The sequence below is a fragment of the Populus nigra genome, chromosome 16 (assembly GCF_951802175.1).
Source record: "Populus nigra chromosome 16, ddPopNigr1.1, whole genome shotgun sequence".
Taxonomy (NCBI): domain Eukaryota; kingdom Viridiplantae; phylum Streptophyta; class Magnoliopsida; order Malpighiales; family Salicaceae; genus Populus; species Populus nigra.
This window is the reverse complement of record NC_084867.1, coordinates 2619517-2691605: the sequence shown is the minus strand read 5'-3', so window position 1 is coordinate 2691605 and position 72089 is coordinate 2619517. Positions and strand designations below refer to the sequence as shown.

Genomic DNA, 72089 nt, shown 5'->3' with positions numbered 1-72089 from the left:
TAAGCTCTAAAGAGTCTCTTGTAGGACTTGTTTTTTTAGGCAAACTTCTAGTCATTGGTCAAGCCTAACTACTAGTAAGCTTAAATACAAAGCCCATATTAAGTATACACGTCTTAGCCTAGGATTACACCCCGTGAAAAGCTCATTTTTCATGTGAATTTTATTTAGAACCTCATCGATAGGTATTGCAATGATAGTAATTTTTTTTATCATGTTATAAGGAAGAAAACAATTCACAAAACAATCTAGGGAAGTTCTTATAATTCAGAACAGTGTTGGGAAGCCTATGGAATTGGAGGAACAATAGCAGCGCGTGGGTCTCATGCACCACTGCCACTAGTGCCGTATGAACCCATATGTTGTCTACAATAAAGTAAAAAATAGGTGGATTTGGTAGATCTCTTATTCCTCTTCACGTATGTAGCGATGATGTCATACACCATAACTTGTAAAACAAAGAAAAGCACATAAACAATTGCTTTTAATTTTGTTTCTCTTTTTTCTTAGACTTGATTCTCTCTTCCTCTCAGTTTTAATTCTTCTTTAGGTGGTTGTAACCGAAAGGAGAAATTAGTGAGGAGGAAGAGGCTAGCATGGGAAGGCTATTATCTAATATTGTTGCCGCTAGTCGAGAGGGAAAGGGGTTGTTTGGATGTTATTATAGCTTCTGATGGTGGTTAGAGAGAAGAGAGATCGTCAACTGTGTGGTGGTGCCTGGTTTTAATGGATTTGTGATAAGGTTGTTGGGTAGCTTCGACACTAATGGCATCTGTAGGTGGCCAGAATATGGGCTATTTCTTTCTACCAATATGAGAGCTATTATCGATGGAAAAGGTAGAATGGTTTCTTTTCTTGGTGGCATTATCGTGGTCAGTCATTGTGCTGTTGTTGAGGAGATATTAGTGAAGATGGGGGTTTAATGTGCAGGTGATAGTGACAACGAAGAAAAGGGGGTCATTTTTGCTCTCATTTGAATGTCTGGCAGTAGAGATTCAAAATTAGGTTTAAGATTTTTATGAGTCTCTCGACTAGAGGTTGAAGGATGCTGGTAATGGTGGAGTGTTTGTTGGGTTTTCTGGTATTGGTTAGTGGACAAGAGACAGACTATAGGGAGGGTGAGTAATTGGTAGAAGATGGGAGAGATTGGAGAAGGGTTGCTATTTTTTTTATGGCAGCTACTTAAGTATAAATGTGGGCTAGGGTTTTGTGTATGGGATATTTAGAGAGAAAAATGTGGAGGAATATTTTTTAGCTTTTTTGTATTTGAATGTTTTTTATCTCCCCTACCCTTTCCTTATATGAGATAACCACGTATTTATAAGCAAATTGATTTGTCATTTTCCTCCTAAATTCCTGGTTTCGAAAACTCTTTGGTCCCTCATTTTTTTCCTTTATATTTTGGTCTTTTTATACAATTTTTTTTTAATTTTTCTTATTTTTCTCATTCAAATTTATTATTTTTCTCATTCAAATTTCTTATTTTTTGTATTTTAATTTTTTTTTTTAAAAGGCAACATCAACTCGATGAAAAAAAAAACAATAATTTTGAAATAACGCATTAAAAGTTGAACGTGTTGAAAAGAAATTTGAATTCTTTTTAGAAGACGTAGAAAAATTACCCAAATACATTAAGAACATATTTCTTTTTATTTTTTTTTTGTATTTTGAAAATATTTAGAAAAAAACAGTCAAAATTTGGGTTATGAAAGTTGCCATCTCTTTACAATATTTACAATAGAAAGTCTCGTAAGAGATTTTAGATAGTAAACTTGTAAAGAAGAAAAGATAAAAGGTTATGGATTTACCATATCAAGAAAAAGTTAATCCTTCCAAAATTTTGAGATAATCATAGATACCTCAGAGATTGATGGATCTTTAACGAAATTTTTAGAAGTAAAGGCTAGAAAGCGCACTCGGAAGAAAAGAGATAGGGCTAAAAAGCGTACTCAAAAAGAAAAAGATAGGGTTTGCTGGTGCACTATCTTCTTGTGGGCTAGAAAACGCACTCGGAAGAAAAAAAGATAGGGTTAGAAAGCACATTATCTTGTTGTGAGGGCTAAAAAGCACACTATTAGTGGAAAGGTTTATTGGTATCAATCTGGCCTCCAAGTTGCTCAGCTTAAATCCTTTAGCCCACTCGGGTTTGGCCCATGTGATCAATGTATTTGATCATCTTTTTGTTAAATCAACCCGCTCGGGTTATGCCCATGTAATCAGTGTATTTGGTTGCCTATTTGTCGCATTGCCTAAACCTTTAGGCAATAAAAGAAGATCTGCTCACTTAACCATTTTTTGAGAAGTGACAAACGCTTTTAGCCATAATGTTGCCCCTGATTGGATGATGCACTCCAATTTATGGTATTCTTGCACCATTGCTTGCTTATTTTGATGGAGAAGTGATGCTCTATTACTCTCACTTTATGAAGGGGTTCATCAAATCATATGTTATTAATGATTGTTGTAAGTTGCTCTAAACTGATGCATTCATCTGATAACATTTTTAAGGTATCATAGTCATTCTTACATCATTGCCCACTCACTTTAATGGAGAAGCAGGACTCCATTACTCTTACTTTTTGAAAGAGTTCATCAAATCATCTATTGTCAATGATTATGGTAAATTGCCCCCCAAGTGTAGCATTACTCTCAACTGCTGATAGAATTTGTCAAATCATAGATTGCCCTTAAGCAACATTATCCTCAGCTGATTTAATTATGCTCATTCTTATGCTTATCATCAAGAGGCATTTGTCATCACTATATGTTATTCATACTTTTGATGGATTTTACATAATCATTATTTGATTATGTGCTTCTTTGCCTCCCTAACTAATCTAGATATTGTTTGTTATCCTTCTCAAGATCCACTACATTGCCCCCTGACTACTTGACTTCTTAAGGATGACTTATAAAAAGTGTCAATGTCATTTTTTTCAAGGACCTTACATACTCGGTTGATGACCTTTTTGTTTGAAAATCTTTCTTGTTTTAGAATCAATCACAAATTTCAAGAATCATGTTTATTCAAGTCTAATTATGGAAATGAAATCAGAGAGACATAAATTTTGAAAGTATTCTTGAATTTTAAACTTATTTGGTTGAAGACTCAAAACACACCATTCAACGCTAAGAGATATTTTATTGATGATTGACAAGGTATGGATTGAGAAAGAAATATTACTTTAAAGTTAGGGTTGTTCTTGGCTCAAATGATTTTTTTGCATTTTGAAAACAGAAATTTAACTGATGTAAGCTTAAAATTTTTTTATTTTGAATTTCTTACAATTCCCAAAGGTTTAATATCTCTTTGAAAAAAGATGATTTGGTCTGGTGAAGGTGCAAGATGAGATAATCTTCTACTTTTTTAGGCTTCAAAGCAAGAGGCTCGAGTAAAAAGTTGAGATTTTGTTGACAAAATTTGTCTCTTTTTGAGCATTTATTTATTAGTAGGAATAATAACGAGTAGCTTTTATTTGTAATGTCATGATTCTTATGAAAAAGTTTTGCATTTTGAGAATGTCATTTATTGGTCCCTTGATTAGAAAAGACTTTTAAAGACACGCAATGAGGCTATGACTTTTGACTATGAAAGAAAAAGATTTGTAGTCTTAAAAAGTGTTTCAAGGTTTTAAAGATCTAGGATCATTGTCATTATGTCTTTCAATCTTTTTTTTTATTTCTTTGATTTTCCTTTTTGATTGCTTTGGTGGGGCATTTTTATTTTGTTTTGACCTTGACTTAGTCATTGTTTTTTATTTATTTAAGAATTTCCCCCAACATCTGGATTTCTCGGGTGCTTTGGCTTTTCATAACCTCTTTTTGGTTCTGATCTTTAAATTTTTGTTTGCCCTCTAGTGTGGGGTATGATCTTAGTTTGGATCGATATTTGACTGTTGAAATTTTTATTTGCCTCTTAGTGTGAGGTGTAATCCTATTGAGTTTTTTTTACAAATAAAAACTTATTCAAGCTTAAATAGTCCATAAAGGATATACTTTAGAATGTGAAGGGATAACAAAGATGACCTTTCATCATTTCAAGCACAAGCGATTAGAACTGATAAATGTTTTCCTCGTTCAGTGTAATAGTTTGGAATTTTTGCATAACGACTTATGTTTTTATGAATCAATGACTAGAAAATCAAACTACATGCAATTATGCATATAACTAAAACATGGCCCAAGAGACATAGGGTGTGAGCTTTTTATGCATTTTTTATTTTTTATATCTTGGTTCAAATTTATATGGTCATCTCAAAATAAGAATTGCTTGAATGATTCGTTCGCCACTTTAGAAAAAAATGTCTAAACACTATTTCTAGGATTATTTTGACAAAAGGGTTTTTACAAAACTTATATGGTCAAAATACTTTGAAAGTCAGTTTTATGAGTTTCAAAAAGGTAGCAATTGCCTCTTAACATCTTGCATTACGCAACTTAGGGTTCGAACATTGTTGCCATTATATTTATCCAATTATGGACAATAATATAATGCCAAGTTATTACTTTCACAAAAACATCTTTTAATTTCAAAACAGAGACTAAAAAGGCTTTTCATTAAAATATGTAATGTAACCCCAAAGCTAAAATGTTGAATAGTAAAGTTTGGCAAATGTCACACTCTTTATTAGGTCAAATTTCTCAATGACATTTGTGTCTTGTCATTGTTTACCAACCATTTCTTGTGCTCATGATGATCTAATGACAATATGATAGATGACATTATCATTCACAAACTCAACTTGTCCTTTTCTTCCCAGCTTTCGGACTTAATACCTGAAATTCTTGCAACTTTTGATTGAATGGGCGAGGATTCCATCATGATTTTCACATTTCTCATTTGGATTGTACCACCTAGAGAATGATGATCTTATGGTATCTAATGGATGTCTAGTGTTCAAGAGATGTTGGTAAATACCTTAAAGTGGTAAAGGTATGTTAATCTTTGGCAGTGACATTTGAGTAGCCAATGATATAGTGAGATCCAATCGAACCAGATTCCCAATCTGAGAGCCATTCCCCATGTTGCTACCCAAATTTTGACCCATATTTTGATAAATTTTCAAATAAAATAATAAATAAAATAATAATAATAAGGGTTTACATGTGGCGATAACATAAAGCATCAAGGCTAATATCAAGGAAGCAATATGTCAAGGAGATAATTACTGAATCATATATAATTATTGCAATATAAAATACCATAGATATATGATTTGATTCGTGCTGGTTATGGAAAATAATCAATGCAATATAAAATACTATATATGGGATTTGTTGGTGATGGTTATAGAAGACAATCTCTGCAATAATTATTGCATTATTTCCTTAAATAACACACATGTAGAGATTTTCTATATAAATGAATCAAGGCTAATATCAAGGAAGCAATATGTCAAGGAGATAATTATGAATCATATATAATTACTACAATATAAAATACCATATATATATATATATATATATATATATATATATATATATATGATTTGATTCGTGCTTGGTTATGGAAAATAATCATACCATAGATATATGATTTGATTCGTGCTGGTTATGGAAAATAATCACTGCAATATAAAATACCATATATATAGGATTTGTTGGTGCTGGTTATAGAAAACAATCTCTGCAATAATTATTGTAATATTTCCTTGAATAGCACGTGTAGAGATTTTCTATATAAATAAACCTCCAGCCATAATAATGGGGAGAAAAAAAATATTGAGAATGGGGTAATTTTTCAGAAAAGAGAGAAAACACAAAGAAAAACCTAAACCTATCCTCTCTAACAAAGAAGCCGTAGCCCTCCCCCCTTCTCATCTTTTTAAAAAAACGAAGCAGCCACCCCCTGATTTTAAAAAGAAAACAGAGATCTCTCTCTCTCTGGCCGGACACTGTCCCCTCTCCCTCTCATCAACATAGACCTTTTGCCCTGCTGGTCTCCGCTCACTCTGCTCTCTTGAGGACATGGCGTCCCTGAGCATTTTAAGTTAGTTGGCTTTTAAATGGGTTTTTATGAGTTGTTTTAAGTTTTTTTTGTAAATCTTACAATATATATGATGGCTTGCTATTTTTTATCGTAATGTTTGCGTTAAATTGCGATGCTTGTGATTTGGACCAAATACAAAAAATGTTTTTTTGTGTGTTGCATACGGCCAATACCCTAACATGTTTTGAATATTTTTCTTATATACAAAAAATACTTGAAGTTTTGAAAATGTGTTTTCGCATGGATTTCTTAAACACAACAAAAATTATTTTCTTGCATTTCTGGATTTTACAACATGTTTGTAAAACTCCAAAGGGTATTGGCCAATATTCCAAAAAATACAAAAAATCTTATTTTGGGGGGAATTCATCTATTATTCACCGTTAATGTTTGGATAAAGAAATCCCAAAGGGATGAATATCCAAAATATTATTGGGAATAACTTGTTATTATTCACCTTTAATGTTTGGATAAAGAAATCCTTAAAGGACGAATATCCAAAATATTATTGGAAATAATTTGTTATTATTCACTGTTAATATTTGGATAAAGAGACCCGAAGTGGTAAATATCCAAAATAATTTTCTAGGAATAATAAATCCACACATATTCTTGAAAGAAGCCTTGATTATAATCGAGGACATTTCAATTTTTTACTCCAGGTTTACGAGCCGTGAGAGTATAAAACACTAAGAAAAAATAGGTTTTTTTAAAGCGCTCTAAATTTCCTTAGATTTCTATTTTTTTTGTCTTTCCTCCTTGCGATTTACGAGTCGCAAACTCTTGAAAAACTAAGGGGAAAATGAGCTTTTAAAGCACATGGAACTTCCTTGGATTTCTATCTTAATAAATTTAGTTTGAATCAAACCTAGAAAAACTGATGGGATTAGAAAACACCAACACTATAGCAATTATAAAGCAAACCAAACACCAAGCAGCTTGCCTTAGGTAGGGCGTACTAGGGGTGCTAATACCTTCCCTTTACGCAACCAGTCCCTTGCTTTAGAATCTCTGAAAGACCAGTTAGGTTTCCTAGTGACCATAATACTAGGTGGCGACTCCCCTTATTCAATAAAACAAAAGACCCCGGAACCAATCGAGGATCGCCGCGACCCGATCGCGAGGGTTCGACACCCCATATCGGATTCTATCATGACTTTAAAATTCACAGTACCTACTTCAATAGCTTGTCCAATCCTTTCAGCCACAACCACTAGGTCAGTAAAGTGTGGGGCTACACTTGTAATCAGGAACTCAAAGCAAGGTGTTTTAAGCAATCTGACCATCTCCCTTTCTAGTAGTGTAAGACCCATCTGAATAACTACACCAAACCACCTATGGGTATATTCTCGGATAAATTCCCTATCACCTATTTCCATACCTTGTAGGCTAGATCTTTGTGGAACAAAGTTTATGTTGTACTTATTTTACTTGATGAAAGGATCTATAAGGTCTTTCCACTTATAGGTTTTTCATATTGTCCAATCTTGTGTACTAGCTTAACGTTGCCCAACTCAGACTATCCTGAAAGAAGTATTAACAATTTTTTATCATACACTACTTTTGTCATTTTGTTGCAATGAGACTTGAGGTGAGTGATAAGACATTGAGTTTGAGCACACAAAACTTTGGTACAACCACAATTGGGACTAGAAACATCTCAATGGCTTGAACAGGATCATACAAGTCCACTCCTTCGATAACCTTTATTTTGGCTTCCAACACTATTATTATGCCATGATCAATGTCCTCAAAGGATTTTATCTTTTGGGACTCATTAACGAATGCATCTACAACTACTGAAGCCAGTGAAGGTATGGTTGACTGTACAAATATTGTATTACACCAAGATTCTTAACTTTGTCTACCCATCATTTCTCTAGGCTGAATTGTTACAAAGTCACATGCCAATTAGATGGGCATCCACTTAGAGTGTTTGCTCAAGCAAGTTAGTGATATGGGTCATGTTAATCATTAGGGAATCTTGCTCCTCTTTGAATTGGGCATTACATTAAACGCATTCTTCATCTTTTATGTTTCTTCGTCGCAATCAAGTGTTGTAAACTTTACGGATTCAAGCTTTTTGGGGACCTATATTTCAACTTGTGTATGTTCATATGACATTTAAACATGAATGCATGTATGCTTATGAATACAAGTGTATGTACGAGTATATTGAATATGAATTAACCTATTCAAATGGCTAGTTAATGACTACTTTGTTGAACACAAGCAAACATCTGTAGTCCAGTTAATTTGAAAAGATCTTATAAATATAAGTGTATAAACGCGTACATTGAATATGGAGAGTAAATGCTCAAATCTTTGAAAAGATCTTATGAATACAAGTGTATGTACGAGTATATTGAATATGAATTAACCTATTCAAATCAATGACTATTTTGTTGAACATGGGCAAAAATCTATAGTCTGATTAATTTGAAAAGATCTTTTCGAAGTCCTCATCTCAGTTAAATCTCATACATATTGGAGAGTACAAAAAGGTGGATCTGAGTCATTTTCATTCAAAAAAGATAAAATGGTTTTTATGTGTAGCAATTTCTCGGTCGTGGTCTTTGGGCAACTCCCCCCAACTAGTTACATCATCTTAGATTCTTGTTTGTATTCAGAAAAATTCACAGTCTTAGCTAAGAAAATCCTACGGAGTTCAGGATTATTGATTGGGTTAGCCTTGATGAAAAATGATTTATCAAGGAGTCCATATCCTAAGGGAAGGTTCTAAGCCACTATATGAAGGGTAGGCTTACTGCCTAGTCTTAAAAGGATCTATAATCTGCCTAGTGACCACCTTTCATGAATAAAGTATAGGGGTTTACAAGGAATGGTTGGGGCATAGTATGACCTCCATTACCAAGTAAATGCTCAACTCATAATATGACTTTTCACGAATCTAAACCCTGACTGAAAGTCATGAGGCAAACCGCCACTCCCCACCTAATCTAGAATCGAGTTTATTTGAAAAATTCAAATGCATGAAGACATTAATCCATACTCGATGTACTTATGCATGAGCCGTACGTAAATAAAATACATGCTAAAATTAAATGATACAGACCAATAAAAATAAACAAGCACAAGCAATCAACCAAACAAAGCTTAGTCCAACCAGATAAATTCCCTAGTGGAGTTGTCATCTTGTTGTGATGTGCACAGTGTTGAATGACGGGTAAGCCTCATGGAAATGAGGTGTGTTTTGGGTTTAATTATAAATTTATGATTTGATGAAGTTACCACCTAATATCATGGTCACTAGAAAACCTATGGTTTGCGAGAGCCTGGGTAAGGAGACTAGTTGTTCAAAGTGAAGGCACATTATCCCCAATAGACACATTACCCCAATAAGATAAGCTGCATTATTGATTGATTGTTTTTCTTGGTCATGTTTCTATCTGTTGGTCTTGCCTAAGGTTCTAGGTGAATCTCCCTTCGTGATGAAGTCTCTATCTTATTCGATTAAATTCTAACCATTCTAAAGTCCAACTTTTAGCATCACAATTATTTGCTAGATACAACTTATTCCTAACATTTATTCTTATTAATTCATTTCATTTCATACCATGAGTATACGTTATGTTGCAAAATTTCTACCTCAAATATTAATTAAACAAGCTAATTTTTATGCTTTTTTGGAAATTTTGGCAAAATCCTAATGGATGATCATAAATTGGTTATGATTGTTGTTACTCATTTTTGGACCCTGCGTGCTGGAGACGGTGTATACCTCTTTTGAACTGAGTGTAGTAGTTTAACTCATGTTTGTTGGAAGATTGACAAAAGTAGAGAAATAAGTATTTTTTTCAAAACCCTGTTTGAGCTATTTTCTGCTCTCTTTATCCTTCCCCTTTGTTGCCAAAATCGTCAGGTTTTCTTAGATTAATCAGGAGTCTTCATAATGCTAAATTCGTTCCTTCTTTATCTGGTCTTTAACGTTGGATAAATCCCTCAGAATTTACACTAAAAAAAACTGGTTCTGCTGTTGTTGCAATTTTTTTGTTCCAACTTAGGCTCTGATTCTGACTTGGTTTCGTACGTTATCTGACCATCCTAGCTATATTCTGTCACTCATGACATATTGAAAAATTGACCTACACCTTTATTGGGTCCTAGGGATCACTGTTTTTAGGGCAGACTCTCAGTCAGATTTGGATACTTGGCATTGTCAGATCAAGAAAACCTCAGATTCTTGCCGGATTCTGTTATCTAAAACGATTTTATCTCACTTTGAATCGTTCATAAAAGTTGTAGTCCGGGACACGTAGATGAATTTGAGCTTTTGAATTACTTGATTTCGATATCAGAAGCTCAAGATATTCCTGTTTGAAATCTAGCGTGAAAACATAGAATCCTGCCGCGAGAAGGTTTCCAGCCGAGTTTGGTTGCAATTCTGTTATTCAAAATGAATTTATCTCACTTCAAATCCTTCATCAAAGTTGTAGTCCAAGACACATAGATGAATTTGAGCTTTCGAATCACTTGATTTCGATATCAGAAGCTCAAAATATTGTCGTTTGAATTTCTAGTGTGAAAGCAGGGATTCCTGTCGCAAGAAGGATTTTTGCCCAAGTTTGCAGGGACACAATTGCAAGATGCTTAAAGTTTGAAGACCAATTGCACGCCAAATAAATTTTTTTTTGGATCAAGGACTAAATGGAAAAGGTGCTAAAATAAGGAAGTTGATTGAAGATAAAATTAGAAAGAAATTTTGCCGGATGAAAAAATTGAAAAATAGAGATTCGATCAAAAAAGGAAAATAGAGGAGCTGATCACGTTTTGCTCTCATTTTTATGATTGTCATTTTGAGAACAACCCCTCCCCCGTTTGATTTCTTTCCTGCACGAACCTTCCCGACTGAGTTCTTTTCTTTTTTCTTTACAAATTCCTGCCATTTTCCTTTATCATCACGCTTGATTTTTAGAGCTGCAACCACGTTTTTATTGTCTCATTTTAAAAGGAGTAGCTATGCTTCATGGTCCCAGCTATGAAAGGAAAGAAAGGAGCCGCATCATCCTCTATACTGTAAAGAAATCATTGATGATCGAGAATGAGAATCAAAATATTTTGGTTTCCTATTTTTGCTCACCCGATATTACACCCTAGAGTTAATGTAATATTTATTTCCTAAATAAAGCCATGTATAGGCTATATAGAAGCCTCGGCTACTGACCTAAAGGGGGGGATAACAAAAGAAAGACAAGAAAAACACAAGAGAGGCAGGCAGTAAAAAAAAAACACAGAAAATAGAAGGAGTTTCTTTCCTTCATCCTTGCGTTGTTGTGAGATCAAGAGGGCAGGCTGTAGAAGAGGAGGAGAGAAAACGAACGAAAAACAAAAGAAGGGAAGCCAGGCAGAAAAAGAAAGGAGAGAACAGAGAAAAACAAGAAAAGAAGACAAGAAGAAACGAGAGAGAGGCAGGGCAGAGAAAGCCATAAGAACGACACTGTCGAAAGCAAGGAAAACACAGAGGCAAGGGCGACAACTCCACCAGCACAACATGCCTTCATTGCCATCATCTTTGTCATCTTGAGAGAAAGCATCAGTAGAAGGAGAAAACGAATAAAGACCAAAACTGGCGTAGCCATTGCTTTTGTTGTCCCTAGAAGCAGCAACCATTGGCTGAGCGCAGAAGCTTCAGCACCTGTCGTCTTCGTCCGTCTCAGCGCCAGCTTTCAAGAAAAGGAAAGCAGAACAGAGAAGAAGGGAAAAAAAAAAGAAGAACACAGGGAGAAGAAAGGAGAAAGAGGCAAGCAACACAGGAGAACGCCAGACGAACTTAGACAACGGAGGACTGAAAAAAGGGCATCACTAACAGACCAAGTAAGCTGTCTTTTATTCCCAGCTTTTGCATGCATTCTTAGTTGCATTTGTTACTGTTCAAGTGAAATTTAATTCACTTGAACAGTAACTAGGCAAGGCATGTGTATTTATTTTTGTGTGTGTTTTTTTTGTATTGTAAAAATAGAAATCTCGTATTTAGAATACCTGGTTTTCGACGCAATGTGACAAATATAAATATATATCAAAAAACTATTTTCTTGTGTGTTGCATATGGTCAATACCCTAACATGTTTTGAACGCTCTTTTTTATACAAAAAATATTGGAAGTTTCGAAAATGTGTTTTCGCATGGATTTCTTAAACACAACAAAAATTATTTTTCTTGCATTTCTGGATTTTACAACATGTTTGTAAAACTCCAAAGGGTATTAGCCAATATTCCAAAAAATAAAAAATCTTATTTTGGGGGGAATTCATCTATTATTCACCGTTAATGTTTGGATAAAGAAATCCTAAATGGATGAATATTCAAAATATTTAATGGGAATAACTTATTATTATTCACTGTTAATATTTGGATAAAGAAACCCTAAATAATAAATATTCAAAATAATTTTCTAGGGATAATAAGTCCTCACAAATCCTTGAAAGAAGCCTTGATTATAATCGAGGACATTTCAATTATTTTTACTCTATAGTTTATGAGCCGTGAGAGTATAAAACACTAAGGCAAAAATAGGCTTTTAAAGCGCCCTAGATTTCTAAATTTTTGTCCCTCCTCCTTGCGATTTGCAAGTCGCAAACTCTTGAAATACTAAGGAAAAAATAAGTTTTTAAAGCACATGGAATCTCCTTGGATTTCTATCTTAATAAATTTAGTTTGAATCAAACCTAGGAAAACTGATGGGATTAGAAAACATCAACACCATAGCAATTACAAAGCAAACCAAACACCAAACAGCTTACCTTAGGTAGGGCGTACTAGGGGTGTTAATACCTTCCCTTTACGTAACCAGTCCCTTGTCTTAGAATCTCTGAAAGACCAGTTAGGGTTCTTAGTGACCAAAATACTAGGTGGCGACTCCTTTACACAAAACAAAATAAAAACCCCGAAATCAATCGAGGGTCGCCGTGACGCAGCGCTCTGCCGCGAGGGTGCGACAATGATATCCATATATTTTAAAAGCTTGATACAAATGCATTTTTTTTGAAAGTATGCATGATTTAAAAAAAAACATTTGGTCGTATGCAATTAAAACATTTGGGTTAATTAATTTTTTTTAATCTTTTTCTTTCTTTTTATCATTCATCTAACACAAAATAAAATAATAAAAAGAAAATGCAACAAACACACATTCTCCCTTTTTACTATATTTTACTCATACACCCCATAATTACATGTTGACAAACAATACAAACTCAAAATTTAAAAATGAAACACATAAAACACCCGCAAAATGAATATCCTAAAATTCATGAAATAATATGGGAAACCTCTGGAATTGCAGTAACAGTGTTGGCATGTGGGTCTTATGCATATACATCACTGGTGGCACGTGAACCCACGCACCATCATTGGTGCAGTGAAAAATAGGTGGATTAGGTAGATCTCCTTTTCCTTTTCATGTCTATATTGGCGGCATCATACACCATCACTAGCAAAACAAAGAAAAACACACAAACATTTTCCTTTACTTTCATTTCTCCTATTTTTTTTAGATCTGATTCTTTCTTCCTCTTGCTTTTAATTCTTCTTTAGTTGGTTGTGATCGAGAGGAGCAATTAGTAAAGAGAAGGAGGTTAGCGTGGCGAGGTTACTTTCCTGATGTTGCTATCGCTGGCTAAGACAAAAAAAGGATTGTATAGTTGTTACCATAGCTTCTCATAATGCTTGGAGAGAAAAGAGACCATGAACTGTGTGGTGGTGTTTGGTGGATCCATGAAAGGTTGCTAGGTAGCCTTAGCACTGATGGTGTCTGTGTGTGGCTAAAACATGGGCTATTTCTCTTTGCCAAGATGGGAGCTGTTGTTGATAGAAAATGACAAAAAAGGTTGTTTGTCTTGGTGGTGCTTTCGTGACCAGCGCGATGGCCGACTATCATGATGTTGTTTAGGAGATATTAGTGAATATGGGGTTTTAATGTGTAAGTGACAATGAGGAAGAAGAAAAGGGGTCTATTTTTGTTCTCTCCTTTGAATGGCTAGCGACAAGGATTCAAAAATAGGTTTAGGATTTTTGTGGTCTCTCGGTTGGAGGTTGGAGGTTGCTGGTAATGATGGGGTGTTTGTTGGTTTTTCTGGTGTTGGTTGGTGGATAGGAGAAAGATCGCGAGGAGGGAAAGTAATTAGTAGAAGATGGGAGAGGTTGGAGACGGGTGGCAGTTTTTTTTATAGCGGCTAGGGTTTTATGTATGAGAGATTTGGAGAGAAAAATGTGGGAAAATATTTTTTGGTTTTTTTTATTTGTTTTTTTCTTGTCTCCCCCACCCTTTCCTTGCGTGAGATAACCACTTATTTATAGGCAAAATGATTTGTCTTTTTCCTTTTCAATTCCTGGTTCCAAAAAAACTTCAGTCCCTTATTTTCTACCTTTGCATTTTAATCCCTTTATCCATTTTTTTTATTTTTCTTATCTTTTTGTATTTTGATTTTTTTAAAAAAAAATGCAATGTCAACTCTATAGGAAAAAATCAATAATTTTGAAAATGGCGCATTAAAAGCTGAATACGTTAAAAAAAATTGAAATCTTTTTAAAAGACGTTGAAAATGCTGAAATTGATGCAAATACATCAAGAACATATTTTTTTTGTATTTTTTAAATATTTATAGAAACACACGAGGTCAAAATTTGGGTTATAACAGTGGTCATGGTGAAAAAGAGCACTGAAAAATGAAAGATGTGTGTAGATTTCATCGACATCAACAAGGCATGTCCAAATGATAGTTTTTATCACCTTAAGATTGACAGATTGGTGGACTCTACAACAGACTATAGGTTCTTAAGTTCCTTGGATGCTAATTCAGGATATCCTCAAATTCTTGTACATTTAGTAGATAATGAGGAACCTTTTGCTATAAGGTAATGCCTTTTGACTTGAAAAATACAAGGGCTACTTATCAATATATAGTCAATAGTGTTCGAGCACCATATTGGGAGGATTATGAAAGGATATATGGATGATATGTTGGTGAAGAACATGACTTTTGAACAATATCTCAAGGACCTAGAAGAAGTCTTTTCTATTTTGGATAGATGTCAGATGAAATTGAATCCTTTCAAGTGTGTGTTCGCCATTAGAGGAGGTAAATATTTGGGTTTCCTAGTCAATAGCAAGGGGAAAGAACCCAAACCTAACAAGATTTAGGCGATATTAGATATGACTCCCTATCGAGAGATCAATAAGGTCCAACGTATTACTATAAGACTAGTCGCCCTTAACATATTCATATCTAGGCTAGGGAACGTAGTTTGTCATTCTTCAAGACTTTAAAGAATATCATAGACTTTGAGTGAACATTAGAATGTTAAAAAGGTTTTTAAGAGCTCAAAGCATCTTTCCTCTCCTAAGATTTCACAATCACGAGAAAATAAAAGTTGGTTCCTCTACTTTTGAGTTTCTGATCTAGTAGTTAGTACGGTGTTGGTCAGAAAAGAAAAGGGTGTACAATGCCCAATATATTATTTTAGTTGAGCTCTCTAAAATATGTAGACAAGGTACTTAAAAATAGATAAAATGATCTTCGCTCTAGTGACCTCACCAAGTTATAGTATTGACAAACTAGCCTCTGCAATAGATACTTTACAAGCCAGACATGTCTGGATGGCTATTGATGTGGGCAACTGAGTTAGGAGAATATGGATACTTGTACCACCCAAGACCAACTATTAAGGGGCAAGTCTTAATAGACTTCATAGCTGAATGTTCTTTTGAGTAAAATATTTAAGAAAAACCTATACCAATGGCTGAGCAGATTATACTTTCAGGTGAAGCTTAAATCCCACTAAAATCCATACAATTGATCCTATATTGAAAATTATATGTCAATGGATCTTTAAATTCTAAAGAAAGTGGTGTTATGGTGGTGCTTACGAATGAGCCCCTTTTTATAGACAAGTTTTTTTTAATATGATTTCCATTTGAATTTTTAGCCATCAATTATATATCAAAATATAAAGTTCTCCAAGCAAGTTTGGGTTTAGCAGAAGCCTTGTATGCTTTCCCTCTTCATGTCAACAATGACAAATGCAAAGCAATTCCAATACATTAGTATTGTATAAGGATTCACTGATAGTGTGTAAGAATATTTGGTTGAATATTTGACCCTCATTTAATGTTCTGTAAAAAATATTAACTCCTCATTAATGTTATTAAAAGAAAATAAATATTCAACACCTCCACTCCGGCAAAATAACATTATTCAAGTGCTATAAATACTCCCTAAACTACCTTAGTAAAAGATTCATAATTTTTATTCTCTAAGTATTAATACTTTTAAATTCCAAAGCATTTATCATACTTAAACAATAATGAACACTTATTTTTAAAATTTAAAGTTTATTCTCTGATTTATTATAATATCTTACTTAAAAATTATTGACTTTATCATTTACGAATCCATAAACCCCACAATATATATATATATATTACAAGTGTTATGCTTTCTCCCACCAATTATTTACATACTAAATTTTTTTAAAAAATAAATATTAATATGAGCATATAATTATTCACTATCCAAAAAGTTTTAAAAAACTTTATTCTTAGACATTGAATTTTAAAACGTAATCGCTTATTGCATAAACTAAAAAAACCCAACTACCTAGGAATGTTAACTTCAAAGGTTGAACACAAAAACATCTTTGTACAAAAAATAACCATTTTCTTCATATGGTTAATACGAACTCGTACATTGACAATGGTTTCCTAATTTTTATGTTGACCTCAATTTACATGGAAACTTCCTACGTTGCCATGCATTCCGAAGATTTCCCAACTCTTACATTACAAAATACAAAGATCTAAATCCTTGAGAACGAAGAATGATTTGAGTGAGGGGCGAAATGATTTGATTGAGTGGTCTTGCTATGCTTTAGACGCTTCTGCCGATATCTCCAAGCAACTTGAATGCGGGTAGCAGCAAGGGCTCTCCAGTAGGGAGATTGATACCTGTCAGAAGGCAAAACAAAGTCAAGTGAAAGAGCTTGCTGTTTTAAGAGTGCATTTTGCAAACATTGATTTAATGTACCATGTATCCCCTTGACTTTTAACTCAGAAGCAAAATCATATCTATTCAATATTTTACTCGAAGCAAATCTTTGATAATAACTCAAATGACATGCACAAGTCATGCTAAATGTACACTAAAGAACTCAACCTTCAGAATTAACATACAGCAAAGTCCATCACATATGTATAGTAAGACTTGTCACTGTCTATGCAGCATGTTCAGCACTATATTTATCCTCAAATCACAACTTCATTGGAAGTTAAAAGCCACCACCACAAGTTGCCTAACTAGAATTGGCTTTACCCTATAATCCTTGTATGAAGCATGTAGTATTGGCTACCATAAAGAAGACCAAAGTTTTTCTGACAGGTAACTTTAGAATCCTTGCATCAAGACTCTAATTCACAACGGCAGGTGGAACTTTAGAACTATGACTGGTAAGTTATTCTGACAATTAACTTTACAATCCTAGTGTGAAGACACCTTCAAGGCCTGTGATTGTAAAACCATGACCAATAACACCTTCGCTGAAACTTGAAGCCACTAACATAAGCACTTTACTTGTTTTAACTTCATGGATTTTTTTATGCGGCTTAACAGACTCTTCTTGAGAGGGAAGGGTTTATTTTCATTCACTTTCAAATATTTTTAAATTAGATACCCTCTCACTAAAGAATGTGTTTACAAAACCAAAATAATCGACCAGATCAAACTCTAAAATAGCATCCCTTCTAAAATTCCTGTTTCGAATTCTATGGCCCCAATGCATACCCATAACTATTGTCATTGCTTCCCATATACCCATGAAATCTTCTTGAATAAATTCTTCATAAGGCATCTCTAAGATAAGTTCATCTACATACGCCAAAAAAAGAAAGATGATACCATCCTTCAATCCCTTTTGTGCATGCATAAGCCTTAAAAGATGTTAATTTCTCCTTCTAAAAGTGGTGCTCGGACAAGGTTATCCCATTTTCTATTCTGTTGATCCCTGTGACTTCTTTTAAGCTCATATTCAACTATCATTTTCACCCCATTTTTTGTTATTAATCCCTCTATACCCAGAAGTTTATGACTCATGTCCACAATCTCCTGAGTAATATATCCAAGGTTATGATTTAGATCCTAGATCCATAACAATGATACTGGAATGCACAAAAAAAAAGTTGTATCTTGTTATTATTAAAAATATTATTCTCATTTTTTTTTGTTGTAAATGTGTTGTTGAAATGAAATTATATGATATGAAATTTTAATGTTATTCGATTTTTTTTTTCATAGTAGGTATTTCTCAAGGGAAAAGATGAAAAGCTTGCAATATAATTGACATGCATTGTTTTACAGCATAGCAAAGTCAAACTGCTACACTTATTAAAGCATATGCAAAAAGATATGAATTGGCATCGGAATAACCTTATGGCTCCTTGGACGAGCGGATTCCGCAGGTTTCTTGCAAAAAGGCTGGTGACTTGTTCAAGGTCTGCGGCACTGAGTGAAAATGCTTCTACATTTGTTAAGCATCTTACTGTCCTGCTGCTAATCAAACGCTGTCCAGAAATCTTGATTTTCCTTCCATCTGCACCAGGAAGCAAAACAAACCATGTTCATGCTCTTATGGTGTGACAGAAGCCATTGGAAGTTTAGCTAGCGGGTAACTTAAACCAGTCAGTAATGAAGTGAAATAAGAATCAATATTTTTTTAAGAATAATAATATACCTTTGGACACTGAACTATGCTCAAGAAACCATGTGAGAAGTTCCTCACCACAAACATTCCCTTCAGATAAGGCTACCACCGTCCCATCATGTCCGATGCTTTCCACTTTTCCACGCACAATAAAAACCATCTTCTCAACCAGACCACCAACATAAAAAATTGCACTTCCCTTGATGTATATTTTCTGTTTTAATTTCTCACAAACCGCATCCAAGACATGTTCATCCATCAGGTGAAAAATCCATACCTACAAAATGTTGGCAGGTAAATACATAGTAAATTTATTGAAAATTCATGATTATTTTAAATATGAAAATCTATGGTATTGCTCTTTGATTGGAATGAGCTATGGAGTTTGAACGCTACCTCACAGTCAAATTAAATTGGGGAGTTACAAGCCCCAAGGATCTGAAGTGATCAATGGGCATGCAATATGTAGCAAAGCAATTTTATTAGACCCAGATATTTTGTATCTTACTTTCTTGACAAATTCGAAGAGGTGTCTTCTTATATCCCTCTGGAGGTCCTCAGGCAAATTCTCCAAAAGCATTTCTTCATTTACCCCTCTAGTAGCTGCCCAATGATACCGTTCAGCTTCTATCACTCTCCTACATGCATTTTCAGCAGTTATTAGATCCATGAAACATATGCCGAAGAAGAAAACCACACATAGAAGTAAATCATTACAAGTGCATCACAAAGAGGAAGAAAATATTATAGATGGAAATGCATAGAAACAATAAAAAGGGATAGCAATATGCAAGTCATACTGAAAGAATATTTGCCAGGACATAAACAAGGGTTTTGAATCGAGTTTGGTTGCACTATATAAAAGACTTCAATGACAGGGTTTCACTCATTGTGCACTTTGCCTTGAAATTGTATGCAATTACATTAAATTTCAACAGTAATCCTTCAAGTCAGAAATATATGATAAAAGTGAGTATGAATGTGATAGAGAGAGAGAGGATTACCAGAAAAAACAAACAAAGAAAGAAAGATATATAGAGAGAGATGAGAAATTAAAATTAATGGCACACCTTCTTAGTTCGACCGGCAAGCGCCGATGTCTCATCCACTGATCAACATCACGTCGCCTTAGTGACATTTCTGACCTCCTAGAAGGGAGAACAATAAATAGTTGTTAAGTAATGATTAGGAAAACAAATGACATTCTAGTCTACATGCAAATAACAAATTAGGAATAGAAAACTAATTGGTTAACACGAATTGCATCATAATGGCACCTTATCAAAAGTGACACAGGTTTACAACGTTTTCTTCTCAAGATGCAATCGTAATAGACTTTGATCTCATTTCTCACATCACTTCCATTTTTGGAGATTTAAATTAAAATATTGAACTCACATTCATCAAGATTAACTATGATTAGTATCCAATTGGTGTAAGCCTATTCTTTAATCGATTGAACAACTGAACTTGATGTGATGTGAAGTGATATAAAAAGAGTAGCCAACTAGATTAAGATAAAACATCACAAAGAACTATAAGTACTTAAGAATAAGTTTTTCATTGAAACTATAGAGATTAATCAACATATCAAAGTTGACTTTTATGGCATCAGACATGAACAACAATATGTACTATAAATGTGTCCAAATGTGCAGCAATTCTATCCATTTTTCCTCCATCTACAACTTGACTTATGATAACTATTATAATATCTAATGAGGTGACCATAAGAAAAATTCAGAAGCAGTGTAGGCAGGGGTGGAGCAAGAAAAAAAAATTAGGGGGGGCCAAATTAAAAACATTTCTTTTTAGGGGAAATTCCCGGGTAACATTGTTGTGTAAATATGTCTTTGGTTGCCAGTGGCCTACTAGTTGTTTTTTCCTGCAGTTCATGCTCTAATTAGAACTTCCTTTGTAGCTCTTTTCCTATAAATATTTACAAGGGAGGGGCTGGGAAAAACATTTCCTTGCAGGGCCCCCTGCCTCCGCCATTGAGTGTAGTTAAGACACATATAGATATAAATAATCTACAAATAGATCTAATTACCCAGATTGGATTATATTTATTTGACACATTGTTGTCAAAATGATAATAAAGGTGATGACATCACTTCAAGTTTCAATGCGTATATCATGGATAAAAAACCATACTATTGGAAACTACGAATCTTGAAATTTCAATTCTACATCAAAATAGGATTCTCTCATTGATGACACGAGCTAGTCACATAAGTGATGAAAATTTTAGCAGGAACCATACCGTGCACTCTCAAGATTATCTAAACAGAATTTCATTTTTGTTGATAGCTTATATTATTCAAAGTCTCTTGTTAAAATAATGAACTTTGCATCAAATGCTTTCTTTACGAAGAGTCGGAGTTGAAGCTTGGTGGAGTTACTTTGGCATCAGTTAATCACACTACCTCAAGTTACTCTTTTTTTTTTCTTAGGAAAAAAAGTTGTATAAGATGCATCTAAAACCCATGAAAGAGTTTTAAGTAGTGTAATGAAAAATATCTTTGAATCTAAACTCAGGATAATCACAACATACCCAAGCACAGGCTATAAATTTCTTCCTCGCTAGAAGCACCATTTAATATACTCATTCTAACCCAAATCATCCATGCTTTCAAATAAGAACTCTATTGAAACAGATTAACAAGAATATTGATTTCACCAACAAACATTTAACCAAAAAAAAAAAAAATCCCAACCAAGGGCTTTTGCATGATATTTAAGAAGAAAATTTTAACAATAAATTATACCTTCTACCGAGAGCCTGAAGAAAATTTTGCATATTTCCTATGAGAAAAGCAAAGAGCAAGAGGCCAATTCCAATTATTGCCATGGTAAAGAGGATTTCCCAAATAAAATAGCTTGGTGTTTGGTTTCCAGCTAGAGTACTGATTTGCTTCACAAAGTAAAATAAAAACAATTATATATATATATATATATATATATATATATATATATATATATATATATATATGTCAACAAGAAATATAGAGAGTATTATAGTTAGCACCAATATTGACACAACTATAATGATTGGAAAAAGAAATACAGTGACTTCTTTTTAAGATCAAGGAGGTATGTGGCATAAAATATTCGAGTTATGAAGAAGTACCCTAAGAAATCAAGGGCTTCAGGATAAGCAGGATTAAAATGGACTGTATTGTAACTTAGGCAACACTTGCCAAATAAAAAAAGAGATGTCATTCTACAACATAGAACTAAGAAATTCTGTATCCATAAAGAATTTTTTATAACCATTCAATTGACCAACACTTTTCACATTACTTGTTGTAGCCAACGGCACATCTGTACCTTTGGTTTAAGAAAACTCTCCTCCAAATTAAAATAAGGACATATTATTTCATGAAAGCCATATTCAGCATGCTCAAAATCCAAGTACAGTGACATGCCAACATGATTGATGTGTACATCCACACGCTTTATGATTTAGCTAAGAATCTCCTTAAGCAACATGGTTCCGCGGATGGCAGTGGGAGATTCAATCTCCAACTTTGGACATATTAAATTCTTTTATGGCAATGGACTTTCCATGATTTGTATGGTTTGAATGGCTGATTTTCAGCCTTATAATGTGTGACAGTTTCTATATAAAAAAGCAACTCTCACAAAGAAAGATTGAGACCAAAACCCTCTTTGACAAACACACCTTCAAGTGGCAAGTTTGCACACCTTTAAATGGCAAGTTTCATATTCCTTACTCTAGAGAAAATTTCCAATCAATTCATAATAGATAGAGGATAAGGTAAGAATGGTGTCCATAAGATATCATTGATCACATACCTGGAATCCCCAAAATAATGAATATGTGTATCTGGTGATGGTATTTTTCCCAGTGAGATTGACTGCCTGGGCATAGATTCCATAAGAAAAAACATCCGGAGTAAAACAAGCACTGGCATTAGAATTGTTTTTCCAGTTGGTCCAGTTTGAACTTGACGCCTGTTGTTTAAAAGTCTCGTGTCGACCACCACAATCTATAAACTTCTTGCATTCATGTTGATAACTAGTATAATGGCAGGCATCACGAAGACATTGATTTACCCTCTGTTAAAAGATCATGAGAATCTTTTGAGTACTATTATAATATGAAACTAGTTGTAGATAATCGCTTAATTAACCAAAAGAAGGCAAACAAGATGTCAAAGAAAGCAAACTAACCATACCAGGATAATATAAGAAGACAACATACAAACCACGCCAGAATAACATAAAAGGATAAATATAGTGTCATGAGTAAACCAAAAAATATATAGGAGTTTGTTTTATTGACTTCAAGAGCACAAATATTGCTCAAGAACTAAATCTTCCATGTAGGAGTTTTAAGAAATTCAGTCACTACAAGAATTACACATTGAAACATGCATACATGGGAGGGGTTTATGCAGATGAGTAGAGATACATGCTATAAAATGTATGGAACAAGTCTTAAAATCATTATAAAAAATAGACTTGAAATCCGAGCAATAACAGTAGCAAGAGAAACTTGGAAGGAATTATGATCAGGTCTTGATTTTGAAACTAGTTTAATATACTTTAGTTGAAAACAATTATGATTTCATTATATTATAATTCAAATCAAAAACAGAATGATGCAATATTTCCTTGCTTCAGAGGTTATGAACTTTAAATTGAATTATGACTTCATTTCTTGAATAGGAGAGGGTGAAACTAATGGAAAAAAATGTACCATTAACAGTTCAGCTCTATATTTCTCTAACAATGAAATCGGGATAGTAACAGAGTATATAATAGTTTTTGGCTATTCAAATGACAAGAAAAATGTTGAAAGAAATAAAGCTCTACCAGGATATTTAAGCACATAATGACTTCTACTCACCTGCAACCCAAAGAGATACCAACACGACCCAATGATATGGCCAGACAACACAAAGGTGAAAAGATTTATAAAGAAGTTTGCCGAAGCTGTCTCAAATATGAAGCCATTTGGAGACTGACCAATGAGAAGAGGAATAAACCTAAACAACCTTGGAATGTACTGGACAAGAATAACTGCCCGTAAGAGATTCTTGGCATAGTTTGCTCCGGAGGAATCCAATCCTTCTGGTAGGAGTGCTAACACAATGATCTGCACGTGATTACCAAGAATATGGTATCAGATGCAGGTTTAAATTTATGTTTGACACGTTAATCAAATACTAGAAAGATCACAAATTTATAATAGACACAACTAGCCAAATACTGAAGATTACAGTGTAAATTTCATGCATACCTATACAAGCAATTGCTAGTTATTTCTTTTTCAGTATATGCAACAAGAAATTCCAGATGATTTATACTTCCATTGACCTCCAGCTCCTAACTCCAGCTAGTCACTTTGGTCACTCTAGTCAACTGTACTTGTAAAGCCAAGGCTCACCAAACAAGGATTGTATGTTTCTTTGGAGGTATTTCATACTTATTGTTGTTTGGTAAAGGGAATGGAGAGACTTTAAGGATCTATTCCTTACATTTCAAAGCAACTGAGGCAAGACAGGATAACTTTTGGCCTCTGTATGGTGTACTGCTTCAAGGGCAGAAGGGTTGCTTTAATAGAGATGCGTCAACTTTAGATGCTCTCTTCACATGAATTTGCTGACTTTTTTCTTGTTAATTGCCAGTTAACTAGGAATGTTTTCCTTAAATAATCACATTAAAGTCTGTCTAGTTCTACTCACACCACTAGAAGTTTATCAATAATGCAAACCATCATTTCAAAGTAATGTCCTTCCATTCACATTACAACAACAACAACAACCAAGCCTCGACCCCAAACTAGTTGGGCTTGGCTAAATTGATCCTTTTGAGCCATTCCACACAATCATATTTCCTTCCATTCATGTTAAATTCATTATTTTATTAATCCTGATTTAACTTTTGAAGAGAGTTAGATATTTATTTATGCTTTTTTTTCAGGGATGTAAATGCACATTGAGTGTCACTAAGGATATTCACTTCTAAAGTGATTGTCCAGATGCTCTCCAAATCTCATTATAGGCAAGACAGACGCACATATCTCCATTTATGGAACCTGAGATACATATATATGACTGCGAGATTAGGAGAGTGTTCGGAAAGTCACTATCGTAGCAGTGCTCATTACATATTAGAGGCTGCAGCACTTGACACTTCACTTTTGTTGATTCATATCTATGCCCACCATTTTCAAGTTCTTGCAAAACTTGATTTTCAACTGTGGACATTATTTATCCTCTACATATCATGCAATCAGACTCAGACTTGCTTGAACTAACTTGGGCATAAGGCCCAGTGACATCCTTGTGCTCGCCAGAATCCAAAATACATAATGAAAAGTAATTAATTTTCACATCCTCAGCTAGTTTCAGAGCACTGATAATTAGATAACTAACTATTCAAACATAAGAATATAGATGCAACATGTTGATTTTTAAGCAAATTTCTGAAGGTGGATAGTTACAATGCCTTAACAGCCTTTTCTTTTAAGCACCTCTCACAACAGACTCGACACTAATTCCAGAAGAAAGTTATGCGGACAAAGAATGAATAACATACCTGTGGAAGTGGTAATACAACAAATAAGTCAATAAAAAAACATCCTCGGAGATAGTGCATAGCAATTTTCTTTGGATGGTCAACTAACTCTCCAGCACCAACCACTCTAGATTCAGGAGCTACATAAGCTAATCTAAACTGCAGAAAATAAATGAAGAGAATATTAATGGATTAGTTACCTATTTAAAACAGTTTCCATATAATAGCTCAAGACAAAGGCACTGGAATTTGACAATCATACTGAACTAATTAGAGGAACACAAATACAAGCTCATCATTTTTATTACGAGTTTTTTTCTCCTTCTGTCATTGGATATGCCAATACAGGTTCTGTTCACCTTTGAATTTTGATATCACGTGTCATATAAGGTTATGTGATCATAGAAAGAAACTGTTCTTCTAAAATTCCACCTGATCCTTTTAGCCTTAATTGTGTTATATGGTGTGTTACAGAGGTTGATTGTATGGCTGAAGTTACTACGAAGCCTACAATAAGTAACCTCTAAGGTACTTCTAAATGCGAGATAACTTTTAGTTATAATAGAGATGACAGGTCTAACAACATCAAGAAAGAAAGAAACCAACAAAAATTAATGTTCAGAGGCGTTGTGTACCTGAAGAAATATGTTCAGTAAGTAGATTGCATCAGTCAAGCACCTAAAAGACACAACTGCTTTAGTCATTCCCCAATCAATAACTATGCACTTTTCATCCTGCACCCAAAAAAGAAAATCATAAATCCAAAAACAATACAATCCAAAGTAATGAACTAGGGAGAATATTATATAAAATGCTAAATAACAAAGCATTGAAACCAAAATGAGACAAAGTATATAAACTATAACGGCAGCTTTGAGCATTATTATGAGAGTTCGTCCTGAACAGTCATGCGAGGAATCTGGGAGTTCTATATAATCCATGTGAAATCACAGACAGCAAAAGATCTTATCATGGAACCTCTCAGAAATACAATATCCATGATTAGAACACACTAAATCGAAAACCCTAAAACAAGGAGTCTGAATGCAAAACTCAATAGTATGTGAAGAAAAATCTCATATCCTTGCAGGAAAAAAGAAATAAAAAAAAATCTCTGCATAATACATTGCACAAACCTGCAAAAAAGTTACTAAAAGCATGATTACTGAGCTATATGTAAATGCACAATCTATGAACTTCACAATTTTAATGCAACTCTAATTATAAATTCTGGAAATATAAACAAATCAACAACACCTGTTTCACCGACAGCAAGATGAAAAACAAGGGGTCAACAAAAATTGCCACCAAGCAAGAAATGACAAAAAACTTGTTCCACTTCTGAACAACTTTCGCATGAGGATTCATAACTCCAGGAATATATGAGTTTATAGCATTATTGAATCTCCTTGCCCAACCTTTAGCATCTCCATAGAGAACACTATGAAACTGCAAGAAGTGCAAAAAGTTGCATGAAGGCCCATAAAATTATTATAATTGGTAATAACTAAGAAATGGAGACAAAAATTATAAATAAAGCAATGATCTAGTAGTGGTTCAATGCACTGTAATATTGAAAATGAGAATATAAGCCACTCAGAGTACTGAATATTGTTTCCTACTTGTAAAATTAGAAACGATGCACGATTCACAGGCAGTTGGAATGTAATTTTTTCGGGTAGATATTGTTAATTATATTTTTATTTAAGCTCATGTAACTATGAATAAATGAGAGCAAAGAATGTGCACAACTTTTGTCACCAATGCTTTCTCCCACAAGGAAAAAAGTCAAACACTGCTTCTTGATCTTGTCTGAAGCCAACCAACCCCTTCTATGAAGCCCTTACAAACCAACTTGAAGAAAAAATTGGTTTGCCTAGTTTACCAAGTTAACAATGGCACTTTCCTAAATAAAAACTAATAAATTAGGAACTTCAGACAGTAAAACCAATTATCAAATTTTGTCAAAGCATCAAGCCATCATCTTCACCATAAGCATATAAGCTGTCAAAATCTTAAAAAGAAAAAAAATGAACCTATTCTCTTAACCAATTATCATAGTAGGTCCTCAAAAATATAATAAATCTTGAACTTTGATAAGCCTAAAAGTGAACCAGCTGTTTTTCTTCTTCCTTCAAATTCCTCCAACTTGAACAACAAAATTCCCCTACCATCATGTCATAGTCCTCAAAACCAACCAAGTATCAAATATCCAACCTTTTATGATTTATGCCATGGAAGAGTTTAAATGATTGCTAGTGAAAGTTTTGCAAGCGATTAATGAAAGTGAGCATTCGAAAGAAAAGAAGAATTTAAATGGTTCCATAATAGTTGGCTATAACAACAGAAGAACACAAACATATGAACGTTTGATGAGCATAAAGATAAAATATTCCGATCCTAATACCAGAAAGAGAATGCAAAACTCAAAGCCACAACTCCCTCACCAACAAACTGTCCCAAGTGAATCATCATTGATAGATCCATTAACAGTTATGAAGTCCAGTACCCAGTGAGCATATGCAACTGGCCCATAAAATCCCCTGCCCTCAAATAAATACACATGTAGTACTCCCTAACTATACAAACTTAATGACACTCTTCAATACAACATTTGTTTTTTCAATTGGATGGCTCAAAATAGGAGGAAACTAAGACACAATATCTTATGACATATAACACTTTTCAACCATAAGGAAAAACACCAATACCCCCACTAGATCTGTACAACCTCTGTTACCACCACCTACATACAGCTGCCAAAACTACCACCACCTTGTCCTTCATGAAAGCATCAAAACGATTATCATAATCCCATTCCACCACTGCCACTCTATCATCACCAACAAGAGCATCCTTGTCTTGTGAGATTCATCACATCATGAACTCGCAAGATTTCATTAGAGAGCATGTCAATTAAACAAGAAGCCATTTCAAGATTTTTATGTCTTATCCCACCAAGCAACTACTTATCACTTTCAAGAACAAAATACTTGTGCTTTTTTTATCAGAAGCTATATATTATACCAAGATTATCAAACAATGCCAGTCACATTGGATGAGCATAGTGATTTTTTTAAGGGTTAGTGGCTCATTCTATCTTTATATAATAGGATAATTCTCCAATTTGTCCTTATATCTCTAATTGAGCCAATTTTATTCTTGAATATATGTTTAAGTTACTAACATATCCTTCTGACAAGATTTTTGGTCCAAACCATCAAAATTTTGCTTATGATTATTTTTTATTTCCAAAATGCCCTTACAAGCTAGGCAAATGGAAGGCTTTCATGTGCAGATAAGTGACTAATTCCAATGGTTTTGCCTCAAAAACTTGCCAAAAGGGTAGGTTAAAAACATAACATATATTCAAGAATAAAATTGGCTCAATTAGAGAAATAAGGATAGATTGTAGAATTTCTTTATTATAGAAGGACAATTTGAGCCATTAATCTAATTTTTAAATGCACAAAAAACTCCACTTCTATAAATAAAGCCAGCAAGTGCAGAAATAAGATTCATTAAATGTTTCAGTACCCCCATTGTTACAGTAGTAAGGTCCATGAAAAATGCTACTAGGGTGTTCCAATCTTAAAAAAATGAGCAATCAGTTATGTTGATTCTCGAATTCAACCGAGATATAAAGAGATGGAAATCAAATGATGAGCTATACTGACTACGTTGATAACAATAGTCATCATGAAACCAAACTAGTGATGAGGAAAATAGTGGATATATGATAGAAATATCCAAGCAAAGTAACCAAGTAAAAATATTTGTAACAAAATAGGCACTTAGATCTGAAGTCTAAATCCTCAATCCAAATAGAAACTGGTTCACCATGTTCATATAATTGAGGGCAACAAGTAGCAGCTGTAAAAAACCAGGATAAAATGACAGAAATTCCCGAAGCTATAAGGTTTTTTCTATTAGAACAAAAGCATACCTTTGAATCAAATATACTAGAAGTTTTTGCATGTCTTTGCTGCGAAGCTCTAGAATGGTAATATGATGGGCATGTTGTGCAGTAAGGATCATTGCACATGCCTAGTTGCCCAGACCTCATTAAATGGGCATTTGTAGCAGTATACCTGTCATCCCAGTCATTCTTATCCATTCCATTAAGAGATGGATATTTTTCTGGCTTGGGCTCCACCTTTTTGCGAGCTGTTACACCATGATTTGCCAGAAACACGTTTTCAGTGTTACGGTTGATATATAATGGACCACTCATCTGTACCAGTGGAGCTTTTCTTGCACTACGCAGTGGACCAGTAAAGCCAACAAGGTTGGTTTCAGAACCATAGGACTCCATGGAATCCAAAGGAATGGAAGTTGATGCACTTTGAGTCCTGGAAAGAAATGGCCGAAATCGAGAATCCACATTTTCATCCACTGACTTTGGATGTGTGTCTGACAGCATTGGAATATCATCTTTGTCATGGTTAGCCATTTCTTATTAACAGGACCTACTCAAGGAACAGAAAATGAAGTCAATATTCAATACACATAAATGCGTGTGTAGTTACAGAATAAAAATTCAATGAAGAATCACACTAAACTATTTTGATTAACAAGAACAGGTACCCAAAATGTGGGAGAAGAAAAATAAGAAATGCAGGTGAAACATCACTTGCTCCAATGCTAGTAATGATTTGATGAAAGCATAAAAACAGCTCATTCAAGCCCAATACATTACAGCAGAAAAATTATAGTTTAGCTTAGTTCCCATGCTTATAACCTTTAATGAAAGAAGAGTTCAGCTCACTGAATTCAAGCTCAAAAGGTTACAATTAAGCAGCACAGTACTAACCAATTTTCAGTGGTTCCAGCTACTAGCACTTGATGTATCAAAAACTGCCAACTGAATCAATTTCTTAATGTAAATCTTGGCACTTCTTTAGTTCATGATTTATACCAACAAGCAACCTATCTTCAGAATACTTAAATTTTCTTGCGTAGTTGAGATATTAATTTCTACACTGCAATGTTCCTAGAATGGTTAACATCTTTCCGGGCAACATTAGGGAACGCTTTCAGCACTCGAGCCATTCAGTGTTTATTTCTGTCACAAAAGAGTTCTGAACAAGCCATATTAATCTCATTATAATTGCCATAATTTTATACTCTCACTAAGTCAATCAATCCAGAATCAACCTAGTGACAATCCTAATGATAATCTGCAGCTAATTACCCCTTAAATCCTGATTCACCAAGTAGTTTACACAGATAGCTGATTCTATGTTGTGGAAAAAGATCATGAGCCAAAAGAACTTCTAGCAGACTGTCTTTAATTCTTACCCATAATACTAAGGAGTTGTGAGCTTAGAACTCAAAGACCAAGTTGAACATGGCATTACTAAGCAAAGCATAACAATTTCGAAATTTATTAGCTACCTTTACACATTGGTCCGCTTTGATAAACAGCTCATAACAAGAACAAGAAAACCCAAATTTGACTTTGAAGAAGCAAAATCAACAACTTTGATACAGAGTCATTCAAGAACAGCAAAGGGCTATAGTAACTTTTACGCTAAATTATCGAAACCCAATTAAGAACTAAGTGGACAAAAAAGAAAAAGTAAGTTCAAAAAAGACACAAACCTGCTGTAACTTGAAGCAAAGAAAACCCAACTCTACAGACTTACAAACAGCATCATCTAGCAACTAGCAAGGCAATGCAAGCTTGATAGAGCTGAACACAAAGAAACAAAGAAGGGAGGAGAGAGTGCCACGAGACTTTGTTAAGAGAGAGTGAAGACTTTGAAAAGTCAGTCGCTTGCATGGTGGCGTGCCAAGGGCAGAGGGAGGACTTTAGGCCCCCATTTTACAAGGCACGAAAATACAAAAGAATTTATTGAACTTTCCCACTTGACATTGCTGTTCTCATCTGAGCATTGAAGTAATCTAAAAATATAAATAAAAAAATAATTAAAAATTAAAATTTTTCTAAAACACAGTCTAGTGGCAAAAAAATAAACATTATCTACTCGTTTGCTTCTGTAATGAAACTTCTTGCCCCCTCCCTGCCAAAACTAGGGGCGTTAAAAAGACCATTTCAATGGTATTTATATTATTTAACTTGATTTAATTGTTAAAATTAAATAATATAGATATTATAAATAATAATAAATTAAAAAAATCTAAAAAATATATATTATATATTGGATAGAAGATTGAGATTTTTAAAATTAAATCAACTCAACCTAATTTGTATACCTTATCATAATAAATTTAATTTTTCACTATTGATGTATTAAGTATAAATTATCTTTTTATAGCTTATAATAAGGTTTAGGTTGATTTATTAAGTATAAATTTTAGTTCTAATTAAGTTTAACTAATAAAAATTAATAATATAAACTCAATTTGTAGATATTTATAATATTTATAAAAAAAATTTAGTTAAATTCAATATATAAACCAAAAAAATAATTTTATTTTCTTAGTTGACTCTTCAAATAATAATAATAATAACAATCGTAGACGTTGACGGGTCCTATATTCTCATAGTTAAGGCTTGCACCAAGGGAGGGTTTATCTTTCCTTCATTGGAAGGCAGCCACGTATTAACGTTACGAACTATGTGAGAGGTGGGCTAAATAACTTCTTACATGAAATATAAACAAATTGATTGAAAGCTCCTCATGATCTCCTCTTGATAAATATGAAGAAAAAACAAGTTTATGATAAAAGCATAGGCTTGAAATCCGGCCCTGCCTGGTGGATTAATCCGGAACCTGATTGATTCAGTGCTGGAGTTGATCCGGGTTGAAAAAAAAATAGAAGAAAAAAAAACCTAACGTGACCCGGCTAACCCGGCCGGTTGACCCGGCAAGACTCGATCAAAAACTCTGTTACAACCCGTTGACTTTTATTTTTTTTAATTAAAACAGCGTCGTTTTGATTTTAAAAGAAAAAGAATATTGACCTGGGTCTTAGATCGGGACAGCCATTAAACCGGGTCTGAAAACTATGGATAAAAATATCTTTAGATCATTAAAATTTTCATATTAGTTTAAAATATTTTTTTCAAGACAATTTTAAAGGTACACATCTTGTATAGAATGAACATACTTTGAAGAATTTAATAAATTTTTAAAAATATTTTACTTTAAAATTTAAACTTAAAAAGCAAACAATACATACTTTTATATATATATATATATATATATATATATATATATATATATATATATATATATATATATATAAACAGCAATGCGTCAGAATCTAATATTAATATTAATGTGATTTATTCAATTAAACTTGTGGAAAATAGTTTCTTTTCTCAATGAAGATTGTTGAAAATATAAAACTTGAACTACAGAATTGTAATTGAACATTTTACCTTGAATAAGCCGTCTTATGGGATTTTGTTTTTATACAATATGGGTATTTTTAATGCTAATTTAAACTAGATACTTTCTTGAATGATTTTAAAAACACATCTTTTATATGTTAAATATATTCAAAGAAATTTAATATATAAAAAAAATAGATAGTAACCTTAAGAGTTGATCATAAGAAATTGATGAAATAATTATTCTTAATCATTTTAGAAATCTATTGAAATCATATCTATTTTTTGTGGGTATTAGATATGGGCCCGCGCTACAATGCGAGTCTGTATTTTTCTTTACGTAAAAAACAATGTCTAGGTACTGTAAGCAGGTTTCAAAAAAATAAGAAAAATAAACAACTTGAGTTACAGACCTTACAGGGTTTAATAAGTTTGTTTTACTTTAATTAAATGATAAATAAATGACAAAGATAACAAACAAATAATATTAAAAAAACATATCATAATAACCTAGAAAAAAAAACCACTAGAAATATGAAATTGAATAAAAAGATTGAGTCAATTCAAGATAGTATGATAGAAATGTAAACTGGATAATCAAGGGCAAGTCTACTCGTATTAACCTGTAAAACTCATGGCCTGGATTATGAGATCAGGTTAACCTGATAAAAAAATTTGAAGAAAACCATAAAGCCTATTTTATTTCAAGAAAAAATGTTGAACAATGAAATCAGAAAAAATAAATAAAGAGAACAGTAGGTCACATCAACTTTTCAAACTCATAACTCGGGTCATTAGGTTAAAAGTACTATATATAAGAAAATAGTGAAACTTAATCCCCCAAAAATCTAATGTTAAAGGATAAATTATCATTACTACTACTATTACTATTGGTAATAGTATTATAATTATTACTATTGTTGTTGTTAGCATTATTATTATTATTATTATTATTATTATTATTAGGTGTTCTGTATACATTAATAAACTTCATTAACACTTAATGAGAACACCATTGGAACTAGCATGATAACGACTAACAAGGTTGACCAGTGGATTTACTGAATTACCAACACTACTAGGTACACTTTGATCAATTTTTCTTACTAGTCACAACTAACTAGGCTTTGATACCATTAGAAACTGGATAGAATTTTGAAAATAATATAGCTAAAATAATTGTTATTATTATTATTATTTAGAAACAAAATATAAAGATATAAACCTTTTATTGAGAAGAGAAACATATTATATTATGATTAAGACCATTATAAAAATGGTCATTTTTTAAGGTTTAAGCTGAAATCAACTCTAAGAAACACACACACTTTATAATATTACATTACATATATATATAGTCGAGCACATAGACTTGAAACATGATTAAAACTTGCTTGAATTCTGAAATCATCATGGATGATATTTGTTGACTGAGACATTTTTTCTGCCAAGTAGAAAGGAATTGCTACACATGAACGTTGATGTTGATGATTATCTTCCATATGATAAGTAGTGTTGTCTTCTGAGAATAAGAATCTTGAAATTATTGTTGAAGTTTTATCGGTTTGTCCAGATGGATGTTGACATCATGGGTAATGTCCAAGAGGAATTTGAATTAATGAACTATCTAATGAGTCTGAAGGTTATACAGTTACCTTATATTTTAGGATTATAATTTGGATCTTCATTGGCTAGGGTAGAATTTTCTTCTTCATCAAAGAAACTTGAAATCTATGACAGGGTTTCTTGAAGTTTATTTTTGTATTCAGATTTAGAACTAAAAGTTGCAAGGTCAACTTGAATTTTACTTTTTGATGTTAAAAATATATATTAGACAAAAGATGAGGATAATGATACAGGTTGGTCTTGGGAAGACTATAGCCATAATTGAACTGCTTGAGAGCAAGCTTAGTTTATATATATTGAATTTGAGCCACTATTTTATCTCTTATGAGATTTGGGAAGCAACCAACTTATTCATCTACATTATGTATTATTATGAATTTCTAGCATAAAATCCAAAAGACTTCAAAGATGGAGACAAAGTGTAAGGATACATGAACATATTTTGAAAGTTTCTTTGATGCAAATAAATTCAAAGCTTCTAAAATCTTTTGAGGTAGAATTTCATATGTTGGAGAAAAGTATTGCCAGTATTTATTTGAAAACTATGATGGAAAATGCTTTGGACAACTTTTATCAAAATGAATAAATCAACTATGATAATAATTTTTTAGGTAAAGAGTACTGAATCATGCTTGTTAATAGTAAAGATAACTAAATTTAAGAGTTGAAAGTTTTGAGAAAATCTCTTTTAGGTATAAGGATTTTGGTTCCAATCTTGATAGGTTAAAACCTATAAAATATTTGTTTTTGAATATGCAATTCTAGAAAATTTATATGTATCATGATTATGAGTTATCTTGACCAAGTTAGTGTCAATCAAGATGAATTCATAAAATTGTCTAGTCTTTTGCAAATTTTCTAGGGCAAACTGGAATTGAAAAGTAAAATACGAGGGATGATTTTATTAGGATATTCATTATAAAATTTGTTTTCTATTGGACATATATACATATGCCACTTTCTCGATTTATATGGGTTAATGAGTATCTTTTAAGAAGATTTTAATGGAGTGTTTGAAATGGCTCTTTGTGATGGGGGTTTGCAAAGCTTGAGAAAAGTTTAAAGGTAAGGTAGTAGGACTATAGGAATTTAACAAGATTGAAAACTAGTTAGTTCAGGTAAAAGTTGGTCTCACGAAGGGAGGCCTGACTTGGGTTAAATTAATAGACTTATGGTTGAGTGAACTAATCTTACAAGGGTTGTGACATATAATGTTTTAATTTTCTTGATTGGTGTGGTCATCTTGAATCGTGAAAATTTTCTAGAGAAAAAATCTGGAAGAGAATTAGTTTCACCTTTGATAAATTCATTTTTAAAATCAAAGTTTGAAAGTATAGTTGCATTTTGGAATTTAATATAACTAGGCTAGTCTTTAGTTGATGGATTGTACCTAAGCTTTATCTGGTGGCTAGATGTTTGCCTAAAAACAAGTCTTTTAAAAAATAAGGGATTTCCTAATGTTTAAGTCAACAAAATATAGTAGAGAAATAATATAAAAAAAAATAATAAAGATGAAAAAATGTGTAATTTTAAAATGTACGTGATTGTATGATGTAGAGTTTGTATTGGCTTACAATGGCTTGTAAATTCTTGGCTTTCAATGAAGTAGCTTTGGCTTTTAATGGCTTAGTATATCTATGGCTATGAGAATGGTTGGCTTTGTATGGTGAGATTGTATGGAGAATTGGCTCCAGCTTGCTTACATGTGACTGAATGGATTTATAAACCTAGTCCTTTAACTTTTTTCATGAAGAATGAGATGTCATTGGTGGAGATGTTGGTGCTCACCATAGGTTATGGAGCTGAAAATCTATCAAAAGAGAAAATGATGCTTGTTAATGCTATCAAATGTTTTTTTGTATAGGAAAAGGGCATTGGCTAGCTATGGTAGGCATTGATTATTGTGTCATGTCATATTTTTTATGCCTTGTCATCATTGGTAGAAATGTTGGTAATGATTAGTGCCCCTAATGTAGAAGATTATATTTGCTCTGTATAAAAAAATTAATATTATATGTAAGAAAAGTTTGTGTTGACTCCTATAATCCTAAAATAATGCATAGAGATATGTCCCAGGGTAGGATTGGATAGATTGAGTGTTAGGTATCGTTGAGTGTCGATGTTAGGATGAAATTCCAATTATTTGGGCCGACTTAAATGGCTAGAAAAGACTGACTATTTGAGTCTGTCATAAAAAGCTAATATTAATTGGTTTGATATATATATATATATATATATAGTACTAGAGATGTCATTATTAAAACTTGGATGTGACTTTAGCATCTTTTTCTTTCTTTTTTCCCTTTCCTTGAAAATTATGCCATGTTTTATGTTCGGTGTACGTAAAAACATGCATGGGATGATTATTTTGAGGAGTGCATGTTTTGCATGCTGGAAGGAAAACTCATGCATGCCTAGCCCTTCTCCAAGCCTAGGACTTTAAGTTTTTTTGGGCTAAATACAGCGTAGCAAGACAATTAAACTTCTAAATAATTAAAAATTAAAAAAAAGTAATCTTCTTAACCAATTAAAGAAAACTAAATAAATTAATAATCATTTAATTTTATTATTGTATTTATGCAATTAATATGATAAGCTTCATATAGTAAAAGTTTGTGTTCTCCAAATATTAGTATTTGTTTATTTTGTAATTATTCTTAGGGCTTAAGATTTCACATTGATAATACAAGCTCCCTTCCCCACCTTTAATTTGATTCATTTCCACCCATTTTCCCTTATTTTTTAAAAAAATTTATTAATTGTTTGTATATATAACATTACATGGCTTTATAAGCGAAATTAACTAACAATACTCTTAAAGAATAATTCATATTCCAGATTAATTATTAACCTACATTGGACATGCATGGATTCCATCTATATTTATCTTTGATAAATAAATAAAATATTTTTTTTCTATAAATCTTGTTAAATATTATTCTTGTCCAAGTAAGATTATTGGTCATTTTCCCCTGTAAAATATAAACATTATTTTTTTTATATTGATTTAATGATTTTTTATGATATTTACCTGCCATTTTAGGAACATAGTACAATAAACTTGGCTATCCTTTAGTCCATTAATGAAAACCCTTCCAACCATTGGGTTAGATCTGCATTCGTGGTAAATTCATTAATATACTTTGCATGTTATGTACATTGCATATACTTTAAAGAAAACCTCATTTTAATCTTTAATCTTAATACTCACTCTTAATTTAGTCTCAATCTTTAATTTCAACCCAAGCAAAAAATGTAATTAACTTGATGAGATTTGAGGAGTTTATATATTGTTTTTTTATAGGGTGGTGATACCAAGATGATATGAAATTAAAAAGAAATACGTTACTCACACAAATGATAGTTTCTGTTTACCAATCTAAGGTGCAAAACCAAAAAGATACAGATGTGAATAACTCACAACTCTAAACTTACAGATGAAATCACCACTTTAGAGATACAAAGTTAAGGGAATAAGTTTACCACTCACAAAGAAGACATAGAATTTGATGGTTCCTAAAAGGTCAAATCAAAGATTTCAATTCAAAATTAGCCAAAAGATCTCGGGTACATAGTTTGAATAAAAAAATATATACTTGATACAACCCTTTAAGTCTAGAGGAACACTAAGATTGTTTGGGATTGTGGTAGCGGTTGCGGTTTAAAGTGCTTTTCGCTTAGAAATGCATCAAAATGATGTTTATTTTTTTAAAAAATAATTTTTGAGATCAGCACATCAAAACGATCTGAAAATATAAAAAAATAGCAAATTTGTTTTTTTAAATTTTGAGGGAACGTGATTTCAACCGCGTTCCTAAACAGCTCCTAAGATAATAATATTAAGATCCAAATAAATGAGTTTGATATAAAACTAGAAAAATATTAACTAGCACATGTTTTTTACTTCCTAGAAACACAAACATAAACATAAAAACTAAAATAATCATAACTTTTTGTAGAAAATTCCATTGCATGCATGGTTGGACAATGTGAAAATATCACATTCTGAACTTGGAAACTACATATGATAAGATTATTTTCCCATGCATTGAAGACATAAACATTTAGGCTCAAATTTAGCTAGTAGGTTGACATTAAACTTTATTAAAAAATTTACTCATTTGCATATCAAACTCAAACTCAAATAGCCTAACATCAGTGGAACCATTTGAGAACACTTCTAGGTTAGACAGGAAAAGAGCCTATTTATTATTTGTCTTCTAAAATCATATGACACATGAACTAGTACACCCCAATTACCTAGGAATGTTAACCTCAGAGATTGACCATAAAACATCTTTGTACAAGAAATAAAAATTTTGTTCACATGGTTAATATGAACTCATACATTAATAATAACTTTGTTACTTTGGTTTCCTAATTCATATGTTGATCTTTGTTATACCAATTGTTTAGACTCAAGATCACCTAAAAATTGATATAGAGATTTAAAAAATTAGTATTAGAGTTTAGTTTGATCAAAAGACTAAAAAATTAAGAAAAACATGATATAACAATAGTCTATGTAACAACAACTATTTCATATAGACACAAAAATAGCAACATAAACTCCTTTATAAAAATAATGATAGCCTTTTGTAATAGCAAAAACTTCTTCATATCAACACAACATAACAACAACAAAAACCAACAAGTTTTTTCCAGTAGTGGCACTAATGAACAAAACTCAAAACGCAGTAGCAAAAACTCCAAAACATAAGAATTTTAATGTACTTTAATGACAAAAAATAGAGATCAAAATCAATAAAATTACAAAAACAATTAGGACCTTATAAAACAGAAAAATAACCTCCAAAACACAACATAAATTAACCTCTAATAGAGATAGAAAAGAGTCTTCAATCATAACTTTCGATAACTTTTTTCAACTAGCCATTATATGTTTTTATGGTCATTATGATTGTTAAAGCATATTAATGAAGATTTTTTTTTAATGTTTAAGGATTAATAACAAATTACTTTTTTAAGGAATAATTGAACCATTATCTGGCTTAACAATAATAAATTTGCAAAAACTAGAAATATAAGGATAACAATTAAAAGATTGCAAGTCAAAAATTTATATTTTCTAATAGTTTGATTTATTAATCTTGAAAACCACTCTTTGTAAGAAAACTGGTAAGGATATTTAGGATTTTATGGAGAAAAAAAAAGTATCAAAAAATAACAATAGCGAAGAGCTAGCAACTTCAAGCACTTCAAATGGAATCTAAATTGCTTAGAATAAATATGAAAGAGTCGGTCACATACTATTTTTCATGAATGATAATGAGAGAAAATAAACATCATGAAAGGATCCATTAAAGTTGTCTATTAAGCCAATTACAAGGTCAATGGCCAAGAGGGTTAAAGAGGTAATTTTGGCCATAATCTTCCTAATATACAGTTTTATGCATAACTTTCAATCCAATCATTATTTTGAGATGAAATTTTACCAAGATATTTTAGAGGCCTTGTTTTATGTAGGATTAAAATTTCATAGCAAAGGAATGCCTTGTAATAAAAACCAAAATCTTTTTTTTACAAGAATTACATTATTTTTTAAGTTGGTTTAAGATTATATTTCCTTATATGTTGTAGATTTCCTATAAAGGAAAAGATTCCAAGTTAGCATGGGATTTTATAGGTGACAGATCTCTAATTAGCATGAGATATTATGGTTAGTAGTTTAGGAGTTTTATTAATTAACTTACAAGGCGAAATTTTCATAATTTACAAGTAAACATAAAGTCAATAGCTTATGAATTTGACAAGGATATATAGTCAGCTACTTATTTATTATACAAATAATCATAGTCAACTATTCAACATATTTTTATAAAGAGTTACAACAGTTAATGTCTAACAAGTATATTTGTGACAACTTGGTTAATGTAATTAGTTTTGATTGTTTACTTATTTTATAAACTTATGGGTTATTTTAATTAGGTCTTAATGTCATTTTATTAGTCCATTAGGGTTAAGTTTATTTTGACACTATAAATATTTTTTTTAAGGATTGCTATTCAAATTAGATTATTATTGATTTTTTTCATGACTTTTGTTTGCTTATGTGAAGATTACTCATATATATTGATTCTTCATTGAACTATCATGAACTTATTAAAGATCATTTGTCTTTGTGGTATTTTTTTTTATACTTTCAATTCACGATTCCTTAAATTTTTTGGGTTGTGGCATTCATTCCAATATCTTCGATGCCTTGATTCAAGTAATAATTGTGTCGAGTTATTGCTATCTTTAAATTTGATTTCAGTTTTCTTGTGTTGTTATTTCTTGCGTGCGGATTCTAGGGTTTTTACATTTCGATTTTGCATCAGTTGATTAGAATAAGAGTATATATATATATATAAGTTTTCAATATTAGTTTTTATTGTTTTCTTACATCTTATTGTTGTGGCTTAATACAATTTTTTTTAAATTGCACCTTATGGAATTTGCTGCAAATCGAAAGTTACAAAAGTTTGAATTCAGGACTTAAGGAAATACACCACAATTTGATATTTCTTAGGGGGTAATGGGTATCTAAGTTTTGATAATTGATTTTGGGGTTATTTAAACACATATAAGTTTGGGTAATTCTAAATTCCAAAATTAGTTTCTTTGGTGTCAGTTTGCGTCACCCAAAATTTCTTTGTTTTGCTACTATTATTTTTGGCTAAATTAGTAGTCTATAGATAGTTTTAGGTTTCTTAGAGTTTCTAAATTACATCTTATTCAAAATTAGTAATTCTTAATTATTTTTACTTTCATATTAATTTTTGTGTTCGCATTGTTTTTGCTATTATTTTATTTGTGTTATTATTTTTGTATTCATAACTCATTTTATTGCCATTTTTTTTCTTGATTCTTTGATTCCAAACAATCTAAGGTTGATATTACAACTTACTCTCTTTATTTGTTTAGGATTAGTTTCTTAAAGAACTAACAAGGATAGCACGAGAGGTAAAGAAACAAAAATATAAGCATATTATTATGAAAAGCTATGTTTGAGTAAAACACATATGGAGTGACATCTATTTAAATGCAAACAAGTGAGAGAGTGAGTGACGATATATTTTCTTGCTATCAATGTGATTTTTAGATTTCGATGATAACTTTCAAATGCGATACATCACCACTAAAAGAGAGGGATAATCAAATTTTTATGATTCGAGCTAAGCTATAACAATTTAAGAGGACAAAGTTGAGGTTTGGAGAGGTTTTTGACAAGCTAGAGAGGTATGAGTTCGTGATTGGTAATATGCGAGATAGGTCAAATCGTAGGGATCTCAACGCTAGAAGGCTAGAAAAACAAGCTATATCACTTATAAATGAGCTTGTTGGCGAGAATGAAAAGGGAAAATCTAAAGATGTTGACCATGCATCAATTGGTCAAGGGGTAGATTTTGGAACCCTAGAAACCGAAGAGATAAAGGTTTTCAACAAGATGATCAATTCGACTATAAAGGTGCAGGTAGAGATCTTGGTTACCGTGATTATTTGGATAGAAACTTGGGATTATCAATTTTAAAATTCTAGCATTTCAGAGTAGAAATGATCTCAAGGCTTATTTAAAATGGAAAAAAGAAGGTTGAGATGATATTTGATTGTCATTACTATTTAGATGAGAAAAAGGTAAAAACTCATTGTAATTAAATTTACTAATTATGTTATAATATGGTAGAATCAACTTGTTTTGAGTAAGATAAGAAATCACGAGAGACTTGTTAATACTTGAGAATAGATGAAAGCAATCAAAGAGATATGTTCTAGAACACTACTACCAAGAATTATATCACAGATTGCAAAGTTTAACTCAAGGATTTAAGAGTGTTGAAGATTATCATAAAGAGATAAAAATTGTTATGATTCGAGCTAATATAGTACATGATAGAGAAGAAACTGTGGCTAGGTTTCTAAATGGTTTAAACCGTGATATAACAAATATAGTTGAGTCGCAACATTATATAGAGTTAAAAGATGTAGTCCATATAGCTACGAAGTTGGAAAGGCAACTTAAGAGAAAGGAAGATACATAACAAGTTGTTAATTTAGGTTTTTAATCATGGAGACTGAATTATAAGAAAGATAGGGTTGCCTAAACCAAGTCAATTATGGGTGCTAAAATCGAACATTCTAAAGCAAAGAAAGAAATCACTGCTAATTCTAAAGGTAAATCTGATGCTCGAATGACTTGTAAATGAGATATAAAGTATTTTAGGTATATGAGATTTGAGATTTAGACACATAGCTTCTTAATGTCCAAATAAGAAAGCTATAATTTTAAAGAATCACAATAATATTGAGATCAAGAGTGACAACACTGATGATGAGATGCCGTAACTTTTGATTGGATTATTATTGATTTTTTTCGTAACTTTTGTTTGCTTGTGTGAGAATTACTCATATATATTAGTTCTTCGTTGAACTATATTGAACTTATCAAAGATTAACTATTTTGTGGCATTCTTCCTTATACTTTCAATTCATGATTCCTTATAATTATTGTGTTAGAATCTTCGTTCTAATAACTTTGATGCCTTGTTTTTCTTTTTTAGATTGCTCTTTTTTATTTATGGGTTCTTATATTCTTACCCTTGAAGTTCACATCAAATTAAAATCATTAACAAGATGCAAATCCATAATGATAAAATAGAGAATCTAACCATCATTGAGAAGATTCTTCGATCATTGACTTCAAAACTCAATTTTGTTATGTGTTCAACAAAGAAATCTAAGAATATTTATGAATTCTTCATTGATATATTGCAAAATTCCTTACTAATTCATGATCAAAAGTTGAATCAACAAAACAAGAAAGAACATGCATTACAAGTTTCATTTAATAATTATTACTCTACCGTCTAATGAAGTACAAGCAACGATAATAATAGATTTTTATATCATAATTTTAAAGAATCAATATTCTAATTCTAAAAAAAAAGATATAGAAACAATTATTCAACATTTTACAAGTCAAAGTCAATGAAATATAAACATTATATAAATGAACGAATTAAAAGCTAAATGCTTAAAGTGTAACAAATATGATTATATCAATGATGGTATAAAATCTAATTTTACAGAAATAGAAGATAACACTTTTTTTTTATAACTTCTTATAGGAATGAAAAAAATCATAAAGATTTATGGTTCTTAGATGATGTCTATATCAATTACAGGAGTGAAGATAAGTTAGTTTTCTTTAATTTAATTGAATCTTATCAAAATTTTGAGGTTGTTGGGTCTCAATGCTGGCTTTACCAGCTTTACCCAATAAAAGCACTTCTAGATATATTTTTAAACTTAATTCAAGAGCTATTTCATGGTATTTAAAAAAACAATCAATCATGAAAGCTAAATTTTTGGCCTTGACTTCAAGTGTATATAAAGCGATATGAATTAAGAAAATTCTTGAAGAAATTAATTTTAAGAGACAAGGTTCTACAATAATTTTTTGTAAGAAGAAGCTTTCGAGAGGGAGATAGGCTCAAGATCACTTAGCAATCTAAAAATACAAGATCTAAACCCTCGAGAAAGAAGAATGATTCGAGAGAGAGGTAATATGATTTGATTGAGAGGTCTTGCTATGCTTCAGACACTTCTGCCGATATCTCCAGGCAACTTGAATGTGGGTAGCAGCAAGGGCTCTCCAGTAGGGAGATTGATACCTGTCAGAAGGCAAAACAAAGTCAAGTGAAAGAGCTTGCTGTTTTAAGAGTGCATTTTGCAACCATTGATTTAATGTGCCATGTATCCCCTTCATGTTTATGACTCATGTCCACAATCTGACATCCAACATTTGATTTGGATCCTCGATCCATGACAATGATACTGGAATGCGTGAAAAATTTCTATCTTGTTATTATCGTAAATAATATTCTCTCATTTTTTTTTGTTGTAAATGTGTTGTTGGAATGAAATTATATGATATGAAATTTTAATGGAATTCGAGTTTTTGTAATTTCTCGGGGGATTAAGATGAAAAGCTTGAATAATAATTGAAATGCATTGTTTTCTTGCATGACCAAACTGGTATCCTCATTAAAGCATATGCTAAAAGCTATGAATTGGCATCGGAATAACCTTATGGCTCCTTGGACAAGCGGATTCCGCAGGTTTCTTGCAAAAAGGCTGGTGACTTGTTCAAGGTCTGCGGCACTGAGTGAAAATGCTTCTACATTTGTTAAGCATCTTACTGTCCTGCTGCTAATCAAACGCTGTCCAGAAATCTTGATTTTCCTTCCATCTGCACCAGGAAGCAAAATAAACCATGTTCATGCTCTTATGGTGTGACAGAAGCCATTGGAAGTTTAGCTAGCGGGTAACTTAAACCAGTCAGTAATGAAGTGAAATAAGAATCAATATATTTTTCAGAATAATGATATACCTTTGGACACTGAACTATGCTCAAGAAACCATGTGAAAAGTTCCTCACCACAAACATTCCCTTCAGATAAGGCTACCACCGTCCCATCATGTCCGATGCTTTCCAATTTTCCACGCACAATAAAAACCATCTTCTCAACCAGACCACCAACACAAAAAACTTCACTTCCCTTAATGTATATTTTCTGTTTCAATTTCTCACAAACAGCATCTAAGACATGTTCATCCATCAGGCGAAAAATCCATACCTACAAAATGTTACAGGTAAATACATGATAATTCAAAATTCTCTTTGGATGGAATGAGATTGGAGTTTGAATGCCACCTCATAGTCAAATTAAATTGGGAAGTTATAAGCCCTAAGGATCTGAAGTAATAAATGGGCATGCGATACGCAGCAAAGCAATTTTATTAGACCAGGATATTTGTATCTTACTTTCTTGACAAATTTGAAGAGGTGCCTTCTTATATCCCTCTGGAGGTCTTCAGGCAAATTCTCCAAAAGCATTTCTTCATTTACACCTCTAGTAGCAGCCCAATGGTACCGTCCAGCTTCTACCACTCTCCTACATGAGAGTAGTTTCAGCTGTTATTAGATCTACGAAACATATTCCAAGGAATGCAACCATACATAGAAGTAAATCATTAGAAGTGCACCACAAAAACAAAGGGAAATATTATAGATGGAAAATAAAAAGGGATAGCAACATGCAAGTCATAATGAAAGAATATTTGCTAGGACACTGCTAAATGGTTCAAACGAATAAATGTCATGAATCCCATTTCATTTGAGTAAGGTTGTATGTACATAAACAAGGGTTTTGATTTGAGTTTGGCGACACTATACAAAGGAGTTGAATGATAGAGTTTTGATGCTTACGTTTTAGTTTTATTTGTCCTGTGCATAATTTATCTAAGCTATCTATTAACTACGTATTTAGTATTGTAATGCATATTGTTTTTCAAAAGTGTTTTTGGTTTATATATATATAACCTAGTTTCCTACAGGCTTAGAAAAATTCTTTTAGAGATAAAATGATAGTTCCATCATAAAGTAATATAAATCACTTGTGTGTTATAATCTAAGCCCACATGAAAGATTATAAGAATATGTTGATTTATTTGTTTGGATTAATTTACATGGGTGGATGCTCCACGTTTAGCTTCATTGCATATTTTAGTAAGCTTGTTGTTTATTTGCAATTGTTCAAACTTTATGCGTTACAAATTTTGATTCCTCCAATGTTCTAGTAAGAAATCTAAATATGGGCTAAACAAGCCTCCCCTCAAAGGTATTTACCATAAGGTTAGTGCAGTGGCGTAGCCAGGAAAATTTAAATGAGGGGGCAAATTATAAATGCTTGATATTATATATTATATATACATGTATTATATATAGAGAAATTAATTTGAAATGCATGTAGTAACTCATGTCAAATAAAATTAATTTAAAAATATTTTTAAAATAAAAAAACTTATATTATAATTATTTTTTTCGAGTTTTTATATTCTAAAATTGCTTAATAATGATTTTATTATCAATTTTATTAAAGATATTCTTTCTCAATATATACAATTAAACTTTCATTCATCTATTTTTAAATCTTCTAGGGACTAATAAAATTATTGACAACAATTCTTTATTGATTTGTTGTTTTATACAAGTGAATTAAATATAAATATTAATATATTTTTTAATTTTTTTATTGTATCCCTAATTTTTTAAATTGTTTAATAATTCATTTTTAATCACTAATAAGTTGATCACCATTATTTTTCATATAAAGTTCATAACAAAATACATATTAATTCATCAAAACTCATTTCAATTTATATTCATATGCATATAATATTATACATACACATATTAATTTAAAAAATACATAAATTATCATAAACTCTAATATCTTTAATAACTAATTATTAAGGAATATAACTAAAATTAAACAATGAAATAAATATAAAAAATAAAGGAAACTCACCTAAAATATAAAATCTAAAGCATAAAAAGTTACTTATTTAACTAATTAATAGTTTAGAAATTAAAGAAAAATTAAGAAAAAGTGGTAGGAACAATAATTCAAAAAAAAAAAAGTTGGTTAAATTATTATATTAAAATTCTAATATAAAAATTATTAAAAAAAAAAGGATTAAGGGGGCAATTGCCCCCGTAATCCCCATTGTGGCTCCGCCACTGGGTTAGTGGGAGTAAAATAATTTTCTTAGTCCTATATGTAGATGATATTCTACTTGCTTCAAGTGATTTAAGTTTACTTATGAGATTAAGCAATTTCTCTTTATGCAATTTGATATGAAAAAATATGGGAAAAACTTCTTATATCATAGGCATAAAGCTTGAGAGAGACAAATCCCGATAGACATTAGAAGTGTCTCAATAAACCTATATCAATAAAGTTTTAGAGAAATTTCATATGAAAGTTTTAGAGAGAAATCTTAATAAGGCTATTGTCAAAGGTGACAAGTTCAGATTGAATCAAATCCAAGAAATGATATGGAGAGGGAACAAATAAAGTACATTCCATATGCTTTCGCAATTGAAAGTTTAATGTATGTTATGTTTGTAGAAGACCTGACATTACATATGTAGTTGGAATGTTAGGCAGGCATCAAAGTAACCCAAGTTTGAATCATTAGATAGCTAAAAAAAATAAATTATGTGATACTTTCAAGGTACTAAGGACTACAAGCTTATATATAAGTGATTCATCTAGAAGTGATTAGTTATTCAAATTTTAACTTTGCTGGCTACCTTGACTCAAGAAAGTCGACATTAGGATGTCTTCTTATTAGTTGGGGGGGCCATTTCTTGGAGAAGTGCAAAATAATCTTTGGTTGCTACTTCTATCACTAAGGCAAAGTTTGTATCATGCTTTGAAATGACATCACAAGCTATATGGCTTAGAAGTTTTATTTTGAGGCTTAAAGTTGTTGAAACAATTCCCAAGCCATTGAAGATTTATTGCATAGTTCTGCTGCAGTGTTTTTGGCCAAAACACATCAATACTAGATTGATGATTGCTAATCTATTGACAAAAAGGTTTATCACTTATTTCTTATACGGGGCATGTTGGGTATACGAGACTTAGTTCTATCATGTAGTCTTTATACGATTGAGATACTTTGTGTTTGTATCGCATTTTATCGATTTAAAATCTCCATTAATTTTATATTTGTCTTCTCTTATCTGGTTATACGCATGCAGTTTAGAGAATAACAATGCATATTTGAATTTTATTTGTGACTCTAAATGAATATTTGAAAGTTCAATCATAAAGATATGTACAACATATGATTTTCATTCAAAAAAGAGTTAGATTGTAATACATGGAAGGTAACACCTGCTCTAAGGGACTTACCGTTACGATTCATTCAATTTAAACTCTTTTGCTTGGGTACAAAGGACATTGTATCCATGGGAAGAATTTTAAGGATATACCAATATTGAATCAATATATATTAAATGTTAAATGAGCCAAGTTGAAGAATGTTAGTTACATTTTAATTTTAAATGAAAATGTTATTTTTGTGGCCTATTATTCATTTCATAATTAGATAATAAACTAGATGTGGGTTCGCACTACGTTGCAGGGCCTTATTATCTTTTTTTCATAAAAACATATGTTTAGGTGTTGTAAACATATTTTAAAGAAAGAAGAAAAATCTACTACTCGGGTTATAATATTGACTGGTCAAATAATCTGATTTTATTTTAATTAGATAAAAAATAGACAATAACAACTAACAGACAAAGAAAAAAGCTATCATGATAACCTAGGAAAAAACCTTTTTTCCAATAGGAGAAAAATGATATAGTTCAGTTTTCATCCAATTAAATATGGAATGATGAAATTAGATTAAAAAAAAAGAAAAAAATCAACCTGAATCAATCTAAATTAGCATGATAAACATGTAACTTGGATAATAAAATGTGAGTTAATCCGGGTCAATCTAGCAAATCCATGGCTCAAGTCTTAAACCGAGATCCCAATAGAAAAAAATAAAATAAAAAAACCATAAAGTCATCTTTATATATATATAAACTAATGTCGAACAATGAAAAAGAAAAAGAAAACAAGTAAAAAAACAAAAAAAATATGTCAACTCGTGTCAACTTTTTAAACTTATAACCTGAGTCATTAGACCGAAAGCATCATACATAGAAAAACCATGAAGCTTAATCCACAACAAATCAAACGTTGAAGTGTTAAATCAGAAAAACATATCAATCATACAAAAGGATCCTCAACAAACAATAACAAATAAAAAAATTAGGATAAAAATCAAAATAAAAAACAAATTAGAGGGCAACTAAATTTTTTTTATTGAGGGGTGAAATTAAAAAGAAAAATAATTATGACAAAAGGACAAGGAAAATCAAAAGAATGAAGACCAAATTGAATAAAAAATATTATACAATAAATTCGAATTGAAGAATGAAATTAAAAACCAATAAAAATTGTACAAAAAGGTCAAGATAAAAAAATAGAAATCAAAAGAATAATGATCAAATTGGAAAAAAAAAGAAGTAATATTTCATAAATTTAAATTGAAGGATAAAATTAAAAATAAATAAATCTTTTACATAAAGATCAAGAACAAAAATTAAAAAAAAAATAAGGATGTAAGTTGAAATATTAATAACGAAAAGGACAGCAAAATTTTTCAAGGGAGGAGAGAAGAAGAAAAAAAATAAAAAAAGCTCCGCTAACAATAAACCACCCTACCACCATGAACACGCGCTGGCTAAAAAGAAAAAGGACATGGTAGTGATTCCAACGACACGATGAAATGATATTTTTGACTGTCGAGAAACGTTGCACGCATCACTCGAATTGTGCACTTTGAACAGTACAACCTTATAACCCACAAGTGAATTACCAAATCTAAGCGTCAAACCACGAAAAATAGCTTATCAACTCAAGGTCCCTAGTCAATTGCATACTTATATTTGGGTTAGAAAATGAAAGTGATAGTATTCGGACCAGGGATGTCATCTTTTCCTAGTTAACTCCTTACCACTTGACTACTGCTAGTTGAGCTACTAACTCACTTACAGTATAGGTTTGAAATTGTGTTGAATTACATTAAATTTCAACACTAATCCTTCATGTCAATAATATATGATAGAAGTGTGTTTGTGTGGAGTGACGGAGAGAGGATTAAAAAAAAGAAAAAAAGAAAAAAAAACAGATATATATAGAGAGAGATGAGAAGTTAAAATTAATAGCACACCTTCTTAGTTCTACCGGCAAGCGTCGATGTCTCATCCACTTATCAACATCACGTCGCCTTAGTGACATTTCTGCCCTCCTAGAAGGGAGAACGATAAATAGTTGTCAAGTAATGATTAGTCAAACAAATGACATTCTAGTCTACTTGCAAATAACAAATTAGGAATCAAAAACTAAATGGTTAACATGAATTGCATCATAATGGCATCGTATCGAAAGTTACATGCAAGTTTACAACATTTTCTTCTCAAGGTGCAATCGTAATAGCCTTTTGATCTTATTTCTCACTTATCACTTCCATCTTCGAGGATTTAAATTAAATTATTAAACTCACATTCATGAAGAATAACTGTGTTGAGTACCCAATTGGTGTAAGCCTATTCTTTAATCGATTCAACAACTGAACTTCATGTGATGTGATATCAAAGAGTAGCCTACTAGAATACGATATTGAAAAAACATGGAAAACTGCAAGTACTAGCGAGTATATTTTTTACTGAAACTATAGCGATTATCAACATATTAGAATTGACATTAGGCAAGAACAACAATACGTGCTATAAATGTGTTCAAGTGTGCAGCAAGTCCATCCATTTTTGCTCCATCCTACAACTTGACTTATGGTAACTATTATAATCGCTAATGAGGTGACCATAAAAACAACTCAGAAGTAGTTTATGTAATTGACTTATGGTATGAGGTGACCATACCATGCACTCTTAAGATTATCTAAACAGAATTTTGTTGTTGCTGATAGATTATATTTTTCAAAGTCTCTTGTTAATATAGTGGACTTTGCGTCAAATTCTTTCTTTACTGAGAGTAAGAGTTCAAGCATGGTGAAGTTATTTTGGCATAGGTTAATCGCACTACCTCAGGTATTTTCTCTCTTTTTTAAAGGATAAAAAATAAAGCCATGATGACCATCATTATATAAGATGCATCTAAAACCCATGAATGAGTTTGAAGAAGAGAGTAATGAGAAAATATCTTTAAATCTTAACCCAGGATAATCTTTAACCCACAAGCTATAAATTTCTTCCTCACTAAAAAGCACCATTTAACATACTCATTCTGACCCAGACCATCCATGCTTGCAAATAAGAACTCTATTGAAATGGATTCACAAGAATAAAGATTTCACCAACAAACATTCAAACCCCCCCCCCCCCTCGGGCGGGAAAAAAAAAGAAGGGCTTTTGCAAGATATTTAAGAAGAAAATTTCAACAATAAATCATACCTCCTACCGAGAGCCTGAAGAAAGTTCTGCATATTTCCTATAAGAAAAGCAAAGAGCAAAAGGCCGATTCCAATTATCGCCATGGTAAAGAGGATTTCCTCAGAGTTATAACTCGGTGTTTGGTTTCCAGCAAGAGTGCTAATTTGCTTCACAAAATAATAATAAAATATAGGATTATGTTAACAAGATATATAGAGTACTAGTTTACTTCTATGCTGTGGGTTGAACTTAAAAAAAAAATATCCAAGCTATGATGAATTTTTTGACATTGTAATTAAACTTAATCTAACAAGTCAAACTTGCAAACTTCTAACTCGAGTTCATACTAGGTCTAGGCTTTTAATTAAATTATATGGGAGTTACAACCTAGTTGACTTGACAGATTTAAAAACAAAAATAAAAAATCAAAGGACAAATGACAAAAAAAATAACATAAAAATAAAGACCACACACACGAGTTTAAAGGCAACCTGAACAATTAGTAAAAAGAGGTTTCACTTTTAAAAAAACAATTGAAGCTAAATTTTTTCAATATTGAGATGATGACATATTGTATCGATTCCGGTCAACCCAAGTTTACTCATCAAACCCGTGACCTAGATTGTTGATTCTAATGGGTCCAATAACATTTTTTTAAAAAAAAAAATTTGGGTAATGGGCTTTCCATGATTTGTAGGATGTGTGAGTTTTGCTAGGAACACAGGCCATGATACAAAAGCACATTCACCAATCTTGCCAACAAGATTTTGTTGTTGCAGCCATGAACTTCATTTTTTTAATGATTTAAAGATGACAGTGAATGGATGGTTGTTGAATTGAATTAAAAGTGGAATACTAAACAGCCCCAAATTCAGTAAAATTGAACCAGATGAACAATTAGCAAGTCAACCATTAAAACTTCGATCCAATGGTAAATATTAACTAGATAAAATCAAAGGAATGTTTTCTGCAGTGATACAGAAATTCTGTACAACATTAAAAGCCACAGTTAGATTAGGTTTGATAATAAGTGCACCAAAGTGATCAATTACCCATCAAACAAAAATTGGACAATGACTAAGTTATTACCTAAGAATAAAAGCATGATGATTAAAGACAATATTCTTAGTAGCAATACCATCTTGGTAAACACAACTTCAAGTGGCAAGTTCGCACGCCTTACTTTAGAGAAAATTTCCAGTTAACTAATAATAGATAGAAGAAAATGAAAGAACGGTGTACAAAAGATGCCATTGATTCCATACCTGGATTCCCCAAACTAATGAATATGTGTATCTGATGATGATATTCTCCCCAGTGAGATTGACTGCATGGGCATAGATTCCATAAGAAAAACCATCCAATGTAAAACAAGCACTGGCATTGGCATTTTCTTTCCAGCTTGTATCAGACCCATGTTTCTCGTGTCCACCACTATCTATAAACTCCATGCAGTCATTTTTATAACTAGAATTACGGCAGGCATGATGAAGACATTGAATTAACCTCTGTTAAAAGAGTAGGAGAACCGTTTGAGTACCATCACTGATGCATTGTAATATGAAAGTAGTTGTAGAATTCTCTTAATTAACAAAAAGAGAAAGCAAGCAATATGCCAAAGAAAGCAAACTAACCATGCCAGGATAATACAAGAAGACAGCAAACAAACCATGCCAGGACAACATACGAAGATAAAATAAGTGTCATACAAGGAAACCAAAAAATAACTAGGAGTTTGTTTTATTGACTTTGAGAGCACAAATACTGCTCAATAGCTAAACCTTCCATGTAGGAATTTTAAGAAATTCAGTCATTAAACAATTGCACACTGAAACGCGCTGATATATGGGAAGGATTTATGCAGATGAGTAAAGATACATGCTAGAAAATATATGAAACAAGTCTTAAAATCATTATAAAAAATAGACTTGAAATCTGAGCAATGACAGCAGCATGAGAAACTTGGAAGGAATGATGCTCAGGTCTTGATTTTGAAACTAGTTTAATATACTTTATTTGAAAACAATTATGATTTCATTATATTATAATTCAAATAAAAAACAGAATGATGAATTATTTCATTGCTTCAGAGGTTACAAACTTGAGATTGCATTATGACTTCACTTCTTTAATAGGAGAGGGTGAAACTAATGAAAAAAAGTATCATTAACAGTTCATCCACTCTATGTATCTCTAATAATGAAATCTGGAATAGTAACAATGTTTATAAAAGCTTTTGGATATTCAAATGGCAAGAAAAATGTTAAAAAAAAAATAAAGCTCTGCCATCATATTTAAGCACATAATGATTTCTACTCACCTGCAAGCCAAAGAGATACCAACACAATCCAATGATATGGCCAGACAACAAAAAGGTGAAAAGATTTATAAAGAAGTTTGCCAAAGCCGTCTCAAATATGAAGCCATTTGGACCAATGAGAAGAGGAATAAACCTAAACAACCTTGGAATGTACTGGACAAGAATCACTGCCTGTAAAATATTCTTGGGATAGTTTGCTCCAAAGGAATCCAATCCTTTTGGTAGGAGTAGTAAAAACAAAGTGATCTGCACATGATTACCAAGAATATGGTATCAGATGCAGGTTTAATATTTATGTTAGACACAAATAATCAAATAATAGAAAGATTACAAATTATATTAGACACAATTACCCAAATACTAGAAGATTACAGTTTATATTCCAAGCAATCACAAGTTATTTCATTTTCAGCATGTGACAAGAAATTCAGAATAATTAAAACTTCCATCTATCTCCAGCTAGTCACTCTAGTCAACTGTAATTGTAAAGCAAAGGCTCACTGAACAAGGATTGTATGTTTCTTTGGAGGTATCCTATATTTTTTGTTGTTGTTTGGTAAATGGAATGGGGAGGACTTTAAGGATCTTTTCCTTTCAATTTAAAGCAACTGAGGCGAGATGGGATAACTTTTGGCCTCTGTACGGTGTACTGCTACGAAGGCAGAAGGGTTGCGTCAAGTGTAGAAGCTCTCTTCACATAAATCTTCTAACCTTTTTCTTGTTAATTGCCAGTTAACTACGAATGCTTTCCTTAAATAATCACATGAAAGTTTGTCTAGTTCTACTCAAAACACTAGAAGTTTATCAATAATGCAAACCATTTTCAAAGTAATTTCTTTCTATTCACATACAATGACGACAACGACGACAAAAACAAAGCCTCAACCCAAACTAGTTGGGCTATATTGATCCATCTTGCACCATTCCTCACTATTATATTGCCTTCTGTTCATTTTAAATTCATTAATTTATTTATCCTGATTTAACTTTTTGAAGAGAGATAGATATTTGTTCATGCTTTTTTTTTAATCAGGAATGTAAATGCACACTGAGTAACACTATGGATGGTCACTTTGAAAGTTATTGTCCACATGCTCTTCAAATCTCAATCTTGGCAAGATAGACGCACATATCTCCATTTATGGAACCTGAGATGCATATATATGACTGACAATGAGATTTGGAGAGTGTTCGGAAAATCACTGTCATGGCATTGCTCATTACATATTAGAGGCTGCAGCACTGGACACTTCACTTTTGTTGATTCATTATCTACCCCTACCATTTTCAGGTTCTCGCAAGACTTGATTTCCAATTGTGGACATTATTTATCCTCCACATATCATGCAATCAGATTCAGACTTGCTTGAACTAACTTGGGTATAAGGCCCAGAGACATCCTTGTGCTCGCCAGGATTGAAATTACATAATGACATGTAATTAATTTTCACATCCTCAGCTAGGTTCAGAACACTGATAATTAGATAACTAACTATTCAAACACAAGAATATAGATGCAACATGTTGATTTTTAAGCAAATTTCTGAAGGTGGATAGTTACAATGCCTTAACAGCCTTTTCTTTTAAGCACCTCTCACAACAGACTCGATACCAATCCCAGAAGAAGGATATGCTAGACAAAGAATGAATAACATACCTGTGGAAGTGGTAATACCACAAATAAGTCAATAAAAAAAAATCCTCGGAGATAGTGCTTGGCAATTTTCTTTGGATGGTCAACTAACTCTCCAGCACCAACCACTCTAGATTCAGGAGCTACATAAGCTAACCTAAACTGCAGAAAATAAATGAAGAGAATATTAATGGATTAATTAGCTAGTTAAAACAGTTTTTGTACATGGTCAAAGCTGGGTTTTACAATAGCTCAAGACAAAGGCACTGGAATTTGACAATCATACTGAACTAATTAGAAGAACACAACTACAAGCTCATCATTTTTATTAGGAGTTTTTTTCTCCTAATAAAACCCAGCTTTGTACCTGAAGAAGTATGTTCAGTAAGAAGATGGCATCAGTCAAGCACCTTAAAAACACAACTGCTTTAGTCATTCCCCAATTAATAACTATGCACTTTTCTTCCTGCACCCAGAAAAGAAAATCATGTAAAACCAAAAACAATACAGCATGAAGTAATGAACAGAGGAGAATATTATATAAAGTGCCTAAATAACAAAGCATTGAACCTCAAAACAGATAAAGTGTCTAAACAATAACAGCAGCTTTGAGCATTATTATGAGAGTTTGCCCTGAACAGTATGTGTGGAATCTGGGAGTTCTATATAATCCACATGAAATCACAAACAGCAAAAAGACCTTATCATGGAACCTCTCAGCAATAGAATATCCAGATTCCACACATACTGTTCAGGGCGAACTCTGGAATCTGAATGCAAAACTCAATAGGATGTGAAGAAAAATCTCATATCCTTGCAGGAAAAAAGAAATAAAAAAAAATCTCTGCATAATACATTGCACAAACCTGCATAAAAGTTACTAAAAGCATGATTACTGAGCTATATGTAAATGCACAATCTATGAACTTCACAATTTTAATGCAACTCTAATTATAAATTCTGGAAATATAAACAAATCAACAACACCTGTTTCACCGACAGCAAGATGAAAAACAAGGGGTCAACAAAAATTGCCCCCAAGCAAGAAAGGACAAAAAATTTGTTCCACTCCTGAACAACTTTAGTATGAGGATTCATAACTCCAGGAATATATGAGTTTATAGCATTATTGAATCTCCTTGCCCAGCCTTTAGCATCTCCATAGAGAACACTGTGAAACTGCAAGAAGCGCAAAAAGTTGAATGAACACCTTGAAGTAGGCCCATTAAATTATCATAATTGGTAATAACAAAGATATGGCAGCAATAATTATAAATAAAGCAATGATCGAGTAATGGTTCAACAGACTGTAATGTTACAAATGAGAATATAAGCCCATTTACAGGATACTGGATACGGTTTCCTACTTGTAAAATTAGAAAAGATACACAATTCTCAGGCAGTTGGAATGTTTTTTTTTTTTTGTCAGGTAGATATTGTTGATTATATTTTTACTTGAGCTCATGTAACTATGGAAAAATGAGAGTAAAGAGTATGCACAACGTTTTTCACCAATGCTTTCTCCCACAAGGAAAACAGTCAAACACTGCTTCTTGATCTTGTCTGAAGCCAACCAACCCCTCCATAAAGTCCTCACAAACCAACTAGAAGAAAAAAATGGTTTGTCTAGTTTACCAAGTTAACAGTGGCATAAGAAATTTACTAAATAAAAACAAATCAAATTAGGGACTTTAGACATGAAAACCAATGATCAAATTTTGTCAATGCATCAATCCATCATCTTCACCATAAGCATATAAGCTGTCAAAATCTTTAAAAAAAAAAAAAAAAAAAAGAACTGATTCTCTTAACCAATTATCATATTAGGTCCTCAAAAACATAATGAATCTACGACTTTGAAAAGTAAAAAATTGAACTAGTTTTTCTTCTTCCTCCTCCAAATTCCTTCAACTTGAACACCAATTTTCCCCTACCATCATGTTGTAGTCCTCAAAACCAACAAACAGAGTGTCAAGATCCAACCTTGAGCTTTTATGAGTTCTTCCGTTGGAGAATTTAACTGATTGCTAGTGAGAGTTTTGCAAACGATCAATGAAAGTGAGCATTCCAAAAGAAATTAAGAATTTAACAGGTTCCATAACAGTAGGCTATATCAACAGAGGAACACTAACAAAAGAATTTACGATGATCATAAAGATAAAATATTCCAATTCCAATATCGAAAAAGAGAATACGAAACTCAAAGCCCCAACTCCCTGACCAACAAACCATGTCCCATGTGAATCATCATTAATAGTTTCATTAACAGTTATGAGGTTCAGTACCCAGAAAGCATACGCAACCAGAGCCCATAAAAGTCCCTGCCCTCAAATAAATACACATATATTACTCCTACAACCAATACCTAACTATACAAACTAAAAGATACTCTTCAATATAACATTTTTTTTCAATTGGATGGTTCAAAATAAGAGGAAACTGAGACACAATATCTGATGACATGTAACACTTTCTGACCATAAAGAATAACACCAACACTCCTTTGATCTGTACAGCCTCTATTACCACCACATACATACTGCAGACAAAACTAGCACCACTTTTTCCTTCATGAAGACATCAAAACAATTATCATAATCCCATTCCTCCACTGCCGCTCTATCATCACCAACAAGAACAGCATCAAGAGTCCAGACCAATCACCATAATTACAACTTGTATTTCGACTTGTGAGATTCATCACGTCATGAATTCAAAATACTTCATCTTTTCACCAAGTACGACCAGTTTGCGATAGCATGTCAATGAAATGAGAAGTCATTTGCAAGATTTTTATGTTTTTATCCTACTGAGCAACTACTTGTCACTTTCAAGAACAAAGTACTTGTGCTTTTTCAGAAGCAAAATATTGTACCAAGATTATCAAAAAAATCCAGTCATATTGGATGAGCATAGTGAAATTTTTATGGATTAATGGTTCACTCTATCTTTATATAATAGGGTAATTATCCAATTTGTCCTGGTATATCAAATCGAGTCAATTTTATCCTTGAAAATACATTAAATTTCTAATCTATCTTTTTGGCAAGTTTTTCAGACTAAACCATTGGAATTAATCACATGATCTGCACATGAAAGTCTTCTTGTAAGGGAATTTTGGAAATAAAAAATAATCATAAGCAAATAAGGATAAATTGTAGAATTTCTTTATTATACAAGGACAATTTCAGTGATTAATCCAGTTTTTAAATGCACAAAAAACTCCACTTCTATAAATAAAGCTAGCAAGCGCAGAAATAAAATTCATTTAAATGTTTCAGTACCCCCATTATTACAGTAGAAAGGTCCACAAAAATATTACTAGGGTGTTCCAATCTCAGAAAATGAGCAATCAGCTATGTTGATGAGCTATACTGACTAGGTCAATAATAACAGAGATCATCATGAAACCAAACTAGTGATGAGGAAAATCGTGGATATATGATAAAAATATCCAACCAAAGTAACCAAGTAAAAGTATTTTTCACAAAATAGGCACTTAGATCTGAAGTCTAAATCCTGAATCCAAAGAGAAACTGGTTCCCCCTGTTCATATAATTGAGGGCAAAATGTAGCAGCAGTAAAAATCCAGAATAACATGGCAGAAATTCCATGAGGTATAAGGTTTTTCATATTAGAACAAAAGCATACCTTGGAATCAAATATACTAGAAGTTTTTGCATGTCTTTGCTGTGAAGCTGTAGAATGGTAATACAATGGGCATGTTGTGCAGTAAGGATCATTGCACATGCCTAGTTGCCCAGACCTCATTAAATGGGCATTTGTAGCAGTATAGTTGTCATCCCAGTCATTCTTATCCCTTCCATTAAGAGATGGATATTTTTCTGGCTTGGAATCCACCTTTTTGCGAGTTGTTACACCATGTTTTGCCAGAAACAAGTTTTCAGTGTTGCGGTTGATATATAATGGACCACTCATCTGTACCAGTGGAGCTTTTCTTGCACTACGCAGTGGACCAGTAAAGCCAACGATGTTGGTTTCAAAACCATAGGACTCCATGGAATCCAAAGGAATGGAAGTTGATGCACTTTGAGTCCTGGAAAGAAATGGCCGAAATCGAGAATCCACATTTTCATCCACTGACTTTGGATGTGTGTCTGACAGCGTTGGAATATTATCTTTGTCATGGTTAGCCATTTCTTATTAATAGAACCTACACAAGGAACAGAAAATGAAGTCAATATTCAATACACATAAATGCGTGTGTAATTACAGAATGAAAATTCAATGAAGAATCACACTAAATTATTTTGATTAACAAGAACGGGTACCCAAAATGTGGGAGAAGAAAAATAAGAAATGCAGGTGAAACATCAATTGCTCCAATGATAGCAATGATTCAAAAAATGCATAAAAACAACTCATTCAGGCCCAATACATTACAGCAGAAGAATTCTAGTTAGCTTAGTTCCCATGCTTATAACCTTTAATGCTCACTGAATTCAAGCTCAAAAGGATACAATTAAGCAATCTAGTACTGACCAGATTTCAGTGGTTCTAGCTGCTAGTACTTGATGGATCAAAAACTGCCAACGGAATCTACTTCTTAATGCAAATGTTAGCACTTTCTGTACTTAATGATTTATACCAACTAGCAACCTATCTTGAGATAGTGTTTGGTTACTGTTTTAAAACAAAAAAGGACATGAACATAAATGTGTTGTTGACAAGATAGAGACAAAGATATAAAATAAAATAGTTCCTGTAACAATTTTGGAGAGAATTTTTGTACTAGAAATACAAAGAGGACATATCTTCAAAGACAATATTTTTTATTTTTAATTTTTTATTCCTAAAATATCATTGTAAAAAACTCTCAATTTTAAAATTGTTTAACTAAGACATGTACGAATAAAAGTGGTTATAATCATAGTTTTAAAACTCAACTCGAGAGTTGACCTGGAGCAAAGCTCTAGTCATGAGTTGGGAGGGTCAGCCCAGGTTGACTCAGTGTAAGGATAAAAGTAATTGTTACCAAAGTTTAAAACCCAACTAAAGAAACGACCCGAGGCAAGGCCAAAGTCATGAGTTGAGAGGGTCAACTCGGGTTGACCCGAGTCCATGTATGAATAAAAATAATTATTATCATAATTTTATAACTCGATTTGGAGGTTAACCCGAGACAAAGCCCAAGTCAAAGGTCAGGAGGGTCAACTTGAGCTGACACGAGTCAACGTAAAATTAAAAGTGATTATCATCAAAGTTTTAAAATTTGACTCGAGAGTTGACCCGAGACAAGGTCGAGTCATAGGTCGTTAAAGTCAACCTAGGTTGACTTGGGTTAACGTATGAGTAAAAATAATTATTATTATAGTTTTAAAACTTGACTCAGGGGTTAGGCTGGGTCACGGGTCGCGAGGGTCAACCCGGGATGACCCGATTCAATGTATCAATAAAAATGATTATTATCATAGTTTTAAAACTCAACTCGAGAGTTAGACCAAGACAAGGCTTAGATCACGAGCCATGAGAGTCAACCCGGGTTGACCCAAAAAAGAAATTTTAAAAAAATAATCAAAGCAACCTCGTTTTGGCAAAAAAAAAAATCAACGGGTTTTTGACCCGTGTTTAATCTCGAGTCATGGGTCGACCCGAGTTTTTAATTGGGTAAGGTTGAGTCAATCCTTCCACTATTTTTCTTAAACCTAAACTAGTTCAGGTTTTCGTCGGCTTGTCGAGCAATCTAATTTTTATAACTAGTGTTATTATAATATCATTAATTTCAATATTCAATATAAACTAAAGTGTGTGTATATATATATATATATATATATATATATATATATATATATATATAATTAATTTTTTAAACATATTAAGAGTAAAATAGATTTTTTTATATTTTATTTTATTTTATTTTCTATAATCAGAACAGTCACTCTATCTTATACGCCACTATCAAACATAATTTTATCTTCGTCTCTTTTTTCTTATCTTCTTCGTCTCTCTTATCTCCATCTTTTCTATCTTGTACAGTAACCCGTCACTACCTAAGAAAACACTTTCAGCAATCGAGCCATTCAGTGATTATTTTTGTTCACAAATGTGTTCTGAACAAGCCATATTATTCTCATTATAATGGCCAACCTTATTGACTAATTTTATACTCTCATTAAGTCACTCAATCTTGAATCAACCTAGTGACAATCCTAATGATAATCTGCAGCTAATTACCCCTCAAATCCTGATTCACCAAGCAGTTCACATAGATAGCTGATTCAATGTTGTGGAAAAACATCATTAGCCAAAAGAACTTCTAGCAGACTGTCTTTAGTTCTTACCCATAAGACCAAGGAGAGGTGAGCTTAGAACTCAAAGACCCAGTTGAACATGGCATTACTAAGAAAGCATAACACTTAACAAATTTATTAGCTAGCTTTACACATTGGTGCTTTTTGATAAACAGCTCATAACAAGAACAAGAATACCCAAATTTAACTTTGAAGAAGCAAAACCAGCAACTCTGATACAGAGTCATTCAAGAACAGCAAAGGGTTATAGTAACTTTTACGTTAAATTATTGAAACCCAGTTAAAAACTAAGTGGATAAAAACGAAAAAGAAAAAAGAGGTTAAAAAAGACACAAACCTGCTGCTACTTGAAGCAAAGAAACCCAACTCTACAGACTTCCAAACAGCGTCATCTGCTATTAGCAAAGGAATGCAAGCTTGAGAGAGCAGTACAGAGAGAAAGAAGGAAGGAAGGAAGGAGTGCGTGCCACGAGACTTTAACAAGAGAGTGAAGACTAAAAAGTCAGTCGCTTGCCTGGTGCCGTGTCAAAGGCAGAGGGGATGACTGTTGGCCCAATGACTTGCCTTGGCAGTACATTTTACGTGGCACGAAAATACGGAGAAGAATTTAATCTACTTTCCCACCTTAACATGGCGACCTTTGCCTCCTTCAACTCCAACAAAATAAAAAAAGAATGTTAATCATCTTGATGATGATCCAGTAATAAGAATTTGAAATTAAAAAATTTATTTTTTTTTTATAGTTTTAGATTTGAGTCATGTGGTTACTCATATGATGACCACTAAAAACTTACATGATCGTTAATTTCAGAACCCGTCGAATTAGTCGAGATACATGCAAACTGTCCCGGACATCCATACTAAACTAAAAAAAAATAAGAAAGGGTGTTGTTTAATTGGATAGAGGTTATTAGTTTTATAAACTTTAGACTTATTAGAGTCTTATATTATTATTAATTTTAATCTTGAAGGGTACTTCAACTAGTTAGATTTTAGATTTACTCCCTAATAATCATAAATTCAAATTCTCTCGGGGCTATTAAAAATTTATATAATTATTAATTTTATGGTTTATAAAATTAGTTAAGATATCCAATAAGCTACCCAGAAATCCACATTAATAAAAAATAATAATAAATAAATAAACTTTATTTTTAATTGCGTCTTTCAATAAATAATAACAATCGTTCACGGTGGCGGGTCCTATATTCTCAAAGTCAAGCATGCTCCACGGGAGGGTTTACATTTCCCTCATTAGTCATTATCACCCCCAAATTCTATGTCGGTGGAATGTGTAATGCTGGTTAGTTTTTTTTTTAATGTTAAAAAAAATACTGGGTGTTGTTAGTGGTTTTTTCTAAAAAAAAGTTAAGATGTTGGTTATTAATTTCAGTAAGATTAATAAGCTCTAATATGATTAAAAAAAACTTTAATAGTAAATAAACTGAAGAAAATAAAATAAATAACAATGATTAACTGCAAAAGATAAATAATTTTTAATATTATAAAAACATATCATTTTAATATTTTTAAAAGGTCTATATAAACTTATCTAAGAATAAAGCAAAAATTAAATTAGAACGATATAACCTCATAAAAAATAAAAGAGAAAAGAATTAGAAGCTCAATTACTAGTAAATCAAATATTAAAAAAAAAAAATTTAAAAAAAATAAAAAAAACGATCTGAATATACTTAAGTCAACATAGCAAATCCACAACCTGGTCATATCAGGATAGCTTTATAGAAGGTAAATTAAAGAAAATTATGAAACTCAATTCTCAAATCAATTAAATGTTGAAAGAAAAGGAAGATAAAAAATTAATTTAAAAAAAAACACAATGAAAAAAAAAACTTCAGTTAACCCAGGTTAAACCTGTGAAACCCAATCCTAACAAACCTAATTTTTTAAGATGAAACTAAAAAGAAAAATCAATTGTAAAAAAGATATAAAAATAGAAATTAAAAGAATGAGGACCAAATTTGATATAAAAATAAAATGAGACCAAATGATAAGGGATGAAATTGAAAAAAAAATCAATTAAAAATAATTTAAAATAAAACAAGTAACAATAAAAAGAATAGGGATTAAATTTGATATAAAAATTAAATGAAACCAAACACTAAGGGGTAAAATTGAAAAACAAATCAATTAAAAATGGATTTAAAACAAATAGCAATCAATAAAATATGACTAAATTTGATACAAAAAAAAAATGACATGACACTTTTTAATTTTGATAGTTCTAGCTCAAATCTCAAGAAAATGAGAGAGAAAAGAGGTAGAAAAATAAAAAAAAATCATTAGAGCATCATTACCACTTTTCCACCACCACAATAGGAAGAGCTCAATGTGTCACTTCCAACGTCATCGTGAAAGTCGATGTTTGGCCTTCAACGATCCACTTTCATCGGGAGACTCCTCACTCGCCTCTTGAATGTGGTGGTGTTCTCCCACCCACTAGCACGAGTGTTACACGCGTTGGCCTATTTTTCTTCACATTTACCTCAGTCCTCATATTTGTAACAGCCTAAATTTATCTGAAATAAAGTAACATATTCATGTTTATTCACACTGATTTTATTTTAAAAAAAAATTACTAAAATTTTAGCAAACTTTACTCTATACCGAGAGGTCCTAAGTTATCGACTATATTCCAATTCACTTCTACACAATCCCAATCCTAATCCAATCATCTTGGATCTCGCCACACATCAATGATGCTCATCATTTTAACCAAGCATTTATATTTATGTTTGTAATTCACGGTATAATCTATGGAAGAATAAAATTTAAAACATACATATAAGAGTCATAATAACATCATATTAAATGATTTTGTATGTTCAAAATCAAGCATCAAAATAAAACTTAAATGTCATTAATACATAATTAAGTAAGATTACATTTAATCTTAAAATGATACATATTTATTTCTAATCTATAATAACAAAACATGATGAGTGGGAAATTACTCGATGCAAATGATAAGGCCATGTAAAACGAATATAGTTATTATGAAAATGCAACAATTATATCACTATTTAATGTTTTAAATTATGAACTAATCATACTTATCATTTCTTATCAATGTTTTTTAATCAAGTGCAATCATATTATTACACTTTCCTTGATATCTAATCCATCTTATTTCTTTTGAAAATTCATACTCTCTTAGCATTCAGTTATGGCCCCTTTTTTTTGTTGGTGGTAGTAATATTACCAGCATCATATTTAGTGTTTCTTATCCGGGACCGACTAATCGAAACTAATAATTAACGTCAATATCAATATAACCCATTGATATCACTATTTATCCTAACATGGATAACTACTCAACCCCTTTCCAAATATCTTAAATCCATTATTTAGAAATGCCGATATCAAAACAACTTTTGACATCATTAGCCCCCCTAGCTAATCAAGTTTAAAATGAAAATATTGATATCAATGTAACCCGTTAATATTATTAGCTATCTAAATAGCCAGAATAGCTAATCGTATTTCACTTTAATATCTTACTTATGTTTGTTTTTTAATGTTGATATCAAGGATCCTTTGACATCATAAGCCTCCTTTCAGAAGTAGCTAATCAAGTTTTAAATAGAAGTCGATATCAATATATCACATTGATATAATTAGTTATCCACATATCCAAAATAGCTAATCAAGTCTCTCACTCACTTACTTTCTTTTATTCCATAATTCACTTATTTGTTTACTTTCATGGTAATATCGGAAATAAATGACTGAATTTCTACATTATTAATATTAACATAATGTAACAAAATTAAAAGTGTGGAGCGCCTACCTGCTGTACTAGAAGCTCTTCCTCCAGCTCGGGTTTGTGGCACAACTGCCAAAGTATCCTTACCTCATTTTATTCCATAATTCACTTATTTGTTTACTTTCAAAGTAATATCGGAACAAATGATTGAATTTCTACATTAACAATATTAACATAATGTAACAAAATTAAAAGTACGAAACACCTACCTGCTATGTTAGAAGCTCCTCTTTTAGCTCGGGTTTGTGGCATAATTGTTAAAGTATCCCATGCGAATCAATTCTCTCATTGATTAGAAATACCCTTAACGGACTCAAAATCTCAAAATAAAAGTCATTATTATATTTAACTTTCCCTTATCAATGTTTTGCTTCATTCCCTAGCAGAATTAATCATATTTTCCATAGAACTTCACTGTATAAGTCTCTTATTAATTATTCTTTATAATGGTTATGAAAACATACATAAACCTTTTGTCATACTTTCATCTCTATCTACCCTTGTTCATTTATATTGTAATTATGCCACATATCATATTTGATATAATTTACATACTAATACAAACATGACTTATTTGACACTTCCATCATTATTTTTGGTTGGCTCTAAAAGAGAAAACATGGACTTACTAATTTATATAACTTTCTTCTTACTTTGTAACCATTTTCTTTCTTTTGACTAAAAATTTCTTTAATTACATTAAATTCTCAATTCATCAAATTCATCATCATTATGTAAAATAACACCAAACACCCAAATAATTATCATTCAAATCATTTATAACACAATTTACACAAACTAGCTAGAAAAATCACTATTCGCCCATCTACACATGGTTGGCAACCCAAACCCACCAATCCCGCAATTGTTTCTCATCATTTCATCATAATTTTATTCATTTCATAATCTATAATGATCCTAGGGTCCCAATTTCAAGATAATTTACCTTTCCCCTAATCTTCACTTAGAACCCTAATTCCCCCTAACTATGAAAATTTACCAAGAAAATCAAATGAACTATTCAGTCAAATCCCCAAATAAAGCCAAATAAAGGGATAAAATTGAAAAAAATAGAAGAATGAGGGACTAAAATTAAAAATAGGACATGAACTTCCCCTTGACCATGCAAATTAGTCCCCGATATTGGCAAAAAAAGGGATTAGACTTTTCTTTAAGCTTCAAATTTGGTCTCTAAAGCTCTAATTATTTTAAATAAATAAAATTGAATTTTATTTCACCAAATCGAGAGTGATTGAACATTTTCTTAACACCTTAAGATCCCTATATACACGCATGAAAAACAAATCACTAAGACCAATTGTAAATCAAAGCAATTTTAAAGAACCAATGTAAAAATCCTCAAAGACCAAAAAAGCAGTTCTTTTGTGTGTGTGTGTGTATGTGTGTGTGTGTGTGTGTGTGTGTGTGTGTATAGAGAGAGAGAGAGAGGATTAATTTAATAACTTCTTACATAGAATATAAAAAACATATCTTTTAAAAATCAATTTTTTTAAAATTTATGTTGCATGTACGCGCGTGATACAGGGGGATCAAGGAGTCGCCACCTAAGAGATTCGAATGGACTAGTCTTATCAGAAACTCCAAGGTAAGGGACTGATTATGGTAGTGGACCTTACATGAGGTAAGCTGCATTGTGTGGTCTGGATATGGTTTAAGGGTGTTGACAAGTTTTTAACCAATGGTCCGCCTATGAAAGTGTTTCCCAAAACTTGTATATTATGGTGAGAAATACTCTCAATTAAATTTGGTGAATATTAAATAAATTCTAAGAATTTTCTAGTTAACTCTTGATATTTAATATCAACTTACTTGTAGGTCCAACATTTATACCTAAATATTAACAAACTTAAGATTATTGAAATATTAGCCAAATCCTTAAGGAATTTTAAAAACTTGTTGTAAATTCCATAAAAAATGCAAAGAAATACAAAAAATATTTAAAACAATGCTAAAACATTTTTTTTCTCTTTTTATAAATAAAATACAATTTTTGTAAGGATCAAGTTGTATACAACAAGCATAAATCTTTTTTTTTCATATACAATTAAAACATTGGATTAATTAAAATTTTCTTTTTCCTTTTTATAATAGTTATTTAACACGAAATAAAATAAAATGCAAACACACACACACACACACACACCCTTTTTTCACTAATTACTCACACATCCAAAAATTACACATGTTTACAAACCATCAAAAATTCAAATTCTAACAATAATTTAAAACACATACCTAAAATTTAGAAATTTGCAAAATGGTCCTCTCATGTGTTGGAAAAAAATTGGAGAGATTTCTAGAAACTTAGGAAGCACACTGGAAGATTCTAGGATCGTCGAAACAATGGAAATGCATGGGTCTCACGTGTCGCCGCCACTGGCAACGCGTGCAGGCGACGCTTTGACATCTTAAAAGGCGCACGATGGCATGGATCAGGCATCTCTTCCTATCCTCTTCACTCCCATGCTGATGGTGTAACAAAGGGAAACCTATAAAAGCAAGAAACAAACACAACAAACGTTGGTTCTTTTTCTTTCTTTTCCTTTTTTTTAGATCTGCTTCTCTGTAATTATGTTTTCTTCAAATGGTTATTAACTTATTATCACTGCTACCATAGGTGGAGCATTGTGTGTGGAGAGGGCCATTCTGGTGGTTGTTGATGGGTCATCAGTTCATGGTTGGAAAGAGAGGAAAAGTCATTGGCGGTAATATTCACAACGACGATACTGTTGGAGCTGACATTATCGGATCTATTGTTGGTGGAGGTTGCTATGATGTTAAGGAACTGGTACTTGCATGTAAAGGAATGTGGTCGACGGTGATAGTAGGTCGATTTGTGATGACTTCGAATGGATAGATGAGAGGAGAACACCATAAGGTCGAGGTTTGCATAGTGGAGGGCTACTCAAGATAGTTGAGTTATGGTGAAGAAGATTAAGGTCAACATTGTGATGAAAAGGTGTGAGCTTCTAGGTTTGGTCTCTTCACAATAAAAATTAAGGGGTTGTAAAGAGAACAATCTTTACCGGTGAGTTTTGGTTTCAAAATTAAAACTTTGTGTGAGGGGCATAAGAGAAGTTGTTGGTAGTAGAATGAAGGTTGGTATGTGTTGATAGTGGCGTAGAGGCCGAGAGATGAAGGAAACAATTCTATGGATGTGTATTTTTTTTCTTAAGCAGCTAGTGACTAGATTTAGGTATAATGGGGCTAGGGATCTTTTGGTGTATGTGGGGAGAGAATGTGAGAAATAGTTTTTGTTTCCTCTTTTATTTTTATTTTTTTGTTCTCCCCACTTTTCTTTAAGATTCCTTCACTGTTTTATAGGCAAAAAAATTTGTCTCTTCCCTTCCAATTGCTTGATGACCAAATACATTAAATTCACTTTAGTCCGTTATTTTTTCTTGTATTAGTCTTTGAAGAAAGATATTTCATCATGGTGATTGGTTTAAGAGATGGTTCATTTTGCATTGGGTTTAAAAAGATTAAATACTTGTTTGAAGTCTTGTCTTTCAATTTTCTCAACGTGAACAAATACGAATACTTTTTCACACTATCGCGATTCTCATAAATGGTTTCTTATATTTTGAGAGCGTTATTTATCAGTCTTTCTTGCTTGCTTAATTAGAATGGACTTTTCAAGGCACATAATAAAGGCTGAGTTTCATGGTTACCGAATAAAAGGAATTCGTAGGCTTAAATGGTGTTTTAGGGTTTTTATTGGCCTAGGATCACTTTCATTTTTTTATGCCCTTTGATCCTCTTTTGCTATTCTTCTAGCATATTTTACGCCATCAAAGACCTTCACTTTTAGAAGTTAAGACAAAGAATCTTTCCAGGTTTTTCTTTTCACTTTAAACCTTTGATCGAGCATCTAATCGGCTTTTCTTTTTCAAAATCTCTTTATTTGCTTTTATCAAGATACCAATGCCTTTTCCTATTTCATTTGCAAGTTTTTCAATGATTTTCCTTTTTTTTATTTGTCGAAGTCACATAAGAAGCTTTTGCTTGTGAGTCTTTTCAAGATTTGTCATTTAGCAAAACTTTTTTTTTTTGGCTTATTGGGCTTTCCTATTATGCAGCCTCAATCAAGGTCTCATGGATTCCGTTCACAGGTATTTTATATTTTTTAGGTTTTTCGATCACTTTCTTATAGTTAGTGGACATTCTCAAATACCTTCATTTTTGTTATTTTCTAATAGTTACTTTTACTGTAGGGTGTGATCCTAGCAAGGGTTATTGTACAAAGAAAAAAGCTTCATTTCAGCTCAAATTAGAATTGCAAAGGACATATTTATCTCTAAAGGATATCAAAATTAGTCATGATTTATAAATTTTGATCTCATTACCTTAACGATTTGCACATAATTGTTTTGCGAGTTTATGACTCATGAAAAAATCGTCTTTGTTTCATGTAGCTTTTGCACAACAAATTTTAATGATTGGACCGTTTATCTAGATATTTAACCATCTTTTAGAGAGTTATTAAGTGGATCGTTGCTTTTGACAGATCATTGATTGTTTTTTTTAATTATTTATCAAAGTCAAATTTTGAAATTCTTTGTTCAAGAGAGAATTATTTTTAAAAAAGGTTTTTTATTAAGTATTTTAAGATCATTTTCAAAACAAACAAGATGTAACCAGACCAAACTTTTAGAGAGGCTGAAATAAGCCCAAATTTCGGGGACTTTTATACAAGTTATTAAGCTAGACGTAACGAGTCACAATTTTGAAATTTGAGAGTCTCTTTTGGTACTTTATTCGTTCTAAACAATGGCAGAATCTGCCAAAGACAAGGATCTGAGCAATTACCTGAGAGTGAGGTGAACTGCAATGCAACAAAATTCTGTGCAATTGGTCCTTGCACTGTTCTTGCAACTTCTCTCTCATTCCTTCTCCAACCATCAACAATAAACACAATAACTTGTTCTTCAAAAGCAATCCTTTTTTGGTCTCTTAAAAACCAAAGTTCACTCTATCATTCACTGTCTCTCACTCTCAAATAATGGATTTGGACGACAACAACAAGAATCAAGAAATTTATTTGATTTCTTAAGCCAAAAGGCCTACACACCACCTTCACGGGCTTCCCATTTGAATCTAATTCCTTCTTATATGTTTTCTCTTGGTCATCTCCTGCTACTAGCTAGATTATGAGTTTCCTCTTAATATGGAATCTAGAGGCTTAGGTAAGAAAGCCTCTAAGGCGTAGTCTTCAAGAAGTACTGGTCAGATTTGATTCCGATATCTGTTATGCGTGAAGGAGAAGAAGTATTATAAGAACGTAGAGAAGAGGATATAATAGGATAACAGAATTGGAACAACAGAGAAGAGGAAGGAAGATTCTGATTGTGCTGAATTTCCTGACACTGTTTCATTCCCTCATGTTGTTATATATTAGTTACAAGAGAACATTCAGGTGGTTGGCTCTCCTAGTTTTCAGCACACGTGGAAACAGAGTTCCATTACTGGTTGTGCCCCTTCTTCCAAAGGAATCTCTTGGTCTTGAACCCTGGCTGGTGGCAAACCCTTTCATTGAAGAGTTCCTGGTAATGATCCAAGAGATACTCCAAGGCCTCATTCCTTTCTTCTTCAGATGCTTCAGCATTCAGCAGAGAGTATTCCCTCTTGTCATTTTCTATGATAGCTAGGCTGCATAGTCTCAATTTTGCTAGTTGGTTAGAATTTTTCATTATACTGTTGAGTTTTTCATACATGATGGCTTGTAAGCTGGTTGGTTTATCTCCCTGCAAAATCACCTCTCACCATTGCCATTTGAATGACATTCATAGCTCCTGATAATTGGATAAGATGTTTCCCAATGTTGTCAGCCACTGAATACCTAGCACCATGTCATGACCATGTATTTCAACAATGTAGATATCTGCCATGAAGTTCATTCCCTGCATCTTCCACTGAAAGTCTTTGCTTATTATAGTACACCTCATTCTTCCCCCATCAGTAGTCTGCATCATTAGAGGTTTTATTCCTATAGAGTTGCGCTGTATCTTGTTGGATGAATCCCTGTTTAGGAAGTTATGTGTGCTTCAAGAGTCAATTAGAATGTGGAGGGTATGCCTCTCTACTTTGCCAGTCACCTTCAGGGTGTGATAACCAGCTATGCCTTCAAGTGCATTCGGTGAAATGTGGGGGGTGATGACTCTTGTACTAGTCTCATCATCTCTTCCCTCCTGTTCTTCATCCTCCTCATCACCCTCGAGTATGAATATGGAGTATAGTCTCCTTTGTTGAGTGCCCCAATCTGCCTTAGTTCCATCAACTCCTCTAAAGGATCTTTTTGACCTCTGAATCTACAACACAGAGCCTCTACATAGTCTTCCCAAGTGATTGCATGATTCCCTAAACTTCACATAAAATTTTGATGCCAATATAGGGCTGCCCCATCCAAGTAATAGGAAGCCATTTTGAGTCTACTTCTTCTAACTTAAAGCATTGAGTACATTTATATAGCCATTTATGTACATCTTCTCCATCAAAGTAAGTGAAACCTCTTATAGGCTTGCGTACCTTACAGGATGATGACCCTCTTTCATATTGCTTGCAGTTCTTAGCAAAGGATTCATCCAGTTTATTGTCTCATCTACCTTTATATGTGCTGGTTCCACCAACTGGCTGTTAGAGAGATTACAGAAAGGAATTTTGCTGGAAGGATATTCTGCTAATAAGATTTGTCAGCTCTGTGAACTTCATTTCTTGCTCTTTCTTGTTGGCTTCCATCATGGTCAGCATCTGCTCACATTTCTGAGCTTGTTCCCTACTGGCAGACTCAAGTGACTCTTCTAAACTGGCAGACTCAAGTGACTCTTCTAACTTTCTCATATCCTGAGCCCTAGTGTCTGGTGCCATTTCAATGCTCCGATGAAGACCTGCTCTGATACCACTTGTTACTAGCTAGATTGTGAGTTTCCAATTAATATGGAATCCAGAGGCTTAGATAAGAAAGCTTTTAATGCGTAAGCGTAACCTTCAAGAAGTACTGGTCAGATTTGATTCCAGTGT

General features: G+C 32.4%; 2 protein-coding genes across 4 annotated transcripts; both read right to left on the bottom strand.

Moving 5' to 3' along the window:
• Nucleotides 1–16641: 16641 nt before the first annotated feature.
• LOC133675827 (probable cyclic nucleotide-gated ion channel 20, chloroplastic) lies at nucleotides 16642–31208 on the bottom strand. Of its 2 annotated transcripts, XM_062097324.1 has the most exons (13): nucleotides 30851–31151; nucleotides 29193–29715; nucleotides 26504–26695; nucleotides 25882–25980; nucleotides 25268–25405; nucleotides 23574–23822; nucleotides 22517–22780; nucleotides 21466–21611; nucleotides 19768–19845; nucleotides 19206–19335; nucleotides 18728–18974; nucleotides 18424–18586; nucleotides 16642–16949 (listed from the first exon to the last, which is right to left on the bottom strand). In XM_062097324.1, the coding sequence occupies exons 2-13, from the start codon at nucleotides 29697–29699 to the stop codon at nucleotides 16802–16804; spliced, it is 2361 nt and encodes a 786-aa protein (XP_061953308.1). In that variant the 5' UTR covers nucleotides 29700–29715; nucleotides 30851–31151; the 3' UTR covers nucleotides 16642–16801. The 2 variants fall into 2 exon arrangements, with proteins under 2 accessions (XP_061953308.1, XP_061953309.1); XM_062097325.1 differs by lacking the exons at nucleotides 16642–16949; nucleotides 18424–18586 and having other exon boundaries at nucleotides 18834–18974; nucleotides 19094–19335; nucleotides 30851–31208.
• A 12354-nt stretch (nucleotides 31209–43562) lies between these two features.
• LOC133675411 (probable cyclic nucleotide-gated ion channel 20, chloroplastic) lies at nucleotides 43563–61793 on the bottom strand. 2 transcript variants are annotated; one of them, XM_062096777.1, is made up of 13 exons: nucleotides 61602–61793; nucleotides 58644–59166; nucleotides 55980–56171; nucleotides 55360–55458; nucleotides 55017–55154; nucleotides 53360–53605; nucleotides 52305–52547; nucleotides 51061–51206; nucleotides 49821–49898; nucleotides 45004–45133; nucleotides 44569–44815; nucleotides 44265–44427; nucleotides 43563–43849 (listed from the first exon to the last, which is right to left on the bottom strand). In XM_062096777.1, the coding sequence occupies exons 2-13, from the start codon at nucleotides 59148–59150 to the stop codon at nucleotides 43702–43704; spliced, it is 2337 nt and encodes a 778-aa protein (XP_061952761.1). In that variant the 5' UTR covers nucleotides 59151–59166; nucleotides 61602–61793; the 3' UTR covers nucleotides 43563–43701. The 2 variants fall into 2 exon arrangements, with proteins under 2 accessions (XP_061952761.1, XP_061952762.1); XM_062096778.1 differs by having other exon boundaries at nucleotides 51061–51097; nucleotides 52305–52366; nucleotides 53502–53605.
• Between the last annotated feature and the right edge of the window lie 10296 nt (nucleotides 61794–72089).

Excerpts from the sequence above, each read along its gene's own strand:
- LOC133675827 (XM_062097324.1), bottom strand. The coding sequence starts at position 29,699 with ATGGCTAACCATGACAAAGATGATATTCCAATGCTGTCAGACACACAT. Across the intron at positions 21,612-22,516 it reads CATTATTTTGGGGATTCCAG|CAAATCAGTACTCTAGCTGG; the intron begins GTATGTGATCAA and ends TACTTTGTGAAG. Across the intron at positions 19,846-21,465 it reads CTTCAGGCTCTCGGTAGAAG|GAGGTCAGAAATGTCACTAA; the intron begins GTATAATTTATT and ends TCTCCCTTCTAG.
- LOC133675411 (XM_062096777.1), bottom strand. The coding sequence starts at position 59,150 with ATGGCTAACCATGACAAAGATAATATTCCAACGCTGTCAGACACACAT. Across the intron at positions 52,548-53,359 it reads GGTATCTCTTTGGCTTGCAG|AGGTTAATTCAATGTCTTCA; the intron begins GTGAGTAGAAAT and ends CTCTTTTAACAG. Across the intron at positions 51,207-52,304 it reads CATTAGTTTGGGGAATCCAG|CAAATTAGCACTCTTGCTGG; the intron begins GTATGGAATCAA and ends TATTTTGTGAAG.